The 69,647-nt window shown below is 51.7% G+C and overlaps 2 protein-coding genes and 2 pseudogenes across 6 annotated transcripts; 2 read left to right on the top strand and 2 right to left on the bottom strand.

Annotated features, from left to right (window-relative positions):
- The first annotated feature begins 13,978 nt into the window (after positions 1-13,978).
- Positions 13,979-14,891, top strand: LOC308605825 (vomeronasal type-1 receptor 4-like; annotated as a pseudogene). Its single transcript has one exon. The product of its transcript is annotated as a vomeronasal type-1 receptor 4-like (transcript).
- A 16,737-nt stretch (positions 14,892-31,628) lies between these two features.
- LOC308605824 (vomeronasal type-1 receptor 4-like) lies at positions 31,629-37,428 on the top strand (annotated as a pseudogene). The gene is made up of 4 exons: positions 31,629-32,509; positions 36,248-36,456; positions 36,966-37,052; positions 37,128-37,428. The product of its transcript is annotated as a vomeronasal type-1 receptor 4-like (transcript).
- A 467-nt stretch (positions 37,429-37,895) lies between these two features.
- Positions 37,896-51,422, bottom strand: EPN1 (epsin 1). 2 transcript variants are annotated; one of them, XM_081217436.1, is made up of 11 exons: positions 51,274-51,422; positions 48,105-48,431; positions 43,968-44,217; positions 42,615-42,739; positions 42,174-42,248; positions 41,520-41,603; positions 40,583-40,883; positions 40,110-40,220; positions 39,925-40,011; positions 38,583-38,840; positions 37,896-38,499 (listed from the first exon to the last, which is right to left on the bottom strand). In XM_081217436.1, the coding sequence occupies exons 2-11, from the start codon at positions 48,330-48,332 to the stop codon at positions 38,291-38,293; spliced, it is 1,728 nt and encodes a 575-aa protein (XP_081073562.1). In that variant the 5' UTR covers positions 48,333-48,431; positions 51,274-51,422; the 3' UTR covers positions 37,896-38,290. The 2 variants fall into 2 exon arrangements, with proteins under 2 accessions (XP_081073562.1, XP_081073563.1); XM_081217437.1 differs by lacking the exon at positions 51,274-51,422 and adding an exon at positions 49,690-49,769.
- Positions 51,423-52,129: 707 nt separating this feature from the next.
- Positions 52,130-68,595, bottom strand: U2AF2 (U2 small nuclear RNA auxiliary factor 2). Of its 2 annotated transcripts, none has more exons than XM_081217438.1 (12): positions 68,398-68,595; positions 64,460-64,595; positions 63,797-63,841; positions 63,402-63,505; positions 62,923-63,074; positions 61,493-61,609; positions 61,182-61,320; positions 56,849-56,928; positions 56,648-56,770; positions 56,252-56,350; positions 55,747-55,995; positions 52,130-52,875 (listed from the first exon to the last, which is right to left on the bottom strand). In XM_081217438.1, exons 1-12 carry the CDS (start codon positions 68,444-68,446, stop codon positions 52,741-52,743), a joined length of 1,428 nt encoding a protein of 475 aa, XP_081073564.1. In that variant the 5' UTR covers positions 68,447-68,595; the 3' UTR covers positions 52,130-52,740. The 2 variants fall into 2 exon arrangements, with proteins under 2 accessions (XP_081073564.1, XP_081073565.1); XM_081217439.1 differs by having other exon boundaries at positions 56,264-56,350.
- Positions 68,596-69,647: the final 1,052 nt, after the last annotated feature.

Genomic DNA, 69,647 nt, shown 5'->3' with positions numbered 1-69,647 from the left:
CCAAGAGACCAGCCAAGTCAGAAACAGCCCTTGGACTTTTGGTTTTTTCATTATTTCTCTTTAGTTCTCCAATATCCAAGGTCCTCGAATTTTCTATGTCTCTGATTCAATTTTTTTTTTTTTGAGGTGGATCATTTTTAAAGTCTTTATTGAATTTGTTACAATATTGCTTCTGTTTTTTGTTTTGGTTTTTTGGCTGCAAGGCACGTGGGATCTTAGCTCCCCAACCAGGGATTGAACTCTCACCCCCTGCCTTGGAAGGCAAAGTCTTAACCACTGGACCACCAGGGAAGCCCCCTCCGATTCAATTTTAGAAAAATAGGGAGCCCCAGTTCAGCCTGGAAGAGTCCCGTTCTCTTAAAAGTTGAGAAACATGGGGGCTTCCCTGGTGGCGCAGTGGTTGAGAGTCCGCCTGCCGATGCAGGGCACACGGGTTTGTGCCCCGGTCCGGGAAGATCCCACGTGCCGCGGAGCGGCTGGGCCCGTGAGCCATGGCCGCTGAGCCTGCGCGTCCGGAGCCTGTGCTCCGCAACGGGAGAGACCACAACAGTGAGAGGCCCGCGTACCGCAAAAAAAAAGTTGAGAAACATGGAGATTTAATGAGGGAAAGTGCTGGATACACAACCTCTCTCTGAATTTAAATGTTTTTCACCGTAGTACATCCTTGCCAAAACAAAGGGGAAGGCTTGACCATTTCTGATACCCCTCTCTCTTGTTCTTTAAGCACCCCAGACCTGTAGTAAGCTCTCAGAGGAAGAAATGAAGAAAAAGAAAGACCAGTGATAAGGCTTCCTCACCCAGTCTGGTCTCCGGTCCTCCTGGCTGGTCCCCATCAAAGAACAGCTGTAGAAACTGAGACTTAAAGGCTGTGCCTGCCCCTTGATTGGCCATAGAATCTCTCCCTTCCCATTGGCTGGCGTGACTCTTGATTGACTAGTCTCAGAACGTGATGTGAAACTGTTTGGGCTTGTTTTCCACCTCAGGTGTGAATGATCTTCCTTCATGCATCAGTGAATAATTCCTTCAGGGGTTGCTGACTCCTGGATACTCCCACAATGCTATTCATAGCTCTCTCTCTATAATATCATCACTGGGCTTCTGAACAATGTTCTCCCACTACCATTGAGGGATCATTTGGAGACTGGTAAGGGGAACCTTCGGCTTGTCATCTGAATATCTGACTTCTCCTATACTGTTCGCTTCCCAAGGGAGACTATCTTATGCATCTTCTCACCTTTCATAGCAGCACCTAAAATGAAGCATTCATATATCAGGAAATCAATGAATATTCCCAAGTAACTAGCTCTAGATGGAAAGAGCAGAAGTTACAATTTGAAAATGCCTTTTTTTATTGTGATAAGAACACTTAACATGAGACCTATACTCTTACATGTTTGTTTTCAATACAGTAGTATTAACTATAGTCATGATTGTACAGCAGAATTCTAGAACTTAATCATCTGGCATAATCAAAAGTTTACACCCATTGGGGCTTCCCTGGTGGCGCAGTGGTTGAGAGTCCGCCTGCCGATGCAGGGGACGCGGGTTCGTGCCCCGGTCCGGGAGGATCCCACATGTCGCGGAGCGGCTGGACCCGTGAGCCATGGCCACTGAGCCTGCGCGTCCGGAGCCTGTGCTCCGCAACGGGGGAGGCCACAACAGTGAGAGGCCCGCGTACCGCAAAAAAAAAAAAAGTAACAAAAAGGGTTTTATGGGATTCATTGGGGCTACAGTAAAACCCAGCATCCTGGAGTGCCAGAGAACTTGCTGGTAATTATAATTCAGAGGAGAGCTCAGAATAACTAAATTTCTGCACTTCCTCCCTCAGTTGGAGATGATGTGGAATAGCAGTAGGTGCTGATCCCAGGAAGCTCCCTGTGTCCAGACACTGTGGGCTGAGTATCCATTAGTCAGTCAGGAGAATACGACTTGTCTTCACCTAGCTCCCAATGTATTAGGAAGACAGAGGATAAAGGGATGAACAAACAAAAAAGTTCTTTTTATTTTGAGGTGAAGAGAGGGAGCCAGTTATGGTGACAGGATGATCATCAGCTGATTATGAACAGGTGAAACCAAGCGGGCTGGAGCCTGAAGGAGCAAAACAACTGCAGTGGTGGACGAGGGGAATTCCCGGAAGACGGTGGCGTAGGAGTTGCTGTGATGAACCTAAATGTGTTTCTTGTTTGTTACGGAAAGATTCAGCTGGCTCTCGAGGGAAAAGGGAGAGAGGCCGCCAGGCAAGTCGAAACGCCTGAGGTGCCCGCCTGTGAACGTTCTCCTCCCCCACATTCCTGCCGGTGGTAAGTGACAAAGTGAATGTTTATCACTGTAAAAAATCAACTCTTGGGCCTCCCTGGTGGCGCAGTGGTTGAGAGTCCGCCTGCCGATGCAGGGGATACGGGTTCGTGCCCCGGTCTGGGAGGATCCCATATGCCGCGGAGCGGCTGGGCCCGTGAGCCATGGCCGCTGGGCCTGCGCATCCGGAGCCTGTGCTCCGCAACGGGAGAGGACACAACAGTGAGAGGCCCGCGTACCGCAAAAAGAAAAAAAAAAATCAACTCTTGGTGGGAATTCTCTGGCGGTCCAGTGGTTAGGAAGGACTCAGCGTTTGCACTACCGAGGGGAACTGAGACCTTGCAGGCCTCGCGACGCAGCCAAAAACAAACAAAACTCTTGGTATCACCGATTTATTTTTTCTATTTTTTGTCTTGTACCTCTTTTATTTACTTCTGTTCTGATCTTTATTTCCTTCCTTCTGCTAAGTTTGAGCTTAGTTTGTTCTTTTTATAGTTTTGTGAGGTATTAAGTTAGGTTGTTTGTTGAGGTTTTTTGTTGTGATTTTGGGGTTTTTTTTTTTTTACAAAAAAATGTAGTCTGTATTTTTAAATTTCAGGAAAAAATTCAAACTTCTCATTACCAGTAATTAGAAACAATGCACGTAATGTACGGTTATCCTAATAACTGTAATATCTACAGAACCTTAATCTTATCTATAAAAAATGAGCATTAATATGCTTTTTCTTTCTGGAATATTTGTCAGAAAACTAATTAGTTCAAGCAACTATACCCCAGTTAGAAAAAAAGAAAACTAATTAATTCATCTTGAAGAATGTTTTGTATTATTCTGACTAATTTGTGTTATGTTGAAAATCTACATTTAAAAAATGTGTTGTTAGGGCCTCCCTGGTGGCGCAGTGGTTGAGAGTCCGCCTGCCGATGCAGGGGATACGGGTTCGTGCCCCGGTCTGGGAGGATCCCATATGCCGCGGAGCGGCTGGGCCCGTGAGCCATGGCCGCTGAGCCTGCGCATCCGGAGCCTGTGCCCCGCAACGGGAGAGGCCACAACAGTGAGAGGCCCGCGTACCGCAAAAAAAAAAAAAAAAAAAAAAAAAAAAAAAAAAAAATGTGTTGTTGGAATTCCCTGGCGGTCCATTGGTTAGGACTCTGAGCTTCCACTGCAGGGGGCACAGGTTTGATCCCTGGTGGGGGAACTAAGAAGATCCTTCAAGCCACGTGGTGCAGCCAAAAAAGAAAAATGTGTTGTTGAAAAAAAATCATAAATTTACTATATAACCAGTTTCGTATAGTGGTCAGTGGTGTCAAGAATATTCTTACTGTTATGCTGTAGATCTCCAGGACTTTTTCATCTTACAAAATTAATCGTTATATGCTTTAGAAAAAAAAAAGTCTTTATTTTCTCTCTCTCCAGCCGCTGGTATCCACCATTTTTCTTTGATATTCTCTGTATGTGACCACTTTACATAACGTGTGTGTGTAATTCTAAAGCAATTTTTGTGTGTATGATGGGTGGGTTTATTTCACTGGCATATTGTCCTCAAGTTTCATCCATGTTGTTCCTTCCTTTAAAGGACTGAATAATATTCCATCGTGGGTAAACACCATACAGTATTATGTTTACTTATTCATCTGAAGATCAGCTTTGGGTTATTTCAGTTCTTCACTATTGTGAATAGTACTGATATGAACATGAGTTTGCAGATGTCTCTTCAAGTTTGCTATTATTTGGGGTATGTACCTAGAATTTGGATGACTTGGCCGTATGGTAGTTCTAGTTTCAATTTTTGTAGGATCTGCCACGTTTCCCATAGTGGTTGTTGCATTTTATAACCTTAGCAACAGTGCACAAGGTTTTATATTTCTCCCCATCCTCAAAAACAGTGGTTATTTTCTGTTTTTTTTTAATAGTAGTCGTGTTAATTTGTGTGAGGTGATACCTCATTTTGGTTTCTCTTTGCAATGCTCTAAAGATTAGTGCTGTTAAGCACCCTTTCATGTTCTGGTTGGATATTTGTATATCATCTTTAGAGAAATGTCTATTTGCTCATTTGTTAATCAGATTGTTTTGGTTAAGTTACAGAAGTTCTTTATAAATTTTAGATATTAACACCTTATCAGATATGTGATTTGCAAGTATTTTCTCCCCTTCTGTAGGTTTTATTTCACCTTGTTGATTGTGTCCTTGGACTCAGAGCAGTTTTTAGTTGGATGGAGTCTCATTTGTCTATTTTTGCTTTTGTTGCCTGTGCTTTTCATGTCATATCCAAGAAATCATTGCTAAATCCAATGTCAAGAATTTTTCACCTATTATTTTCCTCTAGGAATTTGATAGTTTTGCATCTTACGTTTAGGCCTTTAATGTATTTTGAAATAATTTTTCTATATGGTGTGACATAATCGTCCAGCTTCTTCATTTTGTATGTGGATATCCAACTGGCCCAACAATATTTGTTCAAGAGACTGTATTTCACCATTGAGACATATGGGCACCCTTGTCAAAAATAATTCTGATCATATATGCAAAAGGACTCTCCAATTTCTCCATTGATCTATATGTTTGTCTTCATATCAGTAGCACAATATTTTGATTAGTAATTTTTTGTTGTAAGTTTTGAAATCAGAAACTGTGAGATCTCAAAATTCGTTCTTTTGCAAGATTGTTTTGAGTATTGGTGGGGGGGGTCCCTTGAAATTCCTTATGAATTTTAATATAAATGTTTCTATTTCTGGAAGAAATATTGTTGGGGTTTTGATAGGGATTGCATTCAATCTGTAGATGTCAATACTACCCAAAGCTATCTGAACAATACTGAGTCCTCCAATCCATGAATACAGGATGTCTTTTCATATATTTGAGTATTCTTTAAATGTTTTTTTATCACTGTTTTCTACTTTTCATCGTACAAGCGTTTCATTTCCTTGGTTTGGTTTATTCATCACTATTTTATTATTTTGATACCATAAATTAAATTCTTCATTTTCTTCACATATTGTTCATTTTAGGAAAATCTTCATTGTTCTGTTAATTTATAAAAGACATTCTCCTATTTAAGATCCTCCCATTTCCTGGGTCCAGAACACCAGTGCCTAGAGGTGACTGGTCTTCCCATTTTCCTTTCTCTTCCTTACCTTCCACTCTGCCTCTTGCTATACACCAGTGCCTACAGATGACCGGACTCTCTATTTTCTTTTCTCTTTCTTTCCTTCCACTCTGACCCCTCTGGCTGAGGCCCCATGCAGAGGAGGGAAAGACCTGGTCCACTCTGACCCTCGCCTCTGGGAGGTGAGACTTAACTGCCTAGATCTTACTTTTGTCTTAATGTAGGCATTTATCGCTATAAACCTGCCTCTTAGAGCAGCTTTTTTTTTTAATTGGAGTATAGTTGCTTTACAATTTTGTGTTAGTTTCTGCTTTATAGCAAAGTGAATCAGTTATACGTATACATATATCCACTCTTTTTTAGATTTCCTTCCCATTTAGGTCACCACAGAGCACTGAGTAGAGATGTCTGTGATATACAGTAGGTTCTTGATGAATCCCATGACATTTAGTGTGTTGTATTTCCATTCATGTTTGTCTCAAGATATTTTTTTATTTCCTTTTGGATTTCTTCTTTGCAACATTAGTTGACCAGGAGTTTGTTGTTTAATTTCCACATATTTGTGAATGTTCCACATTTCCTGCTGTTAATTTCTACTTTTGTATCATTATGGTCAGAAGATACTTTATATGATTTTAATCTTCTTAAATCTGTTAAGTCTTGTAGTCTTGTTTTGGGACCCAACATGTGGTCTCTCCTGGTAAAAGTGCCCTCTGTGTGCTTGAGAAGTGTATGTATTGTGCTACTGTTGTGTGGAATGATCAGGATATGTCTGTTAGGTCCAGTTGGTTTAGAATGTCATTTATGTCAATGGTTCCTTCTTGATTTTCTGTCTAGATGACCTATGCAGTGTGGAAAATGGGGGTATTGCTCATATTTTTATCAAAATGAATAGAAAAGGGTCCTTTTATACTTGTTTAACCCAAGGCAGCAAGTGGAGAGAGAGAAATTTTAGTGAGATGAACTGTAATTCATTTTCAGGTGTCACAAAATAGTGTGAGTGTTGGAATATAACTAATTTCTTCTTTCCACTTTACTTGCTTTTTATTACCCACCATTTCCTTTTTGTTTTCTATATGATTAACTTATTGTGTAATGGAGGTTATCAACTAAATAATAATTTGGGTGTGACCCACCATATTAACTGACTTTCTAAATGACAAGTTGATATGACCTATGTAAACTGTAAAAATATATGTGTGTATGTGTTTCTGCTGTGACATCATTCACTCGTGTGTCCTGCACTTTCCCATCTCTAGAGAGTGTGCCCCTTTGATGCATCTAAGGACAGGTCATAGTTCTGCAGCATTTTCATGGGACTGTGACAGGCAGGGTCTCTCTTGGTTCCACACACAATTTTACTGGAAACAGAAACATTGAAGTTCCTCTTGGTTGATGCCAGATTCTCACAGTATTGTATCTTGAGAGTTCTTAAAAATTTAAACACCAATGAGTCCTTAGAGGAAAGCTTACAGAGAGCTCACCATATCTGAGGGACATAGAAATAAAAGGGATAATGAATATCTGCAACTAACAAAAAATATCTCCTAAACTGTTCAGCTTGGAAGAAGAAAATGTGATGAGACTAGCAGAGTGGAAGGCAGGAAAAGAAGGAGGCTGAGGGCCTGAGAGCATCAACTGTTACCGTAGCAAAATTCCAACATCTATAGAATTGAAGTGATTACTATTAGCCAAGATAAGCACAGGACCAGGACTGTGGGGAAAATTATTCTCATTATGGTGGTCTTAACAAATGACCCAGTTGTTTAGGCTTTTTGTTAGAGCCTACATGTTCATCTCTGGGCTATGGGGTCCTGCGCTCCTATCATTTACTCCACCACACCATCAGGTGGATTATTAAACATTTATTTCTTCCATGCATTCAGTAAAAGCTAAGATAAGTGACAGGAGCAAGTTAAAGAAACAAAAATAGTGAAAGTCATATTGAAACTTCAGGGAAGAATCCCATCAAAAAGAATAAAATACCTAGGGGAAACCTACCTAAGAAGGTAAAAGACCTGTATTCTGAAAACTATAAGACACCATGAAAGAAACTGAAGATGACACAAAGAGATGGAAAGATAAGCCGTGTTCTTGGATTGGAAGAATCAGTATTGTCACATGACCATACTACCCAAGGCAATCTACAGATTGCCATAACTAAAAAAAAAAAAAAAAAAAATCCCACATGCTGCAACGAAGATCCTGCATGCCACAACTAAGACCGGCACAGCCAAGTAAATAAATAAATAAATAAAATACTTTTTTAAAAGAACTGGAAACTTTAAAAAAAAAAAAAAAGGAATTCAGGCTTCTTTTATAATAAAAGGGGAGGGGGTGTGGCTGCTTGGTGCCAACTTCTTGGTGCCAGCTAGACCCAGGAGGGAGTGTTACAATCCTTTGCTCTGGCAGCTGTCCATGTAGGTCAGGTCATATGTTCCTGTAAACCTCCAGCAAGATAAATGTTACTCTCTGTTCTGCAACTTTCTATCTCTGTGTGAATGAGAAGTGTTACAGCTTTAAAGGTCAAGCCTGGGAAGCAGAGCCGTGAGAAAGGGCGTTTATGTATATTTCAGGCTCTAGGCAACATTCTGTTACAAAGATGCAGAGCCCTCAGGAACTAAAGGAAGAGATCCAATATGGATTCAGGTTTGTTATTCTCTGTTAAAATCTTGCCAGCCATAAAGAAAAAGCCATTTTGAAGAAGTGATTGTGAACCTCTGAGTATATTAGGAAATACTTCTGAGCAGGTTTAATTAATTTCGTGATCTAAACATAAAGAGAGTCTACATAAGTGAGCAGAAAGTATTGGAAATGAGCTCCATTTATTTCATGAAGATTAATATTGATTGCAAAAATTTCAGGTTAAAAATCTTTTTCTGTCCAAAATTATAATCTTCACCAACAGTCATAATATTCCAGATCTAATACAGAATGATAATGAAACAATATTTCATCCATATTGTTAAAAATAATTAAAGAAAGCACTTTAGATGGTAAACTTTAACGCTTAGTGAAACGGTCGGAGAACTGCAAAATCGGGCAGAAGGAGGGGGAGGTTTTATAGAAGAAAGAGTAAAAAACAAGGAAGTAAAAAAAGGAAAATATCTGACTGGCTGGGGCCACATAGTCAAGCTTTGTCTGGGGTGAGAGGAAACAAGGAAATTAGTGTCCAGAGCTGGCTTGGCACAGGGGAATTGGTTGACTGATAGATACGCTGCATTTATAGTCAGTTGGAGCATTTACAGGGACATGAATGTTACTTAAATTTCAGTTTGCCAAGGTGGCACTCTAGATAGGAGAGGCTTCACCTTAGACCTAGGAAATTAACAATACTAATAAAAATAAAACGAGGGATAAATTGTTCTCTTTTGTTTGTGGTAAACTCCCTATGTCCTCAATAAAATTTCACTCGTTCAAAACATAAATCAAAATCTGATGGAATTAAGGAGGAGAGGTGGGAATGTGAATAAGGAGGGAGGAGAGACCATCTCCAGTAAAAGCCCCTGCAGGGGAATCTCACTCCAGAGCTGCGCGGTCAGTAGCTCATGGAGGCCACAGGAGAGCCTAGTGGACTTGAGGTGGTTCCAGTTTATGGAATTGCTTTTTTCTATCTCAGAATTCTACAAAAGGCAGATTTGAGAGAGCAAGGTCTGTAGAACGTAGTCCTTTATTAATTGAGCAAGTGTTGTCTGAGGTCAGCTCAATGCCAAGCTAAGTGTGTGCACTTAGTATACTATGCCCGGGGAGTCCTGGGCTGGCTTTGATTTTTTTATACACAGGCTAGAGAAATGACAGTGTCTTCATTTTCTTTAGTCATTATGGCTTGACAGTCTGCATAAGATGGTGAATACCCCCCTTTGACTTATTCAAACTCTCAGGTTCTGCAAAGTTTTTGCCACAGGTGGGTCCAGCTGGGGTGGTGGATGTATTTCTGAGTTTAGACCACCAATGTCCAGGAGAGATAGAACGTGACCCATTAATTACATGTCACTTGCTGCACACTAAAGAAAGTAAAAAGAAACTCTCAATTATTTTAATAGCTTAAATATTGTCATTTCAAGCCATAATCAATTCTGAAAAGATCTTAAGATAGTTTATATTCTCTCCATCTTAATACATCTTTGAAATCCAGTGTGTATGTTACACTCACAGCACCTCTCAGTTCAGATGAGCCCATTGCAGGAGATCAATAGCCACATGGGACTGGAGGCTTCCACACTGGACAGTCAAGATCTGGACCCTTTCACCAGCTCAGCTAAAAGACTTTTCTTTTTTTTTTTACATCTTTATTGGAGTATAATTGCTTTACAATGGTGTGTTAGTTTTTGCTTTATAACAAAGTGAATCAGCTATACGTATACATATGTCCCCATATCTCCTCCCTCTTGCGTCTCCCTCCCACCCTCCCTATACCACGCCTCTAGGTGGTCACAAAGCACCGAGCTGATCTCCCTGTGCCATGTGGCTGCTTCCCACTAGCTAGTTGTTTTACAGTTGGTCGTGTATATAAGTCCGTGCCACTCTCTCACTTCATCCCAGCTTCCCCTTCCCCCTCCCCGTGTCCTCAGGTCCATTCTCTACGTCTGCGTCTTTATTCCTGTCCTGCCCCTAGGTTCTTCACAACCATTTTTTTTTACACTCCATATATATGTGTTAGCATATGGTATTTTTTTCTCTTTCTGACTTACTTCACTCTGTATGACACACTCTAGATCCATCCACCTCGCTACAAATAACTCAATTTCATTTCTTTTTATGGCTGAGTAATATTCCATTGTATATATGTGCCACATCTTCTTTATCCATTCGTCTGTCAATGGACACTTAGGTTGCTTCCATGTCCTGGCTATTGTAAATAGAGCTGCAGTGAACATTGTGGTTCATGACTCTTTTTGAATTATGGTTTTCTCAGGGTATATGCCCAGTAGAGGGATTGCTGGATCATACGGTAATTCTATTTTTAGATTTTAGGGAACCTCCATACTGTTCTCCATAGTGGCTGTATCAATTTACATTCCCACCAACAGTGCAAGAGGGTTCCCTTTTCTCCACACCCTCTCCAGCATTTGTTGTTTGTAGACTTTTTGATGATGGCCATTCTGACTGGTGGGAGGTGATACCTCATTGTAGTTTTGATTTGCATTTCTCTAATGATTAGTGATGTTGAGCATCCTTTCATGTGTTTGTTGGTCATCTGTATGTCTTCTTTGGAGAAAGGTCTATTTAGGTCTTCTGTCCATTTTTTGATTGGGTTGTATTTTTTTTAATATTGAGCTGCGTGAGCTGCTTGTAAATTTTGGAGATTAATCCTTTGTCAGTTGCTTCATTTGCAAATATTTTCTCCCATTCTGTGGGTTGTCTTTTCATCTTGTTTATAGTTTCCTTTGCTGTGCAAAAGCTTTGAAGTTTCATTAGGTCCCGTTTGTTTATTTCTGGTTTTTTTTTTTTTTTTTTTTGCGGTACGCGGGCCTCTCACTGTTGTGGCCTCTCCCGTTGCGGAGCACAGGCTCCGGACGCACAGGCTCAGCGGCCATGGCTCACGGGCCCAGCCGCTCCGCAGCATGTGGGATCTTCCCGGACCAGGGCACGAACCCGTGTCCCCTGCATCGGCAGGCGGACTCTCAACCACTGCGCCACCAGGGAAGCCCTATTTCTGTTTTTATTTCCATTTCTCTAGGAGGTGGGTCAAAAAGGATCTTGCTGTGATTTATGTCATAGAGTGTTCAGCCTATGTTTTCCTCTAAGAGTTTGATAGTGTCTGGCCTTACATTTAGGTCTTTAATCCATTTTATTTTTGGAAACACTTTTTAAATAGGATATTTTTCATTTTAAACTGATCTGAGGCAATAAATAGCAAGAGTTGTGAAACTCAAACTCATGGAAAAGATCAGCCTCCAGATCATATGCTGATGATCCCTGTGAACAAACTTTGGGACAGTTTGGAGAAGTGAGACCATGAAGGAAAATGCCCAACGGGAAACAGAGTGAAGGGGGCCCCTGGTGCCCTTTGAGTGTCCCCTCCCCCCAATTATGACTTTCATTCTAAATTTGGATTCTCCCACAGGGAACACAGAAACCTTCCCTGACCTCTGCTCAGCTGCTCATGTAGATCTTCTCAGTAATTACCAGGAGTTGTCACTAATCCCCAGACGTGGATGAGGGCCATGAGCACTGGGGATAAGATTTGCTCCTCATTGGAGATGTCCCAGACTCTCCATGCAGACAGTGTCACCTCTACTACAGATGGCATGATAATGGCACCTCTGTGGGGAGGTCGGGTCCAGGCACCCAGTCCCTATAACTATGGCCCATCCTGATTGACACTTCCCTGCACAGAGCTCTGGAGCCAAGTCCAGGCAGGCGACTGCTTCCTTGTGTTCAATCTCAGGGCAGAAAACAGGAGAGAAGAGCTCTCCAACAGGAGAGGAACTCAAAGCTGTATTGTTAGCACCATTAGGCAGGACACTGCTCACCCTGCCTTGTCCTGGGGTGCCCCATTCATGCCCTGGCTGGACAGGTAGAAGGCGGGAATGTGCTGGGGTGTGTATCTGAGTGGGACCAGAGTCATGAGGTTCACTGAAAATCCCTGTGCCCTGGAGTCCCTGAAAATGATGGAAAGAGGGATGGGGGTCACTACGGAATCTGTGATGAACCTTTTATGGCCGGAGTCACTGAGCTTCTCAATCATGTAAAAAAGGGTCTACTGATTTTCTAGGACCTAACATATGAGGGTTGGGTGTACAATTTCTGCCAAGATATACTGTCACCATTATGGGTGTTCTTAAGTTGTGTGTGTAGGTGTTGCTCATATTTTTATCTAATTGAATGGGGAAATGCCTCATTGTCCTACTTTAACCTGAAGCAAGAGGAGGAAGAAAAAAGAATTTGTAGTGAGATGAAATCCAGTTAATTGTCAAGTCTGCCAAAATGGTGTGAATGTTGGAAAATAACCAGTGTATGCCCGTTGTTAAAAATTGGAAATAGGATTAGAATAATGCTGTCTGTGGTAATTCAACACTGTATTTTATATTTTGAAGTACAGTGGAATGTACCTTGGGCCATGGTACTGTCTGAATGTTTCTGTCCCCCTGAATTAGTATAATGATATGTAACCCCCAAAGATGATGGTATTAGGATGTGGGGCCTTTGGGAGGTGATTAGGTCATGAGGATGGAGACCTCATGAACTGTATAAGTGCCCTTATAAAAGAGTCCTCAGAGAGCTCCATAGCCCTTTCCATCATGTAAAGGCACAGCGAGAAGGTGCAAGCCATGAATCAGGAAGGGAGCTCTCTCCAGAAGGGGACAATGCTGGTGCCTTGATTTGGACTGCCCACCCTCAAGAACTGTGAGCAATACATTTCTGTTGTTTATAACCCACCCAGTGGGTGATATTTTGTTATAGCAGCTCAGACAGACTAAGGCCAATATTGAAAAGGACTCCAGGTTGTCGTCATGGCTAAGACAGAGAAAATGTCTGAGAAAAGGTTTAGAGATTCTTTCCTGGAAGCAACGTGCCCCCACCCAACCCAACTCTCCCTGTGTCCCTCTCTCCAGGGCTGTGTTCCCGACTCCTTTGTCCATTGTCCTGGGCACACGATGAGCTCTCTTAGCAGGACATTCTCGTTCTCGTAGGAGGTCTCCACAAACCAGCTCTGATTTCTGTGCTGACCTGGGATGAGGTGAGTTACACACTCCTCTGCTTGTTCAGCATCATATAAATTCCTGCTGCTTCCACTGTATTGTGTGCATTTTTAATCATGGCAGATATAAAACCCAGAAGTTACGAGGAAGCAACTGGAGCAAGAAGTGCTCAGGCACCAGAGAGAGAAACAACTCCTTAAATTTTGTTTCAGTGAAAGCAGAGCTGTGTCATCAGAAACGTTGTTGGAAAATAGGGCTTCTGAGCCCCTCCCTTTGTCTTTTTCGAATGCTTTGCACCTGCTTCTCTTATCACATGGAAACTGACCTGCCCACGCTGGGCTCTAGGTGTTCAGGCTTCAGTAGTTGTGCCACTGGGGCTCAGTAGTTGTGGCTCACGGGCTTAGTTGCTCCACGGCATGTGGGATCTTCCGACCAGGGCTTGAACCCATGTCCCCTGCATTGGCAGGCAGATTCTTAACCACTGCGCCAGCAGGGAAGTCCCAAAATTTCTTTTTCTTAACACATTCTTACAATAGGCAGGAACGTCATGACTCTAAGGGGTTTAGTGTATCTGCTACTCTGTCTCCTGTCACATAGTCATACACTCAATGCATATTTTGTAACACCTATTATGTATCAACTATGTCGCTGAACAAGATAGACTTGGTTCTTCCTGGACCTTACATGCTGGTGGAGAATAAGGATATACCAAAGTAATAGAAAGAAATATAAAATTACAAAAGTGAAAAGTGTAAGTGGTGTCACGCATAAGTTCTCCAGGTTGAGCCCCTCCTGTGGAGTATGAAAATGTCTCCCTTCTCAGGAGAGGAATAGAGCAAGAATCCTTGTCCAGTGTTGGTTATGTAAGAAGACTGCTGATTTCATCACCAGCACAGCCTCCTTTCTGCTTCAGGACACTCTGAAATCCTCTCCATGTCTTTTCACAAAGATGCCCTGAGAAAACAAGGGGAGATGCCTCTAAAAACCGTCTTCCTTTTCCAGATGGTGGTTGGGTCTCTGGCCAATGTCATCCTTTTCTTCCACAGCATCTCTCCAGTCTTGCTTGGCCCCAAGCAGAGGCCCACCCACATGGCTGTGGCTAACTTCCTGGTTCTTCTCTCCTCTGGGATTCCCCACACAGTGGCAGCTTCTGTTTCAAGGAACCCCCTGTCCAGTCTTGGGTGTAAACTTGTGTATTATATACAGAGGGTGGCTCACAGCACCACCCTGTGCTCCACCTGTGTCCTGAGCACCTATCAGTCCTTCACCCTCATCCCCAGGAGAGTGGAGTGGATGATGCTCAGAAGAAGCGCCCCCAAGATCATTGGTCCTTCCTGTTGCACCTGCTGGATATTGTTTCTTATTCAATATCTCTGTTCCTGTGACACTTACTGGACCACAGAACCTGGGAAATAATACAGACACCAAAGGGAAGTGGTTCTGTTCATCGTCCATTACAAATTAGGGCGTTGTCATCCTGTGGTCATTTCCTGATGCCATGTTTATTGGCCTCATGATCTGGTCCAGTGGCTCCATGGTGTTTCTCCTGCACGGACACCACCAGAGAGTGCGGTATATTCACACCCCCACCTACTACCACAAGTGGCCCCCAGAGACCAGAGCCACCCACACCATCCTGATGCTGGTGGTCACCTTTGTCATCTTCTATGTGTTGGATTCTGTTATTACTTTTTATATCACTGTCTTTTTAGATTTCCATCTATGGTTGCTGCAAACCTCTAATGTTTTGGCTTCATGTTTTCCCACTATTTCTCCCTTCCTGCTGCTCCTTAGGGATCCTAGAACACCTAGGATCTGTTCTCAAGTTGTTAGAAACTATGGTTAAAGTACTAAATATGTAGTAGACAGCTTCAGTAATAATCATAATTCCTCTCTTCTGTAGCTATTTACATTGAAGTATTTAGTACTATACTAATTACTGCAGTTATTAGTACTATACTATTTACATTGAAGTAATTAGTAATTATACTTCATTTTTTATTGAAGTATAATTAATGTCACATTATATTACTTCTGCTCTTACAATATTATGATTGGATATTTGTATACATTACAAATGATCATGACCTTTTATTAACTAATAGGTCTAGTTAACCTCCATGCATAGTTACAAAAATTTCTTCTTGTGATGAGAACTTTGAAGTTTGACTCTCTTACCACTTTTCATTATGCGGTACAGTATTATTAAGTATTGTCACCATGCTGTACATTATATACCCATGACTTATTTGTTTTATAACTAGAAGTTGATACCACTGAAGTTTGTACTCAATACCAAATTTTTACACAAAATCCAATGAACTGTTTTTGAATTATGGCTTTCTCAGGGTCAGGACATGGAAGCAACCTAAGTGTCCATTGACAGATGAATGGATAAAGAATATGTGGCACATATATACAATGGAATATTACTCAACCATAAAAAGAAACAAAATTGAGTTATTTGTAGTGAGGTAGATGGACCTAGAGTCTGTCATGAAGTAAGAATGAAGTAAGTCAGAAAGAGAAAAACAAATACCGTATGCTAACACATATATATGGAATCTAAACAAACAAACAAAAAAGTTCTGATGAACCTAGGGGCAGGACAGGAATAAAGATGCAGACATAGAGAATGGACTTGAGGACATGGGGAGGGGGAAGGGTAAGCTAGGACGAAGTGAGAGAGTGGCCCTGACATATCTACACTACCAACTGTAAAATAGATAGCTAGTGGGAAGCAGCTGCATAACACAGGGAGATCAGCTCGGTGCTTTGTGATCACCTAGAGGGGTGGGATAGGGAGGGTGGGAGGGAGACGCAAGAGGGAGGGGATATGGGGATATATGTATATGTATAGCTGATTCACTTTGTTATACAGCAGCAACTAACACAACAATGTAAAGCAATTATACTCCAATAAAGATGTTAAAAAAAATCCAGTGAATTTAGAGGGTCAATTGAATGCTGGTGCTGCCTTGGGAAGTCTGAAAGTCAATCCAAGAGATTACAGCTTGAAAAAGATTCTGACTGTTATTGAGGAAACCAGTTTTCCCCTTGACCAGTGCAGCTGTCTGAAAGAAACCCCTTTCTTCAGGAATATCTGAAGTATTTTCACCAAGTTTATCTCCCTGTGGGTGTGGCTAATACATGGTGGACTTTTGCACATAATCCAGTATTGCTCCAGATAAATGTTACTCCAGAGTGGGTGGAGATTTTATTTCATAGATGAAGATAAGAATCCTGGGAAATGAAGGAGGTGTTTTTCTATTTTAGTATGTATCTTTTTTTCACTCATATTTCTCCAACATACTGTAATGTTACACAGGAAATCAATGTTGTTCAATGTGCTGATTCATCTTTAAACCTGAATCTTCTTTACATGGTTGACCCTAGTAAATATGGTTGATTAGATGGATGAAGTAATGTGAGGGAGGGAGAAGAAGCTGCCTCTTTCATATTTCTCACTTGAACGTCTGGTTTTCATCACTGAAGAACAGAGACTTGGGTCTTACTTTTCTATTTGTCCTATCTGCTTCTTTCTCTTTGTTTTTTCTTTTGCCTTCTTTTGGGACAGTCTGGTGTTTATAATATTCCATTTTTTAGATTGATAGAGTTTAGGTATAACAATTTTTATTGATGGTTTTAGCTATCACATACAGGTTCCAATAGTATTATATTGTAGTTAGAAGTATTGTTGACGGGCTTCCCTGGTGGCGCAGTGGTTAAGAATCCGCCTGCCAATGCGGGGACACGGGTTGGAGCCCTCATCCAGGAAGGTCCCACGTGCCACGGAGCAACAAAGCCTGTGCGCCACAACTACTGAGCCTGTGCTCTGGAGCCCACAAGCCACAACTACTGAGCCCACTGCCACAACTACTGAAGCCCACGCACCTAGAGCCCATGCTCCACAAAAGAGAAGCCACCGCAATGAGAAGCCTGCACACTGCAACGAAGAGTAGCCCCTGCTCGCGGCAACTAGAGAAAGCCCTAGAGAAAGCCCACGCGCAGCAATGAAGACCCAATGCAGCCATAAATAAATAAATTTATCTGAAAATAAGACATGGAACAAATAAATGACCATCAAAAGATGAATGGGTAGGGAATTCCCTGGTGGTCCAGTGGTTAGTACTCTACGCTTCCACTGCAGGGGGCGCTGGTTCCACCCGTGTCCGGGAACTGAGATCCTGCAAGTCGCACAGCCTGACCAATTAAAAAAAAAAAAAAAAGATGAATGGATAAAGAAAAGGTTGTGTGTGTGTGTGTATATATATATATACAATGAAATATTAATCTGCCGTAAATAAGAAAAAGATCCTACCTTCTAACAACATGGATGGACTTTGAGAGTATTATGCTAAGTGAGATAAGTTACACAAAGAAAGAAAAATACTGTGTGATATCTCTTATATGTGGAGTATGAAAGAGCCAATCTCATGAAACAGAGAGTGGAATAGTGGTTTCCAGGGACTGGGGTGGGGGAAATGGGAGCTGTTGGCCAAAGGGTAGTAAATTTCAACTAAAAAATAAATAAGTTTTAAGGATCTAATGTACAGCATGGTGACTATAATTAACAATACTGTATTATATACTAGAAAGTTCTTAAGAAAGTAGGTCTTCAATGTTCTCACCACCAAGTGGAAAAAAGTTAATTATGTCGGGGGATGGAGGTATAAAGTTATTGTATTTCACAGTATATATATGTGTATCAAAATATCATGTTGCACACCTTAAAACTACCTATGTTATATGTCAATAATATCTCAGTAAAACGTTTTTAAAGGGTAAAGATGCTGTGATATTCTCAGTGCTTCACACCAGGGGACACAGCATGTCTACCTATCCCAGTAGTGGTGATGGGCACCTGCCAGGTCTCTCCATATTACATTGACCATGTGGTCTTTGCAGTTGGTTAGTTCTCTACTAGAAGGTATCCTGAGATTGTCCCAGTATGGTCTTCCTCATCACCTCTACACTCACACACATTAGCTCCCAATCACGACTTTTTTTGCCCGAATCAAAATATGATGATTGTCTTATTTCAGCCTTCAACATTTATTGGTAGGAGTCTATTGAAGGAAGAGGTTTCCCTTCACCCATGTGTTTATTTAATCATTCATTTTCTCATTTATTCACTTTTATTCATATCAAATATACTCCTAAATTCCTATATGTTTCAAAGGGATGCATTCTGATGCAACATTGTCTATTTTAATGCTCATTTTGCCCCAGATTTGAGCAGTGTAAGATCAATAAAGCTAAAACAGCCCCAAAAAATTGTTGTAGGCTCATCTTGTACTGGTCCTGATGCAGTCCTGTAATCAGTTATTTTACTAGAAAATGCCGATTCCTTCAAATCAAGATGAATGTTTAGGAAGCAAGATCTGCTATTAGCCCTATTAGTATGTTGCTACCAGTATGTCATTTCTTCTGGTACCTTACAGGAAAAAGAGCTCATAGTTGTTTCATTTTCATGAACACACACACACATGTTATTCGTGATTCCTCCAATTCAAAACCAGTCCTTAGGACTCATCCTACCCTTTCCCTCTTCTGTGCTTATAAATATCCCAACCAATAAAAAAAATAATAAAAAAATAAAAGGAGTTGGGCTTCCCTGGTGGCGCAGTGGTTGAGAGTCCGCCTGCCGACGCAGGGGACATGGGTTCGTGACCCGGTCCAGGAAGATCCCACATGCCGCAGAGCGGCTGGGCCCGTGAGCCATGGCCGCTGAGCCTGCACGTCCGGAGCCTGTGCTCCGCAACGGGAGAGGCCACGACAGTGAGAGGCCCGCGTACCGCAAAAAATAATAATAATAAAAATAAAAAATAAAATAAAATAAATAAAAATAAAAGGAGCTTTTAGAAGCATAAAAAATAAAAATTAATAAATATTCCAACCAACAGTGAGAAACCTGGACCATATTCACCCTAATAAATATGTATTATCTGCTCAAAGATGGCTTACATGCTTAATATCCCAATCCATAACCACTTTGCCTGTCTTTTTCATGCATATTATATACTGAAGAGAAAAATATTTAATCAAATAATCTAATACCTTCATGTAAGGAGAATAGCTACTGGGAATAGGAGGATTTTGTTCCAGTTATAGCCATTCGTTTTGTATATAAAACTTCACTTAGTTAGGGACCAGGTAAGTTTCCCCAAGAAAATTCTGATTTAGGGAAGAAGTGGAATCACAGAGGTAAAAGTGAATGAGCTATTTGTGCCTTTGCAATAAAAGTGAAGAGGATGCCTGTAGTGTGGGTTTTTCCTGCTTGACCTATTTTTCTTTCCACAGGACATATGACCTTGGATGTTGACACAGCCAATGATGTCCTCATCATAAATGATGACGTGAGAAGCCTTTGAATTAGCCTTAGAAGAAGAATAAAAACATGAAGACATACTCAGAAACAAGACAGGAAAAGTAACTTCTCAGTGAAAACCCTGTTGGAAATCCATGGGGATGTGTGGCTGTCCCAGGTATTGGGAGCACTATGGACTTTCAGGTGGGGTGGGTAGTGGGCAGTAGAAGTCCTACGAAGTACAAGGAGTTGCATGAGGGCAATTTTTATTATGGCATCAGATAATAAATATTTTAGGCTCATGGGCCATGTGGTCTCTGGCACACCTACTTAATGCTGCCTTTGTAGGTGGAAGCTGCCATAGATAATATAAAGATGGGTGTGACTAGGTTCCAATAAAGCACTCCAATAATTGTTCCAATAAAAGGCATCATCTTCCCATGGAAGCACGTGGGCATGCAGAATACACAGTATTTTGAGGTGGGAAAGCTGACTTCAAAATGGGGTATTTTCCAGATTAAAAAAAGACCTAAGACCCTAAATAGGAAGAACCATGGAATGTAAACTCATTGGAACCACACTCCTGACCAAGATGGTCCTCAGTATTGTGAGGAGATGAAAAGCTCTGAAGAACACACCCAACTGAAAATATAGTAAAAGTCACTGATGCACCTTTGCATGTCCCTTTAATGCCTGAGGACAACTTTGTTTCTGAACCTTTGATTTTCCTCAGGGAACGCAGAAAACTTTTTTCACCTGCTGCCTGGCTGCTCATTAGGATCTTCTTTAACTGATTCATCAGCTGAGGAGGAGGAGGATGATTAGCGCTGGGGATAAAACTGGCTCCTCAGGGGAGACGCCCCACACTCTCCATGTAGACAGTGTGGCCGGGACAGCAGATGATGGCATGGTGGCGTCTCTGTGGGGAGAGCAGGTTTGTGGACCGTGTCCCTATAACTATAAACTCAAGAGCCTCTGACCCATCCTGATCGACACTTCCCTGCACAGAGCTTTGCAGCAGAGACCAGGCAGGTAAGTGCTTCCTTATGTTCAGTCTCAGGGAGAAGACAAACAGGAGAGAGGAAGTCTCCAACAGGAGAGGACCTTGGAGCTGTGTTTGTGCACTAACATTGGCAGGACACGTGCTGACGCTGCCTCACTCTGAGCAAACAAACCCATGATCTGGTTGGATGGAGCTGTGATCCAGGGAGCATAGGGTGGGGTTTCTAGTGGGGCCCTATGCGGACTCACTGGACGTGAACTTCAAGTCAGGACTTTTGCTGAGAAAAGTTTTAAAATGAGATTCATTGGGGCTACAGTAAAACCCAGCATCCTGGAGTGCCAGAGAACTTGCTGGTAATTATAATTCAGAGGAGAGCTCAGAATAACTAAATTTCTGCATTTCCTCCCTCAGTTGGAGATGATGTGGAACAGCAGTAGGTGCTGATCCCAGGAAGCTCCCTGTGTCCAGACACTGTGGGCTGAGTATCTATTAGTCAGTCAGGAGAATACGACTTGTCTTCACCTAGCTCTCAACATATTAGGAAGACAGAGGAAAAAGGAGTATAAGATAAACAACAAAAGTATGAGTTTTGTTTTGAGACTAAAAGAGTCACAGTGGTTGAGGAGGACCATCAGGTGTCTATGAGCTGGAGAAATCAACTGGGCTGGAGTCCAAGGAGTGGGGCAATTGAAGTGATGGGAGAGGGGAATTCCAGGAAGGGAGGAGAATGTGAATTGCTGTGATCAAAGTAAAACGTGATTCTTGCTTTTTTAAGGGAAATAAATTCAGCTGGACTTAATGAGGAAAAGGAGGAGAGGGCCATATAGGTGAAATGCAATTAGTTTCCTGACCGTGAATATCATCCCTCACATTCCTGCCAGTGGTAAGTAACGAAATGAAATGAATGTTTTCTTTTCAGAAAACCAACTCTTGGTTTCGTTGATCTTTTCTATTGTTCCTCTGGTTTCTATTTCATTTACTTCTGCTCTGGTCTTTGTTATTCCTTCTGCTAACTCTGGGCTTAGTTTGTTCTTTTTAGTTTTGTGATGTATAAAGTTTGAGAGCTTTTCTTTTTTTTTTTTGGAAGAAAATGTTCTTTTATTTTTAAATTTTAGGAAAATTCTTCTCATTATCAGTAATTAGAAATTACTTATTGCAGTAATTAGAGACAATGCATGTAATATAACGTTATACTGCTACCCACAGAACCTTAATCTTATTTAGGAAAATTAGCATTACTGTGACTTTTTTCTTTCTGGAATCCTTTTCAGAAAACTGATTAATTCCCTTGAAGAATGTTTTGTATTATACTGACTAATTCGTCTTATGCTGAAAAACTACATTTCAAAAAAATGTTCGTAGTTGAAAATAATCCCAGCTATTACTGTACTGCTCAGTTGTGTCCAGTGTATTCTTGTTATGCTGTAGGTCTCCAGAGCTTTTCCATCTTTACAAAGCTGATCTCTATACCCTTTAAAAAACAAGTTGTTATTTTTCTGTCTCCCCAGCCACTGGTATCCACCATTTTACGTTGATATTCTATATATATTTGATGACCTTAAGTACCACATGTGTGTGGAATTCTAAAGCATTTGTGTGTGTGATGGGCTTATTTCACTGGCATATTGTCCTCAAGTTTCAACCATGTTGTTTCATGTGACAGGAGTGCCCTTTAAAGGCTGAATAATATTTCACTGAGGGTTTACACCATGTTTTATTTACCCATTCAGCTGAAGATCAACATTTGGGTTGTGTCTGCCTCCTCACTATTGGAAATAGTGCTGCTGTGAACGTGCGTTTGCAAATGTCTCGTCAAGTATTTGCTTTCTATTATTTTGGATATGTACCTGGTATTTGGATGACCTGGTCCTATGGTAGTTCTAGTTTCGATTTTTTGAGGATCTGCCATGTTTCCTGTAGTGGTTGCTGCATTTTATAAACTTAGCAACAGTGCACAAGTGTTTGAATTTCTCCTCATCCTCAAAAACGGTTGTTATTTTCTGGGGTTTTTCAAGAGTAATTATATTAATTTGGGTAAGATGATATCATATGTTGGTTCCCTTTTGCATTTCTCTAAAGATTAGTAATCTTAAGCACCTTCTCATATTCTGGTTGGCCATTTGTATATCATCTTTAGAGAAGTGTCTATTTAAAGTCGTTTGCTCATTTGTTAATCAGATTATTTGTTTTTAGTTAAGTTGTAGGAGTTCTTTACATATTTTAGATATTAACACCTTATCAGATATGTGATAAGTTATATTTCACTCTGTTGATTGTATCCTTTGATTCATAGCAGTTTTGAGTTTGATGTAGTCTCATTTGTCTACTTTTGCTTTTGCTGCCTGTGCTTTTCATGTCGTATCCAAGAAATCGATTCTAAATCCAACATCAAGAATTTTTCAGCTATTATTTTCGTATAGGGGTTTGATGGTTTGGCACTGTGTGTTTAGACTTTTAATGTATTTTGAATTAATTTTGTATATAGTGTAAGTGTCCAGCTTCTTCATTTTGTATGTGGATATCCAACTGGCCCAGCATTATTTGTTGAAGAGACTCTATTTCACCACTGAGAGATATGGGCACCCTTGTCGAAAATCATTTGATCGTATAAATGCAGTGGGGTATCTCTGGGGTCCCTAGTCTTCTCCATCGGCCTGTATATCTGTCTTGTTATCAGTACCACATTGTTTCCATTAATAATTTTTTGCAGTAAGTTTTTTTTTTTTTTTTTTTTTTTTTGCGGTACGCGGGCCTCTCACTGCCGTGGCCTCCCCCGTTGCGGAGCACAGGCTCCGGATGTGCAGGCTCAGTGGCCATGGCTCACGGGCCCAGCCGCTCCGCGGCATGTGGGATCCTCCCGGACCGGGGCATGAACCCGTGTCGCGTGCATCAGCAGGCGGACTCTCAACCACTGCGCCACCAGGGAAGCCCTTGCGGTAACTTTTTTTTTTTTTTTTTTTTTTTTGCTTTACGCGGGCCTCTCACTGTTGTGGCCTCTCCCATTGCGGAGCACAGGCTCTGGACGCACAGGCTCAGCGGCCATGGCTCACGGGCCCAGCTGCTCCGCAGCATGTGGGATCTTCCCAGACCGGGGCACGAACCCGTGTCCCCTGCATCGGCAGGCGGACTCTCAACCACTGCGCCACCAGGGAAGCCCGCGGTAACTTTTGAAATCAGGAATTGTGAGACCACAAACTTTGCTCTTTTGTAAGACTGCTTTGAACATTCAAGAGTCCCTTGAAATTCCTTATGAATTTTAAGGTAGATTTTTCTATTTCTGAAAAAAAAAACTGTTGGGATTTTAATGGGATTTGCACAGAATCTGTAAATAGCTTTAGACAGTATTGACATCTTAACAATACTAAGGGCTTCCCTGGTGGCACAGTTGTTAAGAATCCGCCTGCCAGTTCAGGAGGCACAGGTTCGAGCCCTGGTCTGGGAAGATCCCACATGCCACAGAGCAACTAAGCCCGTGCACTACAACTACTAAGCCTGCGCTCTAGAGCCCACATGCCACAACTACTGAGCCCTCGTGCCACAACTACTGAGCCCTCGTGCCACAACTACTGAGCCCTCGTGCCACAACTACTGAAGCCCGCACACCTAGAGCCTGTGCTCCACAACAAAGAGAAGCCACTGCAATGAGAAGCACTCGCACCGCAACAAAGAGTAGCCCCCACTCGCCGCAACTAGAGAAAGCCTACACACAGCAGAGAAGACCCAAAGCAGCCAAAAATAAAAATAAATAAATTTTTTTTAATTAAAAAAAAAAAGTGGGCTTCCCTGGTGGCGCAGTGGTTGAGAGTCCGCCTGCCGATGCAGGGGACAAGGGTTCGTGCCCCGGTCCGGGAGGATCCCACGTGCCGCGGAGCGGCTGGGCCCGTGAGCCATGGCCGCTGGGCCTGCGCGTCCGGAGCCTGTGCTCTGCAGCGGGAGAGGCCACAGCAGTGAGAGGCCCGCATACCGCAAAAACAAACAAACAAAAAAAACAACAAAAAAAAGTAAGTCCTCCAATCCATGAATACAGGATGTCTTTCCATGTATTTATGTTTTCTTTAGTGTTTTCCATCAGTGTTTTAAAATTTTCAGTGTACAAGTCTTTCTCTTCCTTGGTTAGGTTTATTCCTCAGAATTTAATCTTTTGATGGTATTGTAAATGGAATTCTTTTTTTTTAAATTTTATTTATTTATGGCTGTGTTGGGTCTTCATTTCTGTGTGAGGGCTTTCTCTAGTTGTGGCAAGCAGGGGCCACTCTTCATCGCAGTGTGTGGGCCTCTCACTATCGCGGCCTCTCTTGTTGCGGAGCACAGGCTCCAGACGCACAGGCTCAGTAATTGTGGCTCATGGGCCTAGTTGCTCCGCGGCACGTGGGATCTTCCCAGACCAGGGCTCGAACCCGTGTCCCTTGCATTGGCAGGCAGATTCTTAACCACTGTGCCACCAGGGAATTCCCCCTGACTCTTTTTGAATTATGGTTTTCTCAGGGTATTTGCTCAGTAGTGGGATTGCTGGGTCATATAGTAGTTCTACTTTTAGTTTTTTGAGGAACCTCCATACTGTTCTCCATAGTGGCCGTACCAATTTACATTCCCACCAACAGTGCAAGAGGGTTCCCTTTTCTCCACACCCTCTCCAGCATTTATTGTTTGTAGATTTTTTGATGATGGCCATTCTGACTGGTGTGAGGTGACACCTCATTGTAGTTTTGATTTGCATTTCTCTAATGATGAGTGATGTTGAGCATCCTTTCATGTGTTTGTTGGCAACCTGTATATCTTCTTTGGAGAAAGGTCTATTTAGGTTTTCTGTCCATTTTTGGATTGGGTTGTTTGTTTTTTTGATATTGAGCTGCTTGTGCTACTTGTATATTTTGGAGATTAATCCTTTGTCAGTTGCTTCATTTGCAAGTATTTTCTCCCATTCTGAGGCTTGTCTTTTCATCCTGTTTATGGTTTCCTTTGCTGTGCAAAAGCTTTTAAGTTTCATTAGGTACCACTTGTTTATTTTTGTTTTTATTTCCATTTCTCTAGGAGGTGGATCAAAAAGGATCTTGCTGTGATTTATGTCATAGAATGTTCTGCCTATGTTTTCCTCTAAGAGTTTTATAGTGTCTGGCTTTACATTTAGGTCTCAAATCCATTTTGAGTTTATTTTTGTGTATGGCGTTAGGGAGTGTTCTCATTTCATTCTTTTACATGTAGTTGTCCAGTTTTCCCAGCACCACTTACTGAAGAGGCTGTCTTTTCTCCATTGTATATTCTTGCTTCCTTTATCAAAGATAAGGTGATCATATGTGTGGGGGTTTATCTCTGGGCTTTCTATCCTGTTCCATTGATCTATATTTCTGTTTTTGTGCCAGTACCATACTTTTTTTTCTTCCGTTTTTCTTTCTCAAGACTGCTTTGGCTGTTTTGGGTCTTTTGTGTTTCCATACAAATTGTGAAATTTTTTGTCCTAGTTCTGTGAAAAAAGGCCATCGGTAGTTTGATAGGGATTGCATTGAATCTGTAGATTGCTTTGGGTAGTATAGTCGTTTTCACAATGTCGATTCTTCCAGTCCAAGAACATGGTATATCTCTCCATCTGTTTGTATCGTCTTTAATTTCTTTCATCAGTGTCTTATAGTTTTCTGCATACAGATCTTGTCTCCTTAGGTAGGTTTATTCCTAGGGTATTTTATTCTTTTTGTTGCAGTGGTAAATGGGAGTGTTTCCTTAATTTCTCTTTCAGATTTTTCATCATTAGTGTATAGGAATGCAAGAGATTTCTGTGCATTAATTTTGTATCCTGCTACTCTACCAAATTCATTGATTAGCTCTAGTAGTTTTCTGGTAGCATCCTTAGGATTCTCTATGTATAGTATCATGTCATCTGCAAACAGTGACAGTTTTACTACTTCTTTTCCAATTTGGATTCCTTTTATTTCTTGTTCTTCTCTGATTGCTGTGGCTAAAACTTCCAAAACTATGTTGAATAATAGTGGTGAGAATGGGCAACCTCGTCTTCTTCCTGGTCTTAGTTGAAATGGTTTCAGTTTTCACCATTCAGAATGATGTCGGCTGTGGGTTTGTCATATATGTCCTTTATTATGTTGAGGTAAGTTCCCTCTATGCCTACTTTCTGGAGGGTTTTTATCATAAATGGGTGTTGAATTTTGTCGAAAGCTTTTTCTGCATCTATTGAGATGATCATATGGTTTTTCTCCTTCAATTTGTTAACATGGTTTATCACATTGATTTGCATATATTGAAGAATCTTTGCATTCCTGTGATAAACCCCACTTGATCATGGTATATGATCCTTTAATGTGCTGTTGGATTCTGTTTGCTAGTATTTTGTTGAGGATTTTTGCATCTATGTTCATCAGTGATATTGGCCTGTAGTTTTCTTTTTTTGTGATATCTTTTTCTGCTTTTGGTGTCAGGGTGATGGTGGCCTTGTAGAATGAGTCTGAGAGTGTTCCTCCCTCTGCTATATTTTGGAAGAATTTGAGAAGGATAGGTGTTAGCTCTTCTCTAAATGTTTGATAGAATTCGCCTGTGAAGCCATCTGGTCCTGGGCTTTTGTTTGTTGGAAGATTTTTGATCACATTTTCAATTTCAGTGCTTGTGATTGATCTGTTTATATTTTCTATTTCTTCCAGCTTCAGTCTGGGAAGGTTGTGCTTTTCTAAGAATTTGTCCACTTCTTCCAGATTGTCTATTTTATTGGCATACAGTTGCTTGTTGTAATCTCTCATGATCCTTTGTATTTCTGCAGTGTCAGTTGTTACTTCTCCTTTTTCATTTCTAATTCTATTGACTTGAGTCTTCTCCCTTTTTTTTTTTTTTTTTTTTAATTTATTTAATTAATTTATTTATGGCTGTGTTGGGTCTTCGTTTCTGTGCGAGGGCTTTCTCCAGTTGTGGCAAGCGGGGGCCACTCTTCATTGCGGTGCGCGGGCCTCTCACTATTTTGGCTCCTCTTGTTGAGGAGCACAGGCTCCAGACGCGCAGGCTCAGTAATTGTGGCTCACGGGCCCAGTTGCTCCGCGGCATGTGGGATCCTCCCAGACCAGGGCTCGAACCCATGTCCCCTGCATTGGCAGGCAGACTCTCAACCACTGCGCCACCAGGGAAGCCCACCTTTTTTTTTTTTTTTTTTTTTTTTTTGCAGTACGCGGGCCTCTCACTGCTGTGGCCTCTCCCGCCACAGAGCACAGGCTCTGGATGCGCAGGCTCAGCAGCCATGGCTCACGGGCCCAGCCGCTCCGCGGCATGCAGGATCCTCCCGGACCGGGGCACGAACCCGTGTCCCCTGCATCGGCAGGCGGACTCACAACCACTGCGCCACCAGGGAAGCCCCCTTTTTTTCTTTTTGAGTCTGGCTAATGGTTTATCAATTTCGTTTATCTTCTCAAAGAACCAGCTTTTAGTTTTATTGATCTTTGTTATTGTTTCTTTCATTTCTTTTTCATTTATTTCTGATCTGATCTTTGTGATTTCTTTCCTTCTGTTAACTTTGGGGGTTTTTTGTTCTTCTTTCTCTAATTGCTTTAGGTGTAAGGTTAGGTTGTTTATTTGAGATGTTTCTTGTTTCCTGAGGTAGGATTGTATTGCTATAACTTCCCTCTTAGAACTGCTCTTGCTGCATCCCATAGGTTTTGGGTTGTCGTGTTTTCATTGTCATTTGTTTCTAGGTATTTTTAAATTTCCTCTTTGATTTCTTCAGTGATCTCTTGGTTATTTAGTAGTGTATTGTTTAGCCTCCATGTGTTTGTATTTTTTACAGACTTTTTCCTGTAATTGATATCTAGTCTCATAGCATTGTGGTCAGAAAAGACACTTGATACGATTTCAGTTTTCTTAAATTGACCAAGGCTTGATTTGTGACCCAAGTTATGATTTATCCTGGAGAATGTTCCATGAGCACTTGAGAAGAAAGTGTAATCTGCTGTTTTTGGATGGAATGTCCTATAAGTGTGAATTAAGTCCATGTTGTTTAATGTATCATTTAAAGCTTGTTTCCTTATTTATTTTCATTTTGGATGATCTGTCCATTGGTGAAAGTGGGGTGTTAAAGTCCCCTACTATGATTGTGTTACTGTCGATTTCCCCTTTTATGGCTGTTAGCATTTGCCTTATGTATTGAGGTGCTCCTATGTTGGGTGCATAAATATTTAAAATTGTTATATCTTCTTCTTGGATTGATACCTTGATGGTTATGTAGTGTCCTTCTTTGTCTCTTGTAATAGTCTTTGTTTTAAAGTCTATTTTGTCTGATATGAGAATTGCTACTCCAGCTTTTTTTGATTTCCATTTGCATGGAATATCTTTTTCCATCCTCTTTTAGTCTGTATGTGTCCCTAGGTCTGAAGTGGGTCTCTTGTAGACAGCATATGTATGGGTCTTGTTTTTGTATCCATTCAGCCAGTCTGTCTTTTGGTTGGAGCATTTAATCCATTTACATTTAAGGTGGTTATCAATATGTATGTTCCTATTACCTTTTTTTTTATTGTTTTGGGTTTGTTATTGTAAGTCTTTTCCTTCTCTTGTGTTTTCTGCCTAGAGAAGTTCCTTTAGCCTTTGTTGTAGAGCTGGTTTGGTAGTACTGAATTCTCTTAGCTTTTGCTTGTCTGTAAGGTTTTTAATTTCTCCATTGAATCTGAATGAGATCCTTGCTGGCTAGAGTAATCTTGGTTGTAGGTTTTTCCCTTTCATCACTTTAAATATGTCCTGCCACTCCCTTCTGGCTTTCAGAGTTTCTGCTGAAATATCAGCTCTTAACCTTATGGGGATTCCCTTGTATATCATTTGTTGCTTTTCCCTTGCTGCTTTTAATATTTTTTCTTTGTAGTTAATTTTTGGTAGGTTGATTAATATGTATCTTGGCATGTTTCTCCTTGGATTTATCCTGTATGGTACTCTCTGTGCTTCCTGGAGTTGAATGACTATTCCCTTACCCATATTAGGGAAGTTTTCAACTGTAATCTCTTCAAATATTTTCTCAGTCCTTTTTTTTTTTTTCTCTTCTTCTTCTGGGACCTCTATAATTTGAATATTGGTGCATTTAATGTTGTCCCAGAGGTCTCTGAGATTGTCCTCAATTCTTTTCATTCTTTTTTCTTTATTCTGCTCTGTGGTAGTTATTTCCACTATTTTATCTTCCAGGTCACTTATCCATTCTTCTGCCTCAGTTTTTCTGCTATTGATTCCTTCTGGAGAATTTTTAATTTCATTTATTGTGTTGCTTATCATTGTTTGTTTGCTCTTTAGTTCTTCTAGGTCCTTGTTAAACATTTCTTGTATTTTCTCCATTCTAGTTTCAAGATTTTGGATCATCTTTACTATCATTACTCTGAATTCTTTTTCAGGTAGACTGCCTATTTCCTCTTCATTTCTTTGGTCTGGTGGGTTTTTACCTTGCTCCTTCATCTGCTGTGTATTTCTCTGGCTTCTCATTTTGCTTAACTTACTGTGTTTGGGGTCTCCATTTCACAGGCTGCAGGTTCGTAGTTCCCATTGTTTGTGGTGTCTGCCTCCAGTGGGTAAGCTTGGTTCAGTGGGTTGTGTAGGCTTCCTGGTGGAGGGGACTGGTGCCTGTGTTCTGGTGGATGAGGCTGGATCTTGTCTTGTGGGCAGGACCGTGTCTGGTGGTGTGTTTTGGGGTGTCTGTGACCTTATTATGATTTTAGGCAGCCTCTCTGCTAGTGGGTGGGGTTGTGTTCCTGTCTTGCTAGTTGTTCGGCATAGGGTTTCCAGCTCTGGAGCTTGCTGGTCGATGAGTGGAGCTGGGTCTTATCACTGAGATGGAGATCTCTGGGAGCGCTCTCGCCAATTGATATTACGTGGGGCCAGGAGGTCTCAGGTGGACCAGTGTCTGGAAGTCAGCTCTCCCACCTCAGAGGCTCAGGCCTGACACCCAGCCAGAGCACCAAGACCTGTTCTTTAGGAATTCTGGGGAATTTTGTTCTTTGTTTTCTTTCTTTCAGGTATGTTTTTTTTCTTACTTAGTTGCAGTGAAGTTTCCAGGAATGAAGCAATAGGCAGGTGAATGGTCTCCAATTGGAAGCCAGGCATTTTTTTTTTCTGTTTTTTACAACTTTATTGGAGTATAATTGCTTCACAATGGTGTGTTAGTTTCTGCTTTATAACACAGTGAATCAGTTACACATACACATCTGTTCCCATATCCCTTCCCTCTTGCATCTCCCTCCCTCCCACCCTCCCTATCCCACCCCTCCAGGGAGTCACAAAGCACCGATCTGATCTCCCTGTGCTATTCGGCTGCTTCAACAAAGCGAGAGAGAGGCATGGACATATATACACTACCAAAGGTAAGGTAGATAGCTAGCGGGAAGCAGAAGCCAGGCGTTTGTCAAGCTCGTGCTAGTTCTTGTCTTCCTGGTTTCCCTGGAGGGAGAAGCAGGAGGTGGTGCTGGGCTCTGTCCCTACTGCTTTCCCCATGCAGACTGGTGCGCACACGTCCTCTCGCTGCCTCTGCTCTTGGAGGGGCAGCCTGTGCACACACGTCCCAGTCCGGGGGCACAGAGGGCCACGGTACGGACCGTCTGTGTAATTCTCACTCTGTCCCGTCTGCCATAGATCGGCCGCTCCACCCTCTTCTGACAGCCTCAAGTGCTTCCCTGCCAGTTATGAAGGGATCTTTATAGTCCTTTCTGGAGTCCAGGGTCTTCTGCTAGTTTTCAGCCAGTGTTCTCTGAGAACTGTTGCATCTATAGATGTATTCCTGCTGCACGTGTAGAGAGAGATGAATTCCATGTCCACCTACTCCTCTTGCATCTTGAATCCCGATACATTCTTGAAGTATTCAGGATGATCATGAATTCTAAAAGGGGTAGAGTACGTTCTCTGTCTCCTGTCAATTATTCATGGACTCAGTACATTTTATTTAACACCTATTATGTGTCAACTGTGTTGTTGAACAAGACAGACATGGTTCCTAAGTTCATGGACCTTACATGAAGGTGGAGAACAGGACATAGTGATACAGGTGAAGAGAAGTAAGTACAAAATAATAATGGTGAAAGTTATAACTGATGTCAGGTGTACGTTCTCCAGGCAAAGCCATTTCTCTGGAGTATGATGGTGTCTTTTTTCCTCAGGAGAAGTAAAGAGTGAGAATCCCTTCCCAATGTTGGTTAGGTAAGAAGGCTGCTGATGTCAACGCCAGCACAGCCTCCTTTCTGCTTCAGGCCACTTTGAAGCCCTCTCCATGTCTTTTCAGAAAGATGTCCTAAGAACTGCAAACCAGGCAGCTCTGAAAAACCATGTATCTTATACAGATAGCAGTTGGGTCTCTGGCCAATGTCATCCTTTTCTTCCACAGCATCTCTCCAGTCTTGCTTGGCCCCAAGCAGAGGCCCACCCACATGGCTGTGGCTAATTTCCTGGTTCTTCTCTCCTCTGGGATTCCCCCACAAAGTGGCAGCTTTTGTTTCAAGGAACTCCCTGTCCAGTCTTGGGTGTAAATTTGTATATTATATAAAGAGAGTGGCTCGCAGCACCCCCCTGTGCTCCACCTGTGTCCTGAGCACCTATCAGTCCTTCACCCTCATCCCCTGGGGAGGGGAGTGGAGTGGAGTGGATGATGCTCAGAAGTAGAGCCCCCAAGGTCATTGGTCCTTCCTGTTGCACCTGCTGGATGCTTAGGGTCTTAATGAATATCTCTGTTTCTGTGACAGTCACTGGTCCACAGTACATGGGAAATGAAACTGACAACCAAGGCAAGTGGTTCTGTTCATCCTCAAGTCCCTTTGCAGACATTGTCATCCTGTGGTCCATCTCTCATGCCATGTTTACTGGCCTCATGATCTGGTCCAGTGGCTACATGGTACTTCTCCTGCACAGACACCACAAGAGAGTGCAGTATATTCACACCCCCACAGGCTACCACAAATGTCCCCCGGAGACCAGAGCTACCCACACCATCCTAATGCTGGTGGTCACCTTTGTCAACTTTTACATACTAAATTGCATTTTCGCTTTTTATACCACTACTTTTATAGATTCTCGTCTGTGGTTAATGCAGGCCACTCATATTTTGGCTTTATGTTTCCCCACTTTTACCCCCTTCCTGTTGATCCTTAAGGATCCTAGAACTCCTAGGGTCTGCTTGGGAGTTGTTGAAATCACGGTTGAAATGCTAAATGTATTATGTCAGCTTCTATAACATCACAATTACTACATTGAGTCATCATTTACCAGTTACCCATTGTTATAAACTTTGTTATAAAACATGAATAACTTCATACTTACGATTTTAACCATTCTTAAGTGTATAATGCAGTGACATTAACCACATTTACAGTGTGTACAGCCATCACCACTTCCTATACCCAAGACTTGGTATCATTAAAAGAATCACTCTCCCTTCTCTCAGCCCAAAGCGCCCTCTATTCTACTCAGTCTCTATGGATTGCCTGTTCCAGGTACTTCATATAAGTGAAGTCATATAGTATTTGTCCCTCTGCATCTGCCTTGTCTCTCTAACTGAAATGTTTTCAAGGTTGTCCCACCTTGTAGCAGATATCAAACTTTTGCTTTTATGGCTGAAATCTAGTCCATTCTATGTACATACAAGATTTCATTTATTCGTTCAGTCGCTGATGGACACTTGCATTGTTTTCATCTTTTGGCTATTGTGAATAGTGCTGGTATGAACATGGGTGTACAAGTATCTGTCTAGTCCCTGCTTTCAGGTTTGTTGGATATATACCTAGGAGAAATTGCTGTGTCATATGGTATCTCTCTGTTTAACCTTTTGAGAAATCACCAAACTTTTCCACAGCTGCTGCAATATTTTATATTCCCACCAGCAATGCACAAGCATTCCAGTTTCTCCACATCTTCTGCAATACTTGTTATTTTCCATCTCTTGACTATATCCATCCTAGCAGGTGTGAGGTGGTATCTCACTGTTGTTGTTTTTTTTAACATCTTTACTGGAGTATAATTGCTTTACATTGTTGTGTTAGTTTCTGCTGTATAACAAAGTGAATCAGCTATGCATATACATATATCCCCATATCCCCGCCCTCTTGAGCCTCCCTCCCACCCTCCCTATCCCACCCCTCTAGGTGGTCACAAAGCACCGAGCTGATCTCCCTGTGCTATGCGGCTGCTTCCCACTAGCTATCTGTTTTACACTTGGTCGTGTATATATGTCCATGCCACTCTCTCACTTCGTCCCAGCTCACCCTTCCCCCTCCCCATGTCCTCAAGTCCATTCTCTACGCCTGCGTCTTTATTCCTGTCCTGCCCCTAGGTTCTTCAGAACCTTTTTTTTTTTTAGATTCCGTATATACGTGTTAGCACATAGTATTTTTTCTGACTTACTTCACTCTATGACAGTCTCTAGGTCCATCCACCTCACTACGAATAACTCAATTTTGTTTTTTTTATGGCTGAGTAATATTCCATTGTATATGTGTGCCACATCTTCTTTATCCATCATCTGTTGATGGACACTTGGGTTGCTACCATGTCCTGGCTATTGTAAATAGTGGTGCAATGAACATTGTCTCACTGTGTTTTGATTTGCATTTCCCCAATGGCTAATGATGTTGAGAATCTTTTCAAGTATTTACTGGCAGTTTATCTTTGGAGAAATGTCTATTCAAGTCCTTGCACGTTTTTGTATGGGGTTGGTTTTTTTTTTTTTTTTTTGCAGTACGCAGGCCTCTCACTGCTGTGGCCTCTCCCATTGAGGAGCACAGGCTCCAGACGTGCAGGCTCAGCGGCCACGGCTCATGGGCCCAGCCGCTCCACAGCATGTGGGATCTTCCCGGACCGGGGCACGAACCCGTGTCCCCTGCATCGGCAGGCAGACTCGCAACCACTGCGCCACCAGGGAAGCCCGGGGTTGGTTTTTTAAATTTATTTATATTTTATTTTTGGCTGCGGTGGGTCTTTGCTACTGTGCGTGGGCTTTCTCTAGTTGCGGCGAGTGGGGGCTGCTCTTTGTTGCAGTACGCAGGCTTGTCATTGCGGTGGCTTCTCTTGTTGTGGAGCATGGGCTCTAAGCACCTGGGCTTCAGTAGTTGTGGCATGGGCTTAGTTGCTCCACGGTGTGTGGGATCTTCCCAGACCAGGGCTCAAACCTGTGTCCCCTACATTGGCAGGTGGATTCTTAACCACTGCACCACCAGGGAAGTCCCACCCCTGGAGTTGGTTTTGTTGTTAGTTTTTCAGAGTATTTTATATATTTTGGATATTGAATCCTTTTCAGTATAAGATTCACAAATATTTTCTACCAGTCTGTAGTTTGCTGCTATGGGCGGGATGGGGGCGGGGAGGCAGTTCTTTAGAGACTGGTGAGTCTGTCGCTGCAGGTGTGCCATCCAGGGAGAGGGGCTGTGAGTGGAGATTAAACCACATCCATCATGGTACCATTTTTAGTATTTGTCTTCTGTTTAATTCACATTCTCAAATAATCGTTATTTACCTTTATAATGATTGAAGTTACTGAGGCTTAATCAGGTTTGCCTGCATGATTGAAGTGAGGCAATTTGAAGTCATCAGTTGGAACATTCCGAAAGGCAACACGAAAGCAATTCTGCCACAGTCCTATCGTGAACCTCTCCCCCATTGTTTATTCCCCTTTGAATGTGTCCGGTTAACTGCTACAGGGTCCCCCCCCCCATATATACACTAACACCAAACTGTTCCTAGCCAGGGTACAATTACCATTTTAAAATTCTCCAGGGGAAGGGGATGCAAGGGGGCAGCTGAAATGAAACTAGATCTGTAGATGAAACTAGATTTCTTGGATGTAAACGATGGTGGAGGGTAGACAGGAGTTCCCCAGCTGTGTGTGGGGGGGGAGTGATGACCCTGTTATCTACAGTTTTGTGTGCTTGAAAACGTCCATTAAAATCGTATTTTAAGGAGCAAATGTTAAATAGTACTCTTGGAAATTATAAGTGTTCGAACAGAAGTAAACTGACGTGGATGAAACAAAGAATTCGCCCTAGAAGTAGAATAAGAGCAGGAAGACACACTCAGTAGGAAACGAAAGACAGCAAAAAGAACTTGCTGAAAAGCTCTCGGGAAACCTATGGTTGTCCCGGGGGTTGGGGACCCTGCGGGCTTTCAGCTGGTATGGTTGGCGGGCACTAGAATTCCCGCAAAGTACAAGGAGTTGCTGGGAGCAAGCTTTTTCTGAGTCAGGTAGTAAATACTTTAGGCCGGAGGGTCTCTATGACGCCTATTCAACGCTGCCTTTGTATGCAGAAGCTGCCCTAGACCACGGGTGTGGCTTCATGCCAGTAAAACTTTACTTACAGTGCGCGTCCCTTCCCACCCTCGACCACAGGGCGGTGACCCCTGAATTGGGGCATCAGCTGACGTGTGTGGGTTTCACTCCCGCACAGTAAAGGGCTGGTTACACCGACTGAAAGCAGGAATGAGGGCGTTGGTTCCAGTGTGGCAGGAGACTGACGGGCGTTCTGCAGAGAGCAGACCGTTCTGAAGAAAAGTATTTCTGCTTTAAAGGAAACATGGGGCAAAGGCCGAGTCTGGGCCTGAATTGGAGTTTCCGTGTGAGAAAAATTAAGACGGGGTGAGACTGAAACCCTGTGAGCCTGTGCAGCGCAGGGCGGTCAGTACGGACGTGCACATGCGTGAGAAGGGGGCATCTGCAGGGGCAGGTGAGAGGGAGGGTGCAGGTGAGTGTGGGGACGTACTGAGGACGTACATGCAGGTGGACCAGGGGGCCTGGGAGAGAAAGCGTGTCCAGCGCTGGCGCCCAGCTGCCCAGCGTCGCCCCCCCGCGCCCGCCGCCCTCGGTCTCTGGCGCCACCTGCTGGCCACAGGCCCACAAGCCGCTCCCTGACCCTAAACCAGAACAGCCCTGGGCGGGGGCTTGTCCCTTCAACCCCCTGGACAGAGACGCCCGGTCGGAGGTGCACGCACAACGGCCCGGGCAGCGGGCGTGAACCACCAGGAAGGGACGGGCCACTACAGACCAAGGGCTCGGGCCTTCGGGGCAGGCGCCCTCAGGCGGCAGCTCCCCCTGAGAGATGGTGGCCGGGACACTCTGGAAAGCGTGATACACGAGGAGACCCAAGGTTCTGGAGCTCCTGTGAGCGTCACGCTGTAAGGAATGGAAAGGACGTCCGGGAGGTGGTGATGCCTCATGGGCACGTGGCTGACGGGGTTGTGGTGGTGTCTCTTGTTTTGACAAATAAGGAAACGGCCAGAAAGATTGCAGTCTCTAACCTTTAACCCTTCCACTAGCGTAAACTGAAGTCCCACATTCCCGTCATCGCCTTCCTCTCCATTTTTTAAGAGGTGGCGGGCAGGCTCTGCGGCAACACGTCCAGTGAAACAGAGCTCCCCGCTCCCACAGTCCAGGTGGCCAGGAGCCCGCCCCCCACACCCCGTAAGCCCAGGAGACACAGCACCTTGAGTCCTGAACCAACCGACTGGACCGAGTTCCCTGGGCCCCGTCCTCCTTGGGGAAGGGTGGTGGTCCCCTCTTCCATCTATCTGGACCCCACAAAACTCCAATCGCCGCAAGTGTGCAGGAGGGAGCCTGGCCTGACCAGTCCAGGGCCACTGATCCTAACCCCCGCCTCTGACCTGTACACTCGCTCCTGTTCTAGGACCCATCGGGGCCACCGTGCCACAGCCGTGTCTGAGGCTCCCCAGTCCCCCCCCACACCGTGGGAAGTGGGCACCACTGGAGGCAGGTCAGTGCAGGCCAGCCTGGGCACACCCTCCGGCCCCTGGTGGTCTGCATGCACCTGTGCCCTCGCGCACCCCAGGCCAGAACACCTCCTGGGGAAGAACAAAGGCCAGTTGATCTCGGGGTGCCCAGTCCATGGGATGGAGCCCCCGCCCCGTGCCCCTGAGCCAGCTGTTAAAAGGAATCACTTCGGGAACAAACCGGGGCGGGGACCTGACCCCACGAGCGTGGAGGGAGCCCACCTGGAGCCCCCATCACCCAGCGGGGACTGCGGGGCTGCGAGGCTGCGGGGCCTGGACCAGGCGACGCTCGCTGTTCCTGGGGGCGACAGTGGCTTCACCTTGCCGGCTGGCCTGCAGACCCCCTGGGGCCCAGCCTAGAGAACAGCAGGCAGGAAGCACCTGTGGTCTCCGAGCTCAGCCAGCAGCAGCCGATGCGCGTCTCCAGCGGTGCCACGCTGGGCACAGCGGCTGGAGCGTGTCTGTCTGAGGTGTGTCAAGCATGTGCCACCTCAGTAACAACTCCCCGTCCTCACCGACAACTCATGAGCCCTGGACCCCAACCTCAACGTGCTGTCCGCTGGCACAGCCCAGGGCCCCGTCAGCTCTCCAGAGGGACTCCTGACCCTCTTAAGGGTGACTGTCTGGCCCTGAGTGGGCCACAGCTCCACCAGGACTCAGTGACCCCTCCTACCCCCAGCATAGAACCCAGCGGCACCCAGAGGGTCAGGGAAATCAAGGCTTCCACGAGGCGCCGGCTCCCAACTGCCCCCAGGAGGCCAATGGGTTCGGAGCCCTGGGTGCCCCAGGTGAAGGGGTCAGAGGAGCCATGAATGAGAATGTGGGGGCACCGTGCCCATAAGAATTGCCGTTTATTCCCAGAGTTGCCAAAATCATCACCAAGGATTCACCGAGGGGTGCATGAGGGGACGAGGAGGCTCAAACACTGATTGAGGGGCCAGTCAGGAGTTGGGAGGGAGATGGGTGGGGGGACCCCCCCGCTGTCCCTCCCCCTTCTAATGCCGTGGGCAGGGGTCCCCCTCTGGCCGCACCCCTCCCCATCCCCAGGTCCAGTTTCTCTCCGGGGAGGCAGGGTCGGGGATGGGGGGGGATGGTGTAGTGTGAGTGGGCCCCAGGAGGGGGAAGGGCACTGGGGTGGGGGCAGGGGTCCCCCGCTTCACATGCACTCACAACACTGGTTGCCCAGGGAGCAGGAATGGGGGAAGCCCCCTCCCGCCCTAGATTATAGGAGGAAGGGATTAGTGTTGGGGGCCGGGGGTCCCTGGGGCATCATGGGGGGCAGGCCAGGGCCCCCGCCAAGGGGAGAGATGTACGTCGGTGGTGCTCCAGCGACCGGGGGCACGGGGCTGAGCCGGAGCTGGTTCAGGGTGAGTGTCGCGGGGGGCGCGGGCTGGAAGGGGTTGGTGATGGAGGGGCCGGTGGCCGGGCCTCCTGCAGGGGGAGAGGACAGGGAGCGGAGTCGAGTCAGGGGTCTGCCGGGTGGGCCAGCACCCCTGCTCCCGGGCCACACTCACCGCTCGGCAGGAAGGGGTTGGAGGCCTTGGCTCCTGGCGGCGTGGGGCCTGGCCGGCTCACCAGCGAGTCCAGGTCCACGAGGGCGGCATTGGGCCCCAGGAACGACTCAGGGGTCTTCCGCGTGGGCGGCGTGGGCGTCGGGGCGGCTGCAGGCGGGGGGCTCCCCACAGCCTCGGCCAGAGAGCCCCCGACCCCGCTCATGTCAAAGGCACCGGGACTGCGAGCGGGCACCTCTCCGGCGAGCAGCTCCAGCTCCCCTAAAAGGGGCCGCAGAGGGGGGCTCAGGGGGGAGGCCGCCGTGGGGACCCTGAGGAGGCAGCCCCAGAGCCAAACCACGCGGGTGTGAGACCAAGAGGCCAGGCCGGGAGGACCACCCTCTGACAGCCTCCAGGTCAGGGACCGACCCCGGCGGGTGACGGCAGAACAGCACCGCTTTCGGGAAGCTCACACGACGGGTCACGACTGCCCGGAGGGGACGCGTGGGGAGGGGGGGGCAGGTGCCCACCGTCCCAGGAGACTGGGTGACGCGCCGTTAGCGTGAGGCCTGATTTGTTTGTTTCTTTAAGATTTAAGAACCCCGTCTGATACTGAAAGACATGCACACATGTCGCTGAAGAGAAGCCTGGAAGAGTGAGAGCTGCAGACTGGACGGCAACCTGCGGTCAGCCTGGGCGGGGAGAGGCCCTGGTGCCGGGCCGGCTCCCTCCAGAAAGCCTGCTGCCCTCAAAGACGCAGAGAAACCAGGGACCAGACAGAATGTTGCCCAGGGCGGGGAGGCGGCCACCATGAAGAGAGCCCCCAACACCACACAGACTCGGGGTCTCACCTCAAGGACAAGCCCAGGGACAACCTGCAGACACAGGGCCAGCCCGGACTCTGGCCGGAAGACAGGCGCTCGGATCTCCAGGAACAGGGGTGCACGAACGCCCGTGCCCCGGGCCCCAGGACACCAGTGGGCAGGTGAGGAAAGGCGTGCGGTCCCCAGAGGGAGGGGCGGCCATCAGGCCAGTCCAGGCGCCACGCCGCCCGGTAGCCCCCAGAGGCTGCACCGCACTCCAAGAAACATTCCAGGGGGCCAGAGGGCAGCGCTGGGGGAAACTGGAGAAAGGGAATTCTCTGTACGATTTCTGCACCTCTTCTCTAAGTCTGAAGTTATTTGAAAACAAAGTAAGAAGTTCCTCTTTACAATGGGTGGACGACCAGCTCCACCTCAGTCACGCTGTTACAAGAGCCCTGGGGGCCGGGCCCACCTGGGGGCTGCAGCCATCCTGCTGCGTCTCAACCCTCAAGCGGCCGCCCAGCCTGGAGGACAGGCCTCCTAGGCTTGGGGGGGACACTCACCCGTGCTGCTCCCAGAGGCCGGCAGGGCTGTGCGCAGTCGCTCGAAGTCGGAGAACTCGTCGGGCTCCGTGTCAAACCCCCCGACCGCTGTGGGGTCAGGGTGTGCCCTCAGCTTCCCCAGGGGCCCAGGCGACGTGACTCCTCCCACACTCGAGGCCCAGCCCCCCCGGGCCACCCCCCAGTACCTGCGGTGCCATTGGCGCTGGGCTTGGTACGGGAACCCCCCCAGGGGTCTGAGAAGGCCGGGGCCGGGGCCCAGGGATCGGAGCCTGGGGGTCCGCCGACCGGAGCCCCGCCTGCGTGAGGAAGAAAGCAGGTGAGGGGCTGGCAGCCTACCCCGCCCCCCAAAGCCAGGCAGCCCCGAGGCTTCAGGCCCCTCCCCAGCTGGCCCCTCCCCACGTCCCCACCCTCCAGCCCTGCGACTCACACTGCCAGACGCCCCTTCCTGGCAAAGCCCTCCTCAGCCTTGAGGCCTCCAGAAAACCCCCCGAGGCCCCTGGCCAGGGTGGGGTGAGGGGCCTCGTGCGTGCCTCACCCAGCCTCCCACCCCGCCTCCTGCAGCCCCCGCAGCCGCTGGGCACCCACCCCCCAGGGCACCCAGGACTGCACGCCACGACTGCACGCCACACACAGGGCCAGGGAGGCAGTGGGCACTCACCGTCTGAGCTCCCCCACGGGTCGGGGGTAGGTCCTTCTCCAGCCGCAGGCGCCGCGGTCCCACCCCAAGGGTCAACCGGGGGCCCCGCGGGGGCAGGCCTCCAGGGGTCCCCGGAGGAGGGTGTAGGAGTCGGCCCACCCCAGGGGTCAGCAGCGGGAGGCACGGCGGGGCCCCCCCAAGGGTCCGAGGTGGGGGCCGCCGCGGGGAGGGCAGCAGCCATGGGCCCTGGGCCCCCCCAGGGATCCGCGGCCTGCGGAGCAGCCGGAGCCGTGAAGACGTCAGCAAGGTCCATGAGGGACGACTGCAGGGAAGAAAGAGACAGAGAGAAAAGGGGGAGTGGGGCCGACCCCGACCCAGAGCGAGGACGCCGGGGAGACAGGACAGCCACGCAGCAGGAGGGGCAGTGGGAGCCGGGCGTCGAGGTGAGGCGGACCTACCGCCAGGGGACCTCCGAGCGCCCAGAGGACGGGAGCGGGGGCAAACGCCCAGCTGCTTGTTCATCTGCAACGCTCCACCCCGTCCACCTCCCCACCCGCCCCGGCCCTCCTCGCACCCTAGCCCCTCCGTCCACTCTCCGCACAGCAGTCGGCTGGCCCTGCAACACCACACACCCGCTTCCCACCCAGCCCAGGCCGCTGACCAGTCCACGACGGAGTGAGGACAAGGGCCGCCGCCGCCGCCGCCGCCCTGGGCCCCGCACCCACAGCTCCCCACGCGCGTCCCGGGGGTAGCCCAGCTCGCTCTGGATGGGAGGTGCCCCCACAGACCCTGCACACCCCTTCCCAGGGGCAGAGCAGGCGGGGCAAGGCCGAGACCCTCCTGGGCTGCATCGGACACTGATGAGGCCTCTGGCCAAGGCCGGCCTGGACACGCTCTCCCGCCAGCCCGCCCGCCCCCCCAGGCCCGGCGCCCCCCCAGGCCCGGCGCCCACACTCACCTCCTCCTGACCCACGGTCTCCCTCTTGCTCTCCTCTATGGCCATCTGCAGCCGCAGGTCGTCCCCACGGCGGATCCGTTCCTCCTATTCCGGCCGGAAGCAGCAGGCAGGCGAGGGGTCAGACTCCGAGCAACGGGGCTGACACTGCACTTCCCACCCCCCCACCCCCAAACGGACAGCCCCGAACCCTCCCACCCAGACAATGGCGACTGAAAATTAAAATGGGATGCGGACGATGTGTGGGATGGGGTGGGACACGGGGGTCTCAGGCTGGGGCGGGGGGGACGATGACGGGAGGGTGCCGTGCAGGGGACAGGACGGGCCGGGCCAGGCCGGGCTGCTCTAACAGGCTGGGGAAGCACGGGGCGCCTGACTCCGGGTGTTTTCTGCAAGGGGTGAAGGTGGTGGAGCCCTGGGCGAAGGTGGTGGAGCCCTGGGCTGTGACGGAGAGAGAGATGGGCACCCTCACCACCCCGAGCAGCCACAAGGCATCTGCTTCACGTGCCGGGTATCCTTCCGGGGACCCATTAGACACAAGGTCCCACTGAAAACGCTGCAGCACGAACGTGTGGGGGTGGGGCCCTTCAAGGTGAGAGGAGGCGGGGACCTGGGGAGGGTCTCAGGGGAGCCTCGGGGTGGGGAGGCTGCTCTGACCTTATCGTGCTCCTCACGGCTCAAACTAAGGGCCAGCTGGAGCTGGACGTCATCCTCGGGGCCGCAGGACGGGGGCTGGGGGAGAGAGAGTGTGAGGGGCTGGGGGAGACAGGTGGGGCCCAGAGGCGGGGAGAGAGAGACGTGCACACACAAGGATGGAGACAGAGAGCCAGGCTCGGACACAGCAAGAGACACACAGACACAGTCCCCGAACTGGTGAAGAACAGCAAAGAGACAAGCCTGGGGTGTGGGGGGGGAGCCGGGCTGGGCAGGGCCAGGAAGGCCAAGCACCCGGAGAGGAAAGGGAGCGGGGAAAGACGGGGCCGACGGTGAGCAGAGCAGAGAGACCGGGAGAGGAGGGGCGGGCAGGGGCTGAGGGCGAGGCGTGGAGATGGACGGCACGACGGAAGCCGGCCCCGCGCCCCCGCCGCCCGGCCGTACCTGGTCGGCCTCCTCCTTGCTCATGGCCAGCGCCAGCTGGAGCTGCAGCTCCTCCTCCCCGCTGCTCTGCGGCCAGGCCTGCTCCGCCTCGGGCGGGGGCCCAGGGCCCACGGCTGCGGAGGAGGCTGAGGGGACACAGGCGCTGAGACCCGAACGCAAGAGGGGACCCCACGGCCCAGGCAGCCAGGCTGGCAGAGTCTGAAACCCCCCAACTCCCCTCGGGCCTGGCCTCCCTCCCCCAAGATCCCTAGTGGGACCCAGACCCCAGGCTCCACGGTCCGGGAGGGGGTGTGGTGTGCACGCAAACCCACGGAGGGGTGCAGCGGCCCCACCTGCAGGAAGGACGGGGTCAAGGAAGGACAGCCCTGGTGGCGCAGGACAAAAGTCTGCTGATAAAGAGGGCGGGCCCTGGGGAACCTCGGAGCACCGGGTCAGAGGTGCCTTGTGGCCTGTCTCAGGGCCCCATCTCAGGCCCCAGGGGGACGGAGGGCCTTCCTCCCTGGTCCCCAGGCGGGAAAGCTCCCAACAGCCCCCAGTGGGGAGCCTGGAGCCTCGGTCTCCAGGGCTGGGGCCCTCGGCTGGATGCTGGGGGAGGAGCGGCCTGCACACCTGGCCCCGGCCCCATCCCGGGACAAGGAGCGGATGAGGAAAGGACGGAGAGAAGACATGGGCCCAGACGGGAGGGAGCGCCCAGCCTTCCCCCAACGGGCCAGGCTCGCTCCTGCCGGCCAGGGAGCGCTCACCAGCGCACGTTGCCTCTCCATCCTGACCACCTACCAAGACGCCACCTCCATCACCTGGAAACTGCTCTGGCCTCCTACAAGGTCCCACCTCCCCAGCTCCCCAGCCCCCCAGCCCCACCCCACCCCCGTCCGAGAGCTGCCGGGCCCACCTCTCGGCATTACTCCCATCTTCCACCTGCGCTCACGACACCACTTGGGGAATGTCTCTACCTTTGACACCCACCCGGTCCCAGCATAAAAGGTCTTTCCCAGGAGCACTCAGGATCTGCCCACCCATGTATAAAACTGAAAGCTTCCCGACACAGCTGGACCTCCCATCGTGGAGGACGCCCTTTCACCTCGTGCTCCTCATCGCTGGTCGCCACCCAGCACCTACACTGCCTCCAACTCCAGCCGAGTCCCCCTCGCCACCGCTCTGGCCCTCCTCCGTCCTGTGCAGCCACCTAGGGCCTCAGCCCCCTGCCCTCTGCCTGAGCACAGCTCCCGTGGTGGCAGCAACCCCCTGCAGACCGCGCGCTCCCTCTCGGGCACGGGCTGCCCCCAGACAGACCGGAGGGAGCACGCAGGTGAAGGGCGCAGGCGGCGGACGGGCCCGGACACCCTGGCTCACCCGTGGCGGTCTGCGCCAGCTTCTCCTTGGTCTTGAGCGCGTGGGCACGCTCCTCCCGCAGCCGGTCCTCGTCGCGCAGCAGGGCCACCAGCTGCTTGGCCTTCTCGCGCACATTCACACCCTGGTCCTTGCCGTCGCGGTCCACGTACTGGAAGTCCTTCAGCGTCTGCACGGCGTACATGTTCTCCTTGCACTGCTGCGACACGCGCTCCGAGCCCGTCTTGATGAGGTACTCCATCAGCGTCATGGCCTGCAGGGGGGACGACGCACCGTCACCCGAGGCCCAGCCCACCCACGCCCTCCGCGGCACGAGCTGCCACCGGGATGGGCCTTGAAAACACCACGTGGGGTGGCCGAAGCCAGGCCCCAAAGAGCAGAGTGTGTGAGGGTCCACTCACAGGAGATGTACGGGCGGGCAAACCCACAAACTGGGCCCGGGGACTTGGGGGGGACTCTCAGTGGGATCGGGAGATCCCCCCTTCTGTCTGGGGGGACGAAAACATTCTGGAACTAGGTGGGGTAATGGCTGCACAACATCGTGAATGTGCTTAACGCCACCAAGCTGTGCACTTTAAAAGGGTGAACTGTGTGTCACGTGACCTACGCATATCTCAATAAACACCCGGAAAGGGGAGACGGCCAGTGCATCACCGCAGCCCGCGTGGGGATCGCCAAGCGAGCGGTGCAGACGCTGCTCTGTTCATTAAAACGAACATCTAAGGTCGCATGGCTGGAAGGCAGCTTGTTCGGTCCCGCTCAGGGTGCCCAGTGCACGACGCACCCACCCGCTTTCTCTAGCACCCTGTGAGTCTGCAAAGTGTCATCCCAAGCATAAAGTTTCACACCGCCCCGGCCAATCAGAAGACAATGGCGGAGGAGGGAGACCCCGTGCCGTGCCGGCAGGGCCCGTCCAGGCCTGGGCGCTCTGAGGGAGGACCACGCCGGCAGGGAGGAAGGAACACCCTTTGGGATCTTCTGCATTTTATGACATGGGAACAAATTCCCTTTTCAGCAAGGTTTAATGGAAAATACCCCCCTACTCCCCACCCCAGGCAAGGCCTTTGTGGTCTGCAGAGCCTGGACTCCAGGCGGTCTGGGGAGTGAGGCGAGGGGTCCTGGCCCCTTTCAGGCTCTGTGGGAGGCCATGGCCACTGTCCTCAGGAAAGGGGCACACCTTAGATTTTGCAGGTGACACCAGGGGCCTCCCAGGGTTCCCAGACCCACCCAGGGCTCCTAGGTCTAGAGCAGAACAAAACAGAGAGGGAGGGGCAGGCCACCCCGGGAAGCTGTCTGAACCGCAGCGGAATCCGCCAGGGTCACATCTCCTCAGCCTCCCCAGGGAGCTTGACCTGTATCTGGCATGGGTCCTGAAGGTGTGTTGACACTATTCACCTCTGTAATTAGAGATTAGTCTTTAACTGACCGAGAGATGTTTACGCCTTAGAGGAGAATGGAAAGAAGTAAAACCACCTCCGCGTGTGGAAGGCTCCAGAACTCCTGGGCCAACGGTGCTTGGGAATTCAGAATTTTCCCAGGTTCACGCCATAAAGACTGCACACACCACTTGTAACAGAAGTCCCCCAGAGGAGGGTGACACCAACGGTCGCACTCTGTGGGACCCTCAATGCCGGATAAACAACCTCACCCCAGTCCAGATGGGGCCTTGGTGCCAAATGACTTTTGAAAACTTTCGTTTTCAGAGCTCTGGGGACTTTGGAACTGCAGTTTAAAGACTATGAACATGGAAATAACCCAAACACCCCACAGGGGGGAAAAGCACATGTACGAGCCGTGGCGTGTTCATATGACAGGAGCCCCCCAGCCACAGCCACGTACACGAATGAGTGACTGCTCCACACGTCAACCCCCCAGACGTGACGGCGAACAAAGACAAAAGACAGCAGGCACCAAGGATCACAGGCCACAGGACTCCACGCCTGGAACAATCTCGGCAGACGGAAGGCCGGGCACGGTGCCTCCTGGGGACACATACTCTATCTCCACCTGGGCAGTGGCTACAAAGGGGTGCACACACCTAAGAGCCAGCTGGGCTGTGAACTCAGAACATGCGCCTCGATGGAAGACATCACAGGTTTCCAAAACGGCCTGGTCCAGGATGTCCCGGGCCACCAGAACACGAGCATCAGCTTAAACAGGGGTCAGCAAGCTTTCTCTGTAAAGGGCCGGTTGATAAACCCGCCAGCATTTCAGGCGTGCACTCCCGGTCCTGAGAGCTCAGCCCTGCACCAGGCCACGTGTGAGAAAGCTTTACTTACAAACATAGGCGGAGGACCAGGTGTGACACGTGGGCTGTAGTTTACTGAGCCCTATTTTCAAAAATAAAGACTGAGACCCTGCACTCCTCAGCGAAGTCAGGTGACACAACCCGGAGTCAGGAGGGTGAGCTCGGGGACGCCCCTCTCAGCCCCACCACGGCGAGGGCGGCCCTGAACCTCTGCACCTCAGTTCCCTCACTTGGAAGAATTACCACTGCTGCTCTCCGCCCACAGGCACCGGTCACAAAAAACCTGCCACCTGTGGCCTCTCAGGACTCACCTCCCCTCACACACCGGCCCGGCCCCCTCCCCCCGACCTCACACAAAGGCTCCCCAGCTCCCCCACCCTTTCCCTTCACAAGAAATGACTCAACTGAATCCAAGACCCAAGCGTGGCTTGTAGGGAGGAGCGTGGAAAGGAGCCAGAGCAAACGGGCCTCAGATCCCGGCTGGAACGTAAGCGGCGCCACCTCTCCAGGCCTCAGGCTCCTCGTCCTGGAACCCCCGGGGACCCACCCCAGACTCCAGAGGATAGACATGCTCCAGTCTGCGTCCACGAGGCCAGGGGCCTCACCCATCTTGCCCACCGCCACATACAGAGCAGGCCCTCAACTGCCATTTTACCGAAGGAACAGCGACAAATGGACTCACCAACACCCCTGGGCCCCAAGAGTCGGACTCTCCCACAGAGGGAGGTCCCGGGACTGGCCTGAGGCCGCAGTGCTGGGGGTGGGGCCTCGCCACCTGCCCTAGCCCAGGCCCTTTACCACTTTTTTTTTTTTTTTTTTTTTTTTTGCGATACGCGGGCCTCTCACTGTTGTGGCCTCTCCCGTTGTGGAGCACAGGCTCCAGACGCGCAGGCTCCGCGGCATGTGGGATCTTCCTGGACCGGGGCACGAACCCGTGTCCCCTGCAACAGCAGGCGGACTCTCAACCACTGCGCCACCAGGGAAGCTCCCTTTACCACTTCTTGACCTACCTTGGGACGCCAGGCCCCAGGTCCCCAGAACAGCAGTCAAACAAGAAACCCACCCACTGAGCGCTGCCTGCAGCTGAGTTCCCTTTACCCAAAGCCTGTGGGCTGTCCTTCCGTCTGTTCACTGGATCAGGGCGTGTGCGTGTATCACTGGGGGCACTTTAGCCACATTTATCAAAATGGCACAGGCACATGCCCAGAAATTCCAGTTCTGGAAAATGGCAAACGTACACGGACATTCGTGGCTGTCTTGTTTGTAAAAGCAGAACATTGCAAACAACTTAAAAATCCAGCACCAGGTAGCTGACTACGTCAATTATGACCAACCCAGACAGGAGACAGGAAATTGTTTAAAAAAAAAGAAAGAGTGACAAATCTTTGTTGTCCTGATGAGAAATGATCCCTGACACGTATGCTTGTTTTCCTTTTTAAAAGTAGGGTGTGACTTACACACGGTAAAATTCACTGTTCCTTACACGTTGCTTTGCGTTCTGGTAACTGCATACGGCCACGGGACCACCGCTGCAACGAGGATACAGAGCCAGTCCGTGGCCCCCAAAACTCCCCGGAGCTGCCCACCTGCCTGGACCTCCACGCACAGATCACCACAGAGGACAGAAGCTGGGGACACGGCCGCCTCTGAGGGAGGGGCGGACACTGGGCACCCACTTAGGCCTTCTAAGAGGATCAGTCTTGAGAATGTGCCGCTTCTTCAAAAACCACAAGGCCCAAAATTCTTTGCTGCCTTCACTGAACAAGAAAAAGATTTACATAAATTACGTAAAGACACAGAACTCCAGCTCCTCATGGAAACCAGGAAGGCGGCACGACTCTGGGCGCCCCTTGGTGGGCACGCCCCCACCCAGCTCTGCGCCCCGCACTGACCTTGTAGACGTGCCGCCAGTTCTTGCCGTGGTCGTTGAGCCGCTTCCAGATCATGCTCATGATCTCGGAGAAGGCGACGACGTTGTAGGTGAGGTCGGCAATCTCAGACATGAGGGAGCTGGACGGGCCCCAGGGGTCGTTGCTCGTGGCCTCTCGAACCTTGATCTCGGCCTCCGAGTAGTTGTGGACGATGTTCTTCATCTGGCGCCGCAGTGAGGAGGTCGACATGGTGGCTGGCGGTGGGGAGGGGGGCGGGCCCCCCGGAGCGTGCAGAGACGGGGCGGCGGGAGGAGGGAGGCCGCGGCAGGCACTGGCAGGTCACCGCATCTGGGGAAAGGAGAGGACCTTTGGGAACACAAGCGGGATCTGCGGCCACCCGGCTCCCCGCTGCCCGCGGGGTGGAGGCCCAGGTCCCCACTGCGGCCTGCGAGGCTCTGGCCCCGGTTAACCTCTGCCTTCGTCACCCCAGCCACCTTTCAGCTCCTCAGTCGAGCCCAGCTCCTTCCTGCCAGGCTCAGCGACGCAGAGCGTGCCGTGGCAGGCCGCAGGCCTGAAGGAGGCACGCCCCAGTCCACACTTCCCCGCCTGGCACTTCCCGCACCGCAGTTCTCTCCTCTGTGAGATGGGGCTTCATTCGGAGTCCACAAAACTGGAGGGAGGCTGCGGCGCAGGAAGCGCGCTATCCACGTGGGTGGTGTCACGAGACAGTCACCCTGCTCTTCCTCCCCTCACGAGGTCCTCGCAGTCAGCCGCGGGCGCCGCTGGAACACCCCACCCCAACACCACAGCCACCATTCCCCAGGGGGCCTCGTCGGTAGGCTCACTCGCCCGGGTGATTTTCTACTCGTTTGTCTGACTCTGTGGCTGAGGCCGCCCTGAGAGCCCCATGGGGGCAGAGACCACGTTTGTCTGGACGTGGCTTTTCCCATCAGAGGAGCTGACCCGGAAGAGCCATTCAAGAGCCATTCAATAAGCCGTGCAGGAAGGAAGGGAAGGAGGGAGGGCAGGAAAGACCTCTGGAGCCGGGGTGAGGGGGGCAGAATCCCCTGCAGGAACAAGGACACACAGGGAGGAGGCCGACAGAGGGAGCAGAGACAGACAGGAGGGGGTATGCCAGGGGGGCGAGGTGTCCCAACGGGGAGGCTCGGGAGGAGAGATAAGGAACAAGCCCGCTGGCTAGGCCCCAGCTTCGTGCCAGGCACTCCTGGAGCACGAGACATCCATTATCTCACTTAACACTGCGGGCGGGGTTCTAACAGCTGAGGAAGCAGGGGCTCACAGTAGGTGAAACAACCCAGCGAAGGTCACACGCTAGGCATGGCGGCGCAGACTCCACCCCAGGCCACCTTGGGCTCCAGAACATTCTCTTTTAAGTTAACCTGTGCCCAGAGGAGAGTGATGGGAAAGAAACAGAAAAGAGGAGAAGGGGATCAGGCCAGTGAGGCCCGTCACAGCAAGCACTCACACAGCCCTTGCCCGGTGCCAGGCGTGCTCGAGTGCCTTACACACGGTAACTCCGTTCATCCCCATGGCGCCGTGATTCACAAACACCTCACAGGGGAGGAACCCAAGGCACAGGCCTCACCTCCGGAGCAGCCCGGCTGCAGAGCAGGCTCTGACCACACCGTCCACAACCTTTCCAGCATGCTAGCCACAGGCAGAGACCTACGGAGATCGCCTACAACCTGAGTCCCAGGGGAGGCGGCTGGCCCCTGCCTTGAACACAGGAGAGCAGGCACTTGGAGACAGATGTGAACAGCTGAAAAGGGATGGCCAGGGTGCCAAGACAGACCCAGCCAGACACACTAAGACGAAGAGCTGATCTGACACCTAACAGCAGGAGACTGAAAGGAAAGGGAAAGAGAGAGAAGAAGAAAAAGAGGCACACAGAAAGCTCGGCAGACAAAGACACGAGAAACAGATAAAGAAACGTGGGAAGAGGGTGAGGCAGGCGGGCAACGAGAAAAGACGGAGACCCTGAAACGAAACGCGGCAGTAACCTGGGGCAGGGAAGTAAGCGACAAGAAAAATGGAGAAGAACACGAACTCTGGGTCCAAAGTCTGGCCTCCCTGAGATTCAGTTTGCTCAACTCTGAAATGAAGGAAAAGATTCCACCCGGCAGAACTGTTGATTAAATACAATGGATACATAAAGTTCTTGGCACTGCGCCCCGTGGGTAGTAGTTCAATAACGTTGGCTACTATTATTGTCAGAGAAAGAAACAGACCCATTTCCAAAAGGGTGGCCATCAGAAAATGTGCTATCTTAACATCGTGTGTTTATATTAACGGGCATTAGAAGACATAATCAACCTTCACAGCAAAACTAAAACTTCACAGATACTGCTTAAAACAAGCCTACATTTTTCAAAATTGCTTAGCCCAAAGAGAATTACTAGATCGAATAAAAGACAAATCATACGGCAAAATTCTCCAAAGGGTAATCAGATATCAAACGATGTCAAACGTCACCTGTGTGGAACAAAAAAATCTACAAATAATAATGGAAACCAGAGCTCCCAGCAGTTAACTACACACTTACTACGCGCCAGGGTTAGGCACTTAAAAGCATCACCTCCGTTATTAGGCAAAGCTGCCCTATTACGCAGGACACATAAACACACTAATTTTAAAGACTAGGAAACTAAGGTTTGGTGATAAATCACCTGACAAATCTTACAGGCTCGCAAAAAGTGGGCCTCTGATTCCAGAGCCGGGTTCTTCACCAAAACTAACTCAAGAACCTGGGGGAAGGGGCAGGCCCTAGACCAAGCGACAGACCCGCGGAGAGGGACTCGGGCTTGGAGGACACAGGTACCAGGACAAAAATGAGATGGGAAGACGGTGGGGAGAGATGCACAGAGACCAGAGACACCTGGCGAACGGAGACACCAACATTAATCCTGACCCTCAGACGCCAAAACGTGACAGAAAAGCAGAACGAGACCGGGACAGACACACGGAGACAAATGCTTTGCAAAAACGCCGAAACAGACACGGACACGAGCACAAGCGAGGCCCGCGGGAGGCAGCGGCGCTGACACACAGACACAGGCAGACGCGGGAGAGACGGAAAGCCGCGGGCGGCCCAGGCCGGCCGGGAGCAGACACACAAAGGCCGCGGAGACGCCCGAGCGCGCCCGCCCCCCGCGCCCCGGCCCGCGCTCACCTCGGCCCCCTCACGCCGCGCTCCAGGGGGTCATGGCGGGCAGCCCCCTGCCCCCGCTCGGCCTCGGTGTCGCGGGGCGCGCGCCGAGCCGCGAACGGCGGACGCGGAGTCGCGCTCGGGCGCACGCGCGGACGCACGGAGGGCCGCACGCCGACGGCCCCGCCGCCCCGGCGCCCGGGAGGGGCGCGGAGAGCCGGGCGGGGGAGGGGAGCCGCCGAGCGGACGGGAAGCAACCAAAGGAGGCGACGGACCGGAAGCGGAAATGGCCGCGCGACCCGCCCAGCCGCCCCGTCTGCGGCGAGCCTGCGCAGTGGCTACTTCCGAGGACACGCTCTCCCGCGTGCCGTCACTTCCGGCGCGCGGGAGCCGTCGCCAGGAGCCACTTGCCTCATCTCCGCCCGCCTCCGCGAAGCCCCGGGGACGCGCACGGAGAGGCGGGGCGCAGCGAGGGGTCGGGCAGCGAGCTCGGCCGAAGGCGAAGAGGCCACGTCGTCGTCTCCAGACCGCCCCCCGCGCGGTAGCCCCAGGCCCGCTAGCCCATGCCGCACCACGGTGCCTTGGGACGATCTGAACTCCTGCGCCCACAAGGCCAGCCGGATGCCCCCCTCCCTTCATGCGGGGGCCCGTCCACTGCACCCTCCTCCCCGGGGCCACGCCCTACACCCGTCCTAGAGCAGCAGGCCACGCAGGCGGGGTGTGCCACCTCGGGTGTGCCAAGGGCACGGGTGCCCATGCCAGATCGACAGTGCGGACAGCTGGGCCTCCCAAGGCCGAGCCTCGGCCTGGGGCCAAGGGAACCCCTGAGAACTGGAGGGGAGGGGGTTACACACACCGGACACAGAGCAGCTCCATAAAGTAAAATACAACAAAATGTTTAATGAGCAAATTCGTCTTAGCAAATATGAAACTGCCACAGAGAGTAGGAGAGGGACAGGGGCCACGGGGTGGGGGGCAGGTCTGGGGAGACTAAAGAGAGAATCAACTATGTAAGAAACCAGGGAGGACACGGTGGAGAGGACCAGAGGCCAAAAGGACAGGAGCTGTGGTCCTGAAAGGGGAGAGGGCAGGGTATCGGGACCGGACAACAAAATTCAAAATAGTTTGGCCATAAAATATAAACACGCTATGTTTCTAAGGTGGGGAAGGGGAGAGAAAGGGGGCATAAGGGAAGAGAGACTTCCGGGGAGGGGCCGTGGGGGTCCGACCCCGCCCTGCTGTGCACCCCCTCCCCACCCCTTCCCTCTGTGTCTGTGGGTGCATGTGTCTGTGTGGGTCTGTGTGCGCACTTCCCCTGTCCCCTCCCCGCCCCAAACCCCCACCCCCAACCCTTAATCGCTGCCATTCCAGTTGCTGCCGGCTGTCATTCGGCTGTCACTCCTCTGCCCATCGTCTTCAGAGGGGGAAAAGAGGGGGAGCTGGAGGGGGAGAAGCCCCAGCCAGCCCTGCCCCTGCCCTCCCCCACCGCCTCTACCAGAAGTCCCGGCGGTGGTAAGAGTCGGGGTCACAGTATTTTGTGACAACCACTCTGTTCGCGAACTTGCGACCCGTCAGGCCCTGCATGGCTTTCTGGCAGTCAAACACAGAGGTGAACTCCACGAAGATCTGTGGGAACAAGACGCAGGTTGTGAAGACCAAGGCCTCCCGGCCTCCAAGGATGCGCCGGTTCACTCACAGCAACCAGCCAGCATCTACCCAAACCCAGAACTCCGCGGGAGGGAGAGGGAGGGAGGTTAGGGAGATAGGAGGGAGAGAGGTTTACCAAACACCCTCCAGCACCCCAGGATCAAAGAATGACAGAGACATGCAGAGGCATGGAGAATGAGAGCAGAGGAAGCTCAAGTCAAGAGCCCCAAAGGTCAGGGGACAGGGGTGAGCTCAAGGAGACCAGTCGCTTATGCTGAGTGTCTCCCCTGTACCAGGCACCATGCTGGGTGCTCCCCCAGCCACCCCAAGAGCCATGGGTGTCTCCCCCAGACAAGGGATGAAGTAAGGAAAGCTGACAAATTAGTATTCAAACCCAGGTTGATTAAAAAAAAAAAAAAAAAAGTGAACCTTGATCTGCTCAAGCTTCTCATCTTGCTTGAACCACCAGTTACAGAAGTGGAGGGAGGGGTGGCTATAACCAGTCTAATTCAGAACATGGGGAGTTCTATAAAACATGCCCCCTAATGCCTCAACAAGCAAAACGGCTTGCAAAACGAAACAAAAGAAGTGACAAAATTGATAAATTTTAAGCAAGTTTGAAACCAAACTGCAGGGTTCCTTATTTTGATCAAAGCAACTGTAAAAAGACATTTTTGAGGCAGTAAGGGAAATCGGAACATGGCTTGGGTAGACAGATACTAACAGTAATTTTGTTAACGTACTAATGGTACTGTATGGTTTCAATAATTTTTTAAAGTCATCTGTTTATAGCAACAGTTCTCAACCAAGGTGAATGTGTCCCCAGGGGACATTTGGCAATGTCTAGAGATGATTTTCATCCTCACAAAGGCATGAGTAACACTACTGGCATCTAGTAGGTGGAGGCTGGGATGGGGCTAAACATCCTACAGCACACAGCACAGGCCCCAAAGCAAGAGTGACCAGGCCCAAAACATCAGGAGTTCAGATAGAGAACTGTACTTAAGTGATACATGAGATATATCTTGTTTCAGGGGGAAAAAAGGGGGGGGGATGGGAAGCTGAATATACAGAAATCAAGAATGGTAAGATATTGGTAACCTGAAGCTGGGCGACGGGCCACCAAGACACTGCTACACATACTAGAATATGACTTTAAAAACATTATACTATAACCTTAACTCCATTGCTATGACGGTTTCTCTCTACTCTTATGTTTGAAAAGAACGGTAATAAAGTTTAAAAACAAATCACATAGACTGATCCCTGAGACCAGTCCGGGTCTTTCAATTAGTCCCCCACAAACACGTCCTCAGCCCCCAGGCAGCCTCCAGGCAGCCTCCAGGCAGCCTCCAGGCTCTCCTCTCTCGAGCCACGACCGCACTAAGGAGACTGAGCTGTCATGGACGGGGTGTCTCCAGTGCAGCAGTTAGGGGCAGGTAGGAGCACAGGCCAAACCCAGTGCAGCCCACCCTCCCCTCCTGCCCCCACCCCACCCTCCTCTGCCCCAACCCGCGATGCTTTTCCACTGCTCCCTGGCAAGTCTGTCCAGCCTGACACCTGAGCAGGGACCAGGGTGCCTACCCGACCTCAAACTTGGAAGCAGCTCTGTCCAGCCCACTGCTCCCCGCAACATCTCTGCTGGGGTCTCAGGACCCCAAAGCCAGCCCCCAACACTGACCATCGTCCCCTCCCCCCAGACCTGCTCATGTCCCCTGCTTCTCACCTGCCACCTCTGCCAGGTCACCAAAGCCAGAAGGCTGGGCATCTCACCGGCTCCTCCCCCTCCCCGGGCACACCCAGATCAGCCACCAGGGTCCCGGCATTCACAGGCCGCTGACTTCTCTCCATCCTCCTGCCTGCTCTAAATCAGGTCACCGTCGTCCACCCAGATGACCACAAGCTGTTAGTTCCCAAAGCTCCAAACATCACACGGCTGTCACCCCCCACCCCTCCAAATTCCCAGCTCTGCTTTGCACTCCATGCCCACCCATCCCCCCACACTATAAGGGGCCACCTCTATGTGCCAGGTGTTTCCCACGTTTAAGACCTTGTGAAGGCTCCCCCCAACCTCACTCGGAAGAACAGCCAGCATGCTTCCTAGCACCCACGTGGCCCCACTGCTCTCCGCTTCACCCCCTCCGGCTACACCAGCCACCTCGCTGCCTCTTGCCAGGACCCCACCTGCCTGCCGCGAGAACTGGGTGTCGCTCGGGCTTCACCAGCTCCCGACTTTCCTACCTGAACACAGGGCCCAGCGCGACGCTGCTCCCCTCCCAGCCACCACCGGAGGCAGCACACGCGCTGTCTCTTAACGTGGGCGTCCCGCTGACCCACGGGGCGAGCAGCCACGCACGCTCCAGGCATCCCGAGGGGGGATGTGAGATGCTGGCACCTGGCACAGTGCCAGAGACAACGTGGCTCAGTGAGCTCAGAATCAGACGCCAGAAATCAGAAACCTAACTGTGGGGAAGGGCTCGGAGCTGCTGCGAGAGCTCAGGATTGACACAGGTGAGCTCAGCAGAGTACTTGGCAGCCGGCAGACACAGGTGGGTTTGCTGCTTTGGGGACTACTTTTGGGGACTATTTTTTTTAGCACTTTTCTCCCCCCTCCATAGACAACGCCAAACCACTTACCCAAGATCACAGGTTCTGAACCAAAGCTGCTTCGATACAGAAGCAAGAGGCAAGTCCTCAGCCACAGCAGCACAGCACGCGCTCTGCCTCTCGCCGCAGGCCTGGGCCCCCAGAGGCCCTGCTCTCTCTGGGTCAGAGCAGGGGGTGGGTGTGCGTGTGTGCCCGCACACATGTAGGGACAGGGGACGCTCACGAGAGCGCGCTCCCACGCACCTTTCCACAGCCGGGCACCTCCACGCCGTCCACGGGCCGGGGGATCTCAATGGACTTGACGAGCCCATACTTGCTGCATTCGTCACGCACGTCCTCCACGATCTCCTCGTACTCCTCGTCGTCCAGCAGCTCCTCAGGCAGGACCATGTTCATGAGGCACAGGACCTCAGTCGGGTGACCACCCATCTGCACCTGGGAGCTCATCAGGCCAGGCACTTGCAAGGTCACGGGGGTCTGGTTGATGGTACTCTGTGGGGCGGCAGGGGCAGGGGCGTCACGGGGCAGCTCCGCCCTCGCCCCCTCCATGCCCGCTTCCCCCGAGCCCTCCCCGCCAGACGCCATCCCAGGGAAAGACCCTGCTCTGCCCTTGAAGACCCAGGCACCCACTCCCAGCACTGGCCAGGAAAGCCAGGGGCAGAGCTTAGGACGGCCCACCCAGCACGCCCCCCGGCCCCTTCCCACCCCCCACCCCCAGATGTCCCCTAGCCAATGGAAGATGACGTGCCGGGGGGCTCACCAGCGTGGCATTCTTGGCTCCCACGCTTGCCCTCTGGACAAGCAGCTTCTTATCCCCCAGCTGCATCCCGTTCAGCCCTGCGATGGCCTGCGTTTGGAGAACGCGGGATGGGGGCACGCAGAGGAGAGGTACAGGTCAGAGGCCAGTAGCCTGACACCTCCCCGCAAGCCCCACTACCCCAGAGCCGGACACTGGTAGGGGAGAGGGCAAGGCAAAGGGGTGAGAGCTCGGCAAGAGCTAGAACCGAGGGAAAGGGGCCCCCACGCCTGGCCCTGCTTTGGGCTGGCCTCCTCCCACCCATCCTAAATAAGGGAGACCTCAGCGTGGATACAGAGCAGGGTAAGGGCAAGGACAGACACGCCAGTGCAGGGTCCCAGGGCTCACCTGATCTGTGACGTTGATGTCCACGTACTCACAGAAGGCGTAGCCCTTGGAGAGCCCTGTGGCACTGTCCTTAACCAGGTTGAAGGCCTTGAGAGGCCCAAACGATGTCAGCAGCTCTTTTACCTGTGGCAGGCCAAGACGCCATGAGAGTCTGGACGAAGGCTGTGACGGGGGAGGGGCGGGAGGAGACGAAGGGTCTACCTGGTCGTCATTCAGGTAGTTGGGTAAGCCCCCGATGAACAGCTTGTGGGCAGAGTCCGGGACCACGGTGGACACGACTCCTAAGGGGAGAAGGGAGCAGACGGACTGTTGAGTCCCAGCACCAGGTCGTTTCACAGACCCTGGTGGACGTCTGCAGGAGAGGCCCGGCAGCCCCGGTCAGGCCGCGTCCCTCCCAGCCATGCACCCGCCCCAGCCCCGCCTCGGAGGCGCATCCCGGCAGCACTCTTCGGGACACAGAGCGACCCCAGCACAGCGGCACATCGGGGCCCTGGGGTCAGAGACATGAGCTCACACCCCAACCTGCCACCTGCTGCTGTGTCACCTGGGCAGGTTCCCTTGGCTCTCAGCCTGCTGGAGAGGCATCGTGGGGATACACAACTTCTCCTTCATCCTCAAGCCTCCACTCAGAGCCCTCCCCCAACCTGCCTCTGCTGAGACCACGTCTCCCCAGGAAGCCTCCACGACCTTTCCCTGCGGGCCTGCGCTATGCACAGCTACAGGTGTCCCTAGCTGCTCTCTGGCCTCAGTCACACACAGGTGACCTCGGAGGAGTCTGCTGTTCGGTGTCCATGAGGGCTGGGACGTGCCCGGCTCACTCAGGGCCCTGGCAAGGCGGGGGCCACATCAGCCAAGCGGGCTTAACGACCACCGTGCCTCCACCCCAATCCTGCCCTCTCCGCTGAGCTTTTGACTCGGGTGCCTGCCAGGACTCAGCCCAACGTCTCGCAGGCTTCCGAAACGTTGTCCTTCAATTCCTGGAGCCTCCCCACAGGGCGTAAGCTACACAGAGCTCCACAACGCCGGCTGGACACAAAGAAGATAGAAACGTGGACCGCCACCCACACGGCCGGACCTGCTGCTGACTTTGAGTTCAAGGCCCACTGCTGCCAGACGTACCACCTTGCCTTCCTCTGCAATCCGGCACCAGGTGGCCCCGCTCCACCTCCTCCTGACCTTGGGGAGGAGCAGGCGACATGGGGGATGGGAAAGAGCCTTAGACACTGCCACTGCGCCCGCAGAAGGGCTCCCTCTCCCACCACCACCCAGCAGTCCGGCCCCTGCGGCCCTGCCGCTCCAACCACCAGAGCCCAGCCCCATCGGGGTGGGGCATGCAATCCTCTGAGACCCAGCCTGGGCAAGGAGGGATGAGCAGGAGCGTCTGGGAGCCAGGGCCACGGCTCGAACACTCCACACCGGGCACCCCCAGCCGAACTCCTTCCAGCTATTCGTTTCACGTTCTCCCACCCCTACCCAGAGCACGACAGGAGGAGACTGAGGCACAGGGAGCAGGTACCACCTGAGGTCACAGGCTCCAGGGCCCCCAACTTCACAGGCAGCTCTCAGGGAGCGAAGGGCTCTGCAAGGGTGCCGTCACAGGACACGGGCTGCGGATACAAGGCTGCAGAGTGGCAGAGCCAGGGCTGGAACCTGCCCCACCACACACCTCAGGGAAGCACACGGCACCGAGGGCACCAGAGTTGGGCTCCCTGGGCTCCAATCTGGGGTACGGCACTGAGTGAGGCTCCTCTGGGCCTCAGTGACCTCATCTGTGGAACGGGGAGAAGCTCGCACCCCCCACCCCGAGCGTGTGGATGAGCACGACGGAGCCGCACGAGCACTGGACGCGGGCTGGTGGCCGGGCTTGCCACCCCAAGAAGGCCAGGCCGCGCCAGCACGAGGGAGCAGCAGGTCGGCGCCTCAGCAACCACAGCCCCTCCGTGCTCACTCGGTCCTGCCAGGGGAGAAGGGCCTGTTCAAGGTCGCACGACCAGGAAAGAAGGATATAAATGGGGAACCCAGGCCAGCGCTGATGCCCACAGTCAAAGCCCCGGGCAGCTCACCTCCTGACGGCACGCTCTGGGCGCCGCCCTGCTTCACATACCTGTTCTCTTCCAGAGGGGCTACCTCTCACCTTCAGCTCTAAAACCTCACCACCCCCCACAAGGCTGCCCTGGACCCCCAGGGGCCAAGCAATCCTTTCTCATACCTGCAGCGTCACCTGCCCCTCGGCAGGAGGACCGTAACCGCCTCGTGCACTGCTGTGCCCCTGGCACCCCCAGCACTGCTTCATAGGATCCTCCTGGGGGAGTGGAGGAAGCCCCACAGGTAGGGGCCTCCTGAGGCAGAATCAGATTCGCCCCTGAACTGAGGGGTGAGCCTGATCCAGGGCGGGCACTCAGGTGAAGCTAAATTCACAAATTCAAAGATGCTGTGCCTTCCTGCTCCCAGTTTCCATCTCGTCTTTAGGGCCCCACTGCACAGTCAGGCCTGAGGTCAGGGAGCACAGTAAAGGTCTCACCGCTGCAGATGATGGACGTTTACAGTTTCAGGTCAGTCCCCTTTTACCAAGATAAGGAAGTTACCTTCCAGGTTCCTACACTGTTTCTTCTCCAACCAAGCGTGTCTCCAATTTTATCAAATGCTTCTCCCCTTTAAGCCTAAAGTTGACTGTTTTGCTGGAGTGGAAAGGGAAATCGAGATAGGACCTTTACTACAGAGGACGTTTAACCTGCAGCCACCATCACTTTTCCTGCCACCCCCGGCACCCAAGGAAGGAACAGACTCGCCCAGTCACTGGTGGCTGGATCCCCGGCCTCCCTGGGGAGGTAAATCCCAGAGAGGAGGTCAGCCGTAGTAACAGAGCCTGCGACCGAGCACTGTCCCTGCCTCTGCGATGCCTCCGGTTCCACAGGAGAGAGGTGACGGGTGGGGCAGCACGGGAGACGGCGAAGCAGACTCTGCGGTCAAGCTGCGCCCCCCCGGGGTCCCAGCAATCACGCCTCTGAGCACGTCACTGCTCGCTCCCTGCCTCACTCCCCTCCTCGGTGAGAGGGCGCACCAGCACCTACCGCAGGACTCAAGGGCCACTGCAGCACAAAAGCAACTCAAACCACGCGCCAGTGCGAGTGGCTACGTGCCGATAGATCTTAAACATCTGGCCCCTAGTTGTCACTTGCCGACCCTGTACTACAGGACAGTCACGATGACGAACACCTGATCCACGGGGCACACTTTGGACTGTGCTGGCCCAGGAAGCAGGAGAAGCAGTGGGCTCCTGTGTAAATAGGAATGAGTTAAAACGCAGGGAATTCACTGTAAAGAGACACAAAGGAACGTTCCGTGACTTGATCTGGGAGGTGGCTCCACAGACATACGTGCACGTAAAGCATCAGAAAGTCAGCAACTTCTCAAGTTTTTTAATAAGTTAGAGAGATGTGCTGAATTTACCCAAACTGGTACGGTGGAAAACACTGGGGATGAGCCAGGGACCCAGCCCTGGGTCCCAAGGTGCCACCCTCTCTGGACGCCACCCTCTCTTGACTCCACATCCCCCATTTCACAAAGTGAAGAGCCGATTTCCAAAAGGTGTCCTTCAGCGTGAAGCCTCAGCCAGCAGAACCCCACGTTCTCAGCCCCCAAGGGTGTGGCTCACGGCTCCCACACCCAGAGCACCCGGTGCTCACCCCGCCTTTGCCTGAGAGCCGGGCCCCCAGCTCGGCTACCGCAGCACTGGCCCCTCCAGCCCCACAGCGTTCCCCGCCCCCAACAGGGCCCCGCACAGGCCCAAATCCTCACTTCCACCCGGCAGTCAACCACAGGGGTCAGCAAACAGCCTGCAGGCCAAGTCCAGCCCGCTTCCTGTTTCTGTACGGCCTGCAGGCTTTCTGAAAGGCTGTTTTTACAACATGTGAACGTTACACGGCACCCAAACATCAGGGTCCACATATGTTAAGGCATACGGGACACACCCACACCCACTCGCTTAGGGAGCACGCGTGGCTGCTTTCCTGCTACAACTGCAGGGCAGTTTCAAGAGACCACGCGGCCTGCCGAGCAAACAACAGTCACTCCCTGGCCCTTTACAGAGGAAAGTCCTGCTGACCCCAGGTCTGCTACGTCACCTACCAACCTGAGATGGTATAGAACACGGCTGCGGAGGCGGGCCCGGAGCATGGGGGTCGACGGAAAATCCACATCAGGCCCCGCACCAGGAGCTCTACTGACCACCTGCCCATCCACACAGGCTCACCCACGCTCATACTGACCCCGCGGTCCAGGGCAGGGGCCTCTCACTGCCCACAACACCTTCAGTCTGGCCCTGGCTCCGCCACTTACAAGCTATGAGTCCTCAAGCAGACCACAGCTCACCCTCTCTGGGCGCTGGGCGCCACCTCGGCAAACAGGGAGACGCCCAACTCCCAAACATTCGAGGGCCGGATGAGACGACGCATCCCCTCTGAAGCACTCGCGCTGCGTCCCCGCTAGCTCCGGCTGGCCTACAGAGGGAAAGGTGGGCAAGATCCCCACTCACCAGGCACATAGACAGAGGGGTTCTCTGACATGCCAGGCAGGGGCTGGTAGTCGTGAGGCCTGCGGATCTTCAGCGACTGGCCCTGGAAGATGATGCCATCAAAGGCCATGGCCTGTGTGGTCTCGTCCACCGAGCGGAACTGAAGGAAAGAAAAGGAGGTGGTGAGGGACAGGGTGAGGGGCCAGCCAGCCCCCCAAGCCCCGAGGGCTCTGGGACAGCAACCTGGTAGAGAACGGACTGCAGAAGGGCCCAGTGGGGACAAGGGCTGCTGCAGACGGGCTGGGCCTGACCCCACCACATGCCCGGCTCACCTCTAAGAAGGCAAAGTTCTTGTCCTGGTTAATCTGCACTGCCAAGACGGGATTGCCGGGGGCCTGCGTCAGCCCCCCCAGGCGCATCTGGGCGTTGAAGAAATCCATCATGGCCTCCTGCAGAGGGAAGAGGAGACAGGGGGGGGCGGGGGAAGGGAGGTGGAGAGAGGAGGGGAAGGGTGAGAGAGGGAGACACAGAGGGGTTTGGGGGTAAGGGGAGAGGGATGGTGGGGCGGGGGGGAGGGAAGGGAACAGTGGAATATGGGTGTGGGCATAGAGATCAACAGTAGGAACAAAAGCAGGAGAAAGATCAGAGAAGGTGGGGGGGAAGGCAGCAGCAGGAAACAGCCGGGGGCCAGGAGGCGGGCCAGGAGGTGTGGAGAGAGCCACGGGGCCCAGACCAGGGGGAAAGAGAGAGATTGCTCAAGAAAGGCGCGGCAAACGACAGGGAGAGGCAGGAAGAACAGAAAACAGAACGTGTGAGAAAAAGAAACATCCGATGGCGACAGCAAGACAGAAATGGCCGGAGAGTGGACAAGCAGCAGCAGGCAGGACACACAGGAAACCCGAGGGAGTGAGTTGAGAGAGAGAGAGAGAGAGACAGAGAGAGAGGAGCAAAGGGATGCAGGACAGAGGCCGGGAGGCGGGGAGCGCAGGGCAGAGGGTCGGGGAGGAAGGGCGGGCGGGAGGGGAGGAGAAAAGAGTGATGTGGAGGAATCTGGCCCTGGAGTCCGGGGGCTGGTTTATCAAATGTAGCAAAGTGCAGGTTGAGAAAGTCAGAATGGACCTTACTTGCCTTCGACGACGGTAGCAAACTTTTTGTTGCTACGAGGGATCTCAGCCCCACAATATTTCACTTTAAAGAGAAATGGAAACAACTCTTTGATCTCGGGATTCTCAGGGGGTGCCACGGGAAGGGGTGGGGGAGAGGGGAAGGGGAGAGGAGCGGTGGGGAAGGTGGGGGGAGGTCGGGGCGATCAAAAATAAAAGAACAGCGACCACGGGAGGGTTGTGGCGAGAGGATGGGGGACACAGGCGGCAGAGAACAAGAGGCGTGTCAGAAACACTGAGGGGGAGCGTGCGTGTGCGTGTGCATGTGCGTGTGTGCGTGTCCGAGTCTCCCTCTCTGTCTCTCTCCACACGGATTCGGATTCGTGGATTCGTAGGTACGTTACATGTGTGCCTGCTCTCTGGGTTGCTGGAGGAGGTTGGGAAAGGGAGACGGGAGAGGGAAAGGAGGGAGGGGAGGGCCACCCCCAGCCCGGCCCCTGGCTGGCTCAACTCCATCGGTCCGTCTGGGAGGGGGCCGGGGGGTCTTGCAGGAGCAGAGTCTCACCCGTGCAGGTTGGGGGACGGAATGGAGGGAAGGGGAGGAACAGGTGGGGGGACAGGGAGAGGCAGGGGCGGGGGGGGCAGGGGGAGGGCAGTACCTCAGTGATGCCGAAGGGGATGTTGCCCACGTAGAGGCGCCGGGCCTGTCTGGTCATCTGGCTACCGACCACGGGCACCGGCGTCGGGGTCACAGCCAGACCGTCGGGGGTCATGGTGGGGAGAAGGGCGGTGGCTGGAATCTGACCGGCAGCTTCAAAAGGAAGAGACGGGCATTAGAAGACGTCAGGGGCCCGTGGAGCGGCTCAGCAGCAGCGCCCTCCCAGACATGGGCAACCACCGCCTCTGCGAAACCAGGTCTGTTGACAGCTTCATCCCTGCTGTCAACTTCAACAGTACGGGCTGTTGTCAAGGGGCTTCAAAAGGCAGAGGCCAGAAAACCCAGGGTGCAAACCCCATCCGCCACCCCCCCAAAACCGAGGCTGTGCTTCCTGACCACCCCAGTATACAACCACTCCAGCTCACGAGAGGGTGAGGGGGCCAGAGGACCAGCGGGTGCGGGGCGGCGGCCGGAACCTACCTTGCATGGCCTTGTACTGCATGGGGGTGATGTGCTCGAAGCCGGGCGGTGGCACGTCCCAATATTTACGGACCTTCTTCTTCTTCTCGTGGCGGGGGGAACGACTGGGGGAGGGGGGAGGGGAGAGCGGGGCAGGGCGACCTCAGTCTGACCAAAGGTGGGCCTGCAAGTCCCCCCAGGTTCCCCTCGGCTCCCCCGCCCAGCTCGGCTCTCTCCAGGAGGGAGAGGATCCGGGTCAGGGCCGTGCCCAGGCCCGGGGAGGGTGCTATTGCAAGGCAGGCGGGCTCTCCCCAGTGCTCAGGCCGGGGCTGGACGAGGACAGGGCAGGGTGCACAGAGGGGAGGGAGGCGGAGGGAACGGACGTCGGGGCGGAAGGGGCAGGAAGAGAAGCTCACATCAGTCCACCGTGCTCCTCTTTAGCGCCTCTGGTCAAAGGTTTGCTGGGGGGTGGGAGGGAAAGGTGTGGGGAGGGGTGACTGGGGACCCTCGTCTTCCCCACACACCACACCCCCCAAGGCCGCTGAGCCCAGGGCTGGGGCAGGGCCGAGGTGAACAAGCAGCGGGCAAACGCCCTCGGCCCTGCCGTTTCCCCCGCGCCCCCCACCCCCAAGCAAGAGGAAGGGAGGAGGGGCCAGACAGACCACTTTCTGGCTGGAGAGACTGAGGTGGGAGGCGGCAGGACTTGCACCTGTCCCGCCCTTCCTCACCCAGGGGGCAGAGAGGACAGGGGGCGCCTGGGGAGGGAAGAGGCGTTAGAGCGGAAACCGCCGGCCCCCTCCCAGGGCGGCACCCCGCAGACCCGCACAGTGGGCACCAGAGGGCCGGCAAGAGGAGGGAGCCCCTCACCGAGGGACAGACACAGCGGCTCCCTGTCACCAGACTCGCCTTGGAGATAAAGAACCTGCCGCACCAGCGACCCACCAGAAACTGAAGGAAACCCCAGGAACAGGGAAGAAACTGATTCAGACAGATAAGCAGCAGCGCCTCCCCCGGGTGCACGCGGAGAGGAGCCAGCCCCGGAGCCCCTGGACGCAGCCGCCCGCTCCCCGCCCTGGTACCTTCGGCGCCGCCTGTCCCGGGAAGCGCTGCGCTGGTCCCGGTTGCGCCGGTCCCGGCTGCGGCTGCGGCGCTTGCGGTCCCGGCTTCGAGACCGGCTGTGGCTGCGCTTCCGGTGCCGGTTCTCCTTGTCACGCTCTGGGCAAGGCGGGGGAGAGGATGAGCTGAGGGAGGCCACGGCCCAGCCCACCCGCGCACTGGTGGCTTCGCCCCAGCCCCAGGGAGGCCACCCCCAAGGGGAAGGGGCTTGATGGAGGAAGGGAGAGCAGGCTTCCTGGGTCCACACGTGAGTCCAAAGACCCTCGGGACCGGGGTGGGAGCTGGTTACCTGAGGGGACAGGGCCTGGAAGTGCCCCCGGGGTGTAAGGTACCTGAGGATGCTCAGGAGGAGCTGGGGAGCCAGAGAAGACAGAGGAGGCTGGCTCCTGGTCCCCCTCGAGGGCTGAGGGGCCTGACCCCAGGGTCGTCCCTGAGAGGGGCAGGGCTAGAGGCTGGGGAATCAAGAGACCCAATGATGTTTTCCTGAAGGGACCCAGCAACCCCTCAGGAGACCTCCTCAACCAGCTGGCCCCCACAGCCCCACCATCAGGCCCCGGGTCAGGTGCCAGGCAGGACCCGCTTCGCAGAGAAGCAGGGAAACCCAACCCATCCCCACCCCACCAGCTGAACAATGCAGGACACCCACCTCCAGGAAGGCGTGTCTTTCAGAATCTGGCGGGGCGGGGGGGGGGGAGGCGCCCGCCCACTACCCCCCATCCCCACACTCCCTCAGAGCCAAGGACAGCAGGAGCTGGGGCGGGGGCTTTCTCCAGAGCTCCCCTTGGCGCCTTCAACCTCCCCCCACTCGCCTTGGGGGCGGCGCCTAGGAACAAGAGCACAGCCTTCCCAGCAAAGCAGAAACCTCGGCTCCCAGCAGACCTCTCCCCCTCTGAAGGAGGTACAGCTCCTGCACCACGCTGTTTGTACTGTATTTCCTCGGTTCAAAGACGCCACTGATTCCTCAACTATCCTCGACTACCCCTCAAACACGTGTTAACTTTACCACGTGTCTGGGGACAGGGCGGCGGGTGAGGGTGATGGAAATAATAAGAGAATGCCATGGACTTCACTACAACAGAATAAACCTGCATCCACCTTAAAAAGGAAAAAACGTTGTAGCAAACGTTGGAATGCCGCCTAAAACCATATTCTGTGCTAGTTTTACTTGCACTCAATCCTTACTGTTACTTTGGGAAAACACTGGGAAGGAGGCCTTGCTCACTTAAGAGATGAGAAACCTAAGGCGCAAGGAGACCACGTGACTTACCCATGGCCAAAAAGCATGGAAATGGTGAACCCTGAAATGACAGCTAAGGCAGCTAAGCAGCGGAAAACACTCCGAAAACACCCTAGGGCCTGGAACCACTAACGACAGTGGGATTGCCCCCTTGAAGATGAAAAGACTAAACATAAAAAATAAATTGAAAGCTGGCAGCTGAAGGGGACAGGAGAGAATGGGCAGACAGTGTGAAGCCAGAGGTAAGCACAGAGCCATGGCCCGGGGCCCGGGGAGGAGCCCTGGCCTGAGGCTTTGGGCCTCTGGCTCCACACTTGTGAGATGGGCAGGCTGTGCGCAGGAGACCCTTTCCTGTGGCTTAGGCTCTAAAACAGACAAGCAGGGAGAGAGCGACGAACACAGAGGAAGCAGTGGCACCTGCTGGGTGCCTGGGACACAGAAAAGGAAATTAATTCCCCGGAGATGCAGACTGACACTTGGAGGAAGCGGGACCGCAGAGACAAAGACCCACAGGCACAAAGACCCATGGGCAGAGCAACACATGGGCAAAGCTTCCCCTTGAGGCAAGAGTAACACCCGCCCCCAACACACCCACCGATACAGCACAGATCAGATCAGAAGAGGGAGGGAGCTACGGTTGCTCAAAATGCTGTGGCCACCTTGTGGTGGGAACAACTCCACCAACCCAAGGGACATGCCCCGGCTGAGGGCCTGGCCCCCCAGTACCAGTGGGAACACCCAGGGAGAAAGCAGGCAGCACACCTGCAAGTGCCCCCAAGGAAGGCTCCATCAGTTCCACTTGGCTGTCCAGCTTAGTGGAACATGGCTTTGCAGCCAGGCAGACTCGGGATCGGTTTCAGCTTTTCTGCATAAAACCATGCAACAGCAACCAAACCTTTAAACCTCATTTTCCTCTTCTTTAAACGAGACTCACGCTTACCCCCAGGTGTGGGACCTGGCGGAAGGACGTCTGGAAAGCAACGTTCCCTGCCCTTCCCCGTCTCTAACACCACCTCTGAGTGAGCTGAAAACCTGCCTCCGGACTTCCTCCCTAAGTGAGAAATTTCACTAGGAATTCTTTCACAATAAAACATCACTAATCGGGCACTTAACGTAGGCCAACCCCCACACCACACACTTTACGTATGTTGCCCCATTTAATGTCAGCTCTGCCTCTGATCAGCTGAAACGTGGGAAAGTTTTTACTTTCTGAGCCTGTTTCCTCCTCTGCAAAGGGCAGGAAATCACTTCAGCCTCATAGAGCTGGTACAAGATCCACTTAGAAAAACTGTGCAGAAGAGTTTAACAAAGTGCCTGACACATGCTCAAAGTTTACCTGCAACTATCATTCCTATCATCCCTGTTTATTCCAACATCCGAACGACAAAAACAAACAAAAAAGGTCACCCTACACACACAAAGAAAATAAGCACACAGCTAGTGAGCAACGAAGTAGGTACTAGAACCCAGGTCTGCTCACCTCCAAAGCCTGTGCTGTTAAGCGGTACATCATGGACGTACAGACACCCCGTGGGCACCCCGAAACGTGACTTCTTGTCTCCTAATCCAGCCACCCACCCCCTACCCCACTCTAGGCTGGGCCGAAAGGGGAATCCCAGCGCCCCATGGGGCCCTTCGAACACAGGTAGCTTAAGCCTCAAGCCTACCACCTTCCCTCGGCCTAAGCTTCCTCACTCTCAAATAGGAATAAGAAGACAAGAGAAACCTGTTAACCATCTAACGCCTCTCTCAGTGCTAACATTCTTGGGGCCCCCAAAGTAATCAGCATTATCACGGCCCCGTGCTTGGACTCGGCGTCACCCGAGGGGGACGTGCCTCCCACCCTCCCGACTGAACCAGGTCTCCCTACTCGCTCAGCCTCAGTCTCCTCCCCTCCACACTGAGATTTACGAGGCTGAGTCTAGGTGTCCCGAGCTGCGATCCTACAGGACGTGGGGTGTGCCTCTCTGCCTAGGGAGCGATTGGACGCAAACATTCCGCACTGTGATCGCCGGGAGAGCCAGAGCCCCGAGGAAGGGGTACAGGCGTGCGGGAGGAACACAGAGCACGCACAATGCGGCCTCTTCCACAAGCGCCGACCCTGGCGCCCCACGGCAGCGGCCCGGCGTGACACTGGCGGCCGGTCCGCAGGACTAGGCGCAAAGGGCGGCGGTGCTACAAGCGCCCCCCCCGCGCGTCCCGGCCCGTGCGCACGTGAAGTGGGGCCCACAACGGCCATTTTGGAACAAAGGGGGCGTGGAGACCCGGGCCGCGGGCCCGGCCGGAAGCGGAAGTGCCAAGGCAGCGGGAGAAAAGGAGGAATTGCGACACCGAATCTATATAATCTATATAATCTCCTTTCCAGATTAAAAAAACCTAAATCCTCGAGGGGACACCCGGCGAGCCCGCCGCGCGTGCCGGGGACCACGTGGGGCGCGGAAAAGGGAGCGCATGCGTCCGGACCTGAGCCCGCCGCTCCCTCCCCTCCCCTCCTGCGCGGCTGCACGCCGGAAGGTCACGTGAGCGAGGCGCGCCCCGCGGGACTTGGTGGGGGGGCGCCGCGCGGCCCTGAGAGGAGGGGGAAGCAAAGAGGAAAATGGCGGGGGACACGGAGAGAAGCCAAGAGTCACCCCGCCCGCCGTCCCGCGCCCCCGGTGCCCTCACCTTGCTTATTCTCGTTGAGCTGCCGCTCGAACTCGTCGAAGTCCGACATGCTGAAGCGGCCGCGTAGGGCCCTGTGGAGCTCTCGCCTCGCCTTGCCGCGCGCCCGCTCCGGCCGCTTCGGCTACTTCCGCCGCTTGCTTCGGCTACTTCCGGCCGCCGCCGGCGCTCCCCCGCCCCCTACCTAATCAAGCCCGGGCCGCCCGTCCCGCCCCGGCTCCGCCCCTCTCCCCGCCTGCGCGCCCGCGAGGTGCCCCTCCCCCCCGGGCCTGGCTCCGAAACGCGTCGGCTATTTCCGGACCGTAGAGGAAAGCCTCGGGAGCAGCAGCTACGGCTGCTTCCGAAAACACCCGAAGCGAGGGTTTCGCCGCCTTCCCAGGTTTTCGTAACTTTTCGGATATTAGCTCTTCAACGTTCAGATGTTTCCGTAGATCCTCGCGTTCTTCTGCACCCAGCCCCCTCTAAGAATTCGGCTTCTTCCGAAAATTCAAATTGTCTCAGTCTTTGACTGCTTGCGCAGATTCTCCCCGCTCTTCTCCGCCGGCCCTGTCCAAGCAATCGGCTACTTCCGACAATCCCAACCGTCCCAGACTTCGTCACTTTCCGAAGGTTTCCGGAGCTCGCCCTCAGACCCAGCCAGAGATTAATCTCGTTTCTAAACTTCGGCTCTTTCCGGAGATTCCAGGAGCACCCTCCTCCCCTCTCGGAGAACTTCGGCTCCTTCCGCCACCGCTTCGGGAAGGCTTCACTCACGAGAGATAGCTTCGACTTTTTCCGTCGGCACTTCGGCTCCTTCCGGCTCCGGGAACCGAAAAGGGAGGGAGGACAGAGGAGAGGTGGGTCAGGGGAAGGGAAACGGAGAAGGGGCAGGGTCCCGGCTCTCGGAACCTGGCTCTCCGGGTGGGGAAAGGGGAGGAAAAGAAGGGCTGATCTTGCGGAGGGCCTAAGAAGGTTGCGCGAGACAAAATCAGCCAGCGGGGTGAAGGGTGCGAGCGGCCGCTGCGGAGGTTGCCAGAGCGGCTTTGTGCGCCTGCGCAAGGGGGAAGAGGCGGGGCGCGAGGTGGGCTTCTGCGCCTGCGTAGAAGCCGGTCTGAGGCGAGGTTTCTCAGCTGTTCCGGAAGGGTGCCCGCTTCCCGAGCCCCCGGAGCGCGTGCGCGAGTCTTTCCCTTCCTCCAGGGAAGGTATTGCATTCCCGACCGTTAAGCAAGGCCGCCCTCTCCTGGTTGCCGTGGCAACCGCACAAGCGCGCCCGC

This window comes from Mesoplodon bidens (assembly GCF_964165515.1).
Source record: "Mesoplodon bidens genome assembly, chromosome: 18".
In the NCBI taxonomy this organism is placed as follows: Eukaryota; Metazoa; Chordata; class Mammalia; order Artiodactyla; family Ziphiidae; genus Mesoplodon; species Mesoplodon bidens.
This window is presented reverse-complemented; position numbering and strand designations above follow the sequence as displayed.

Excerpts from the sequence above, each read along its gene's own strand:
- U2AF2 (XM_081217438.1), bottom strand. The coding sequence starts at position 68,446 with ATGTCGGACTTCGACGAGTTCGAGCGGCAGCTCAACGAGAATAAGCAA. Across the intron at positions 56,771-56,848 it reads ACTACCTGAATGACGACCAG|GTAAAAGAGCTGCTGACATC; the intron begins GTAGACCCTTCG and ends GGCCTGCCACAG. Across the intron at positions 56,351-56,647 it reads ACATCAACGTCACAGATCAG|GCCATCGCAGGGCTGAACGG; the intron begins GTGAGCCCTGGG and ends CTCCAAACGCAG.
- EPN1 (XM_081217436.1), bottom strand. The coding sequence starts at position 48,332 with ATGTCGACCTCCTCACTGCGGCGCCAGATGAAGAACATCGTCCACAAC. Across the intron at positions 41,604-42,173 it reads GCCGTGAGGAGCACGATAAG|GAGGAACGGATCCGCCGTGG; the intron begins GTCAGAGCAGCC and ends CGGCCGGAATAG. Across the intron at positions 40,221-40,582 it reads CCCGTGGGGGAGCTCAGACG|GCGGGGCTCCGGTCGGCGGA; the intron begins GTGAGTGCCCAC and ends TTCCTCACGCAG.